Raw genomic sequence first — 63592 nt, 5'->3', positions numbered from 1 at the left:
GTTTAATAAATGAATTTCAATAATAAACTTGAAAGATAAATAAAAAAAAAACTATTTTCTTGCTCTAATTCTTTTCTCTTCTCAGTCCGGTATCTGTCACATACTTCTGTATAATTTCAACATCTACCTCAGTAAAAAAATTGAGTCCCTCTGACACCGCTGCTTTGGACTAAACAAATCTGGCCTTTGTTGAAGGTTTACAAGAAGAAGTCGTCATTGGTGGAAAAAGAAAGCCTAATTTAATATTTATTTAAAGCACTACTTTCTTTGTTATACCATTTGTAGATCACTGAAATAGGATTCTTCCTCATTTAAATCACATTCCTACACTGCAAAAAATGTAAATCTAAATGAGTAATTTTTTCTTAAAATAAGTGCATTTTATCCTGAATTGAGGAGATAAATGAGACATTTTGCCAATAAAACAAGACAATTTACATTTGAAATAAGAAAAATCAATTGCATTGTCTTATTTCAAGTGTATATTATCTAAATATCTTATTTTAAGTGTAAAAATACTCATTCCATTGGCAAACTATCTTATTTACCTGCTCAAATTAAGGGTAAATACACTTGATTTAAGACATTTTTACTTAATTTCAGATTGTTTTTGCAGTGTACTTGTTGAATTTTTATCAACAGAGTCTGAATTTCAGAAACTAAAGAAAACCAAATGGCACAGCAAGTTTTCGGATCAAAATAATACAAATCACGACCAGTAACAATAGGTACGGAAGAGGATTAGGGCCTCTGGAAAAAAAAAAAAAGTTAACTGATTTTTAATTTTTATCTTAGTTTAAAGGCACACTATGCAACATTTTTCAGTTAATTAATGTGTTCCATAACGTTTTGGATGATTAAATGAGTCATTTCAGGTTGAACAAAGGTATTCTCGGCCGCCCTGGTGGTCTGTGTGGGAAATACCGCACTTGCAATTGCAGGAGCACCGACCCGCACCCACAGGCTCAGAAGTCTCGCGAGAGTCGGTCTTGCTTTACGCCGAGAACTGCTACACCCCCCAGTTAAAAGCATGCTCGTTGCTAGCACAGTGGCGATCTTTGTGCAGTTATGCTACGTTCACGCAGCAAAAGCAGCAAAATCGCGTCTGCTGCTTCCTTTTTGCTGCTTGTACCAGTTAGTTCTGACGCGTGGCTGAAGCAGCTTTGCTGCTCCGGCTGTGTCTGAGGCGCGTTGGGCGGAGCTTCACTATCCTTTCTCTGCCTTGCAGCTATATTTGCTGTGATCAGTGGGAATAAAGTAGTTTTAATATGTGTTTAAGTGAGAAAATACACCTGAAAACGTAATCAGTGCCGTCAGTTCATTCAGATTATTATCCTGCCTTCAATATTTTTTCTATCGGAGCCGCTCAGACCCCCACATACCAGCGGGGCGCCAACAGTATGGATCCCTTCATCAGCAGCGGTTCACCGCGGCAGCTGGTAGGTGTTTTTCATCTAAATAATCCAAACTGCATATTCTGCCGGCAGATTTCTGCATTTTAAGTTAATTTAGGCGTCAATAAACTGTTTAAGAGGAGAGATCATCAGCGCTGTGTCTCTCTCCCTGCGTTAAACGCACCCGACGCGCTGCTTCAGCTGCTCAGACGTGCTGCGCCTGGTGCTCAAAACGCGCCGCGGGACCTTTTGCTGCGCCTTGACGCGCGTCAACCATTGACTTTGCATGTAAACTCGCTGCTTCTGTCGCGCCAGCTACGTCCAGTGTGAACGCAGCGTTAGTCATTCGCTGCTCAGCTCAAAACAACCGCGCCTGGCTTGACGGAGAAACCAGGAGAACAGCTGTGAATATTTACGACAGTGCACTTTTACTTTCGCCCTCTGGAGGGAGCCTCACTGGAAAATCAACACCGGTTGCATAGTGTACCTTTAACATGGGAAAAAAGTCAGAATTCTGACTTTAGTCTCAGAATTCTGACTTTAATCTCAGAATTCTGACTTTTTTTATTGTCAGAATTCAGTCAGAATTCTGAGATTAAAGTCAGAATTCTGAGATTAAAGTCAGAATTCAAACAAATGTATGAAAATGAAAAAAAAGATTCATGCAAAACATTTGGTAATTTGACTGTTGCAAATTTAGTATATTACAGAAAAGACTGAAGTGAACAGAATAGATTTTAAGTACCGTACATGTATTACATGAATGTTACAAGACATGTTAAAAGAAAATTCATCTCTTGGCCATATCAAGGATGCTTGAGTTGACATGCAGAAATCTGTTATCAAAGTTGACTGAGCTGCTGCTCTTAATAGTATATGTTCTCTGATTTTGCATGAATCAAGATTTCCAACCTTCTGACTGAAACATTTACAAAGATGGAAGGTCTTTGTGGAGGATGGCTGTTGCACAAGGCCATGTGTTTGAGATGTTGTTATTTGGCAATTTTTGGTTGTCCAGTATGTACCATCATAGTATCTTGATTAATGTCAGTACAAATGTGATGTACTGGATTATGCTACAATGGCAGTGTTAATTTCGTCAACTATGACAATGACCAAATATTTCGTTAATACCCCTTTTCCCATGATGATGACGAGACAAAAATGCACAAAAATTGTTTCCAGAAAATAAAAATATATTACGAAAATAAAAAAAGATTTTCGTCAAAGAGACTAAGACAGACAAAATTTACGATCCATGGACGAAGGGACATTAAGAAATGTAATTGTTTATAATAAATTTGTAATTGTTAATATGAGTGTTTCTCAAAGTTCATAGAAGATTACGCATTGTTGCCTTGTTTGTCCCGATACGGCGCCTGTCCCACAGTCCCTTTGCAGTCATTGCAGATACCGGTGTGCGGTTTGTTAAACACTGGCATGCATGTGGCTGTGTGTGTGTGTGTGACTTCCTGTGCTTGTATCTGTCCGTCTCTCTGTCATAGAAGAAATATGTTCTAATGATACACTGGATATTAATCTTTTAAATTTTCTCCTCCAAACTAGATTCCTGACACAGTGACACCACAGCCAAATCAGATGTTGGGGAAGGAAGGGAAGTCTGTTGCAGGGATGTTGGGGGCACCCCCACCGTACAAACCTGAGGCAGCTGTTCAGCATGGTGGTGGATTCCACAGAGTTTAACATATCTCTTTTTGAAAGTAGTTAACACTGGCGGAAATACCATCCCACCTAGCCGATTTTGCCCATTTGATCATTTCAATTCAGTTTATTTATATAGCGCCAATTCACAACACATGTTATCAAGGCACTGTACAATCCACCAGTTCATACAGTCAAATTGATTAAAAGTTTTCTAAGGAAAACCAGTTGATTGCATCGACTCGGATTGACTTGGATGCAATCCCTCACACTAAGCATGCTTGTAGGGACAGTGGAGAGGAAAAGGCAGGCAGACGAGCTCAGAGCCAGCTCCATGTCAGAGGATGAAGAGAGCACATCCAGCCAGTCACAGTCAGAGAAACAGGACTACACAGGAAAACAGGCCAATCTCCAACATCTATAAACAAAGTCGTTGATGGCAGCAGCACAGCTGATATTTCTCTCCAGAAATGGAGTCACAGCACAGTCCCTATGTCCTCCAGCAGTCTAAGCCTATAGCAGCAGAACTATAGAGATAGCTCAGGATAACCTGAGCCACTCTAACTAGAAGCTTTATCAAAAAGGAAAGTTTTAAGCCTAGCCTTAAAAGTAGACAGGGTGTCTGCCTCACGGACTAAAACTGGTAGTTGGTTCCACAGGAGAGGAGCCTGAGAACTAAAAGATCTGCCTCCCATTCTACTTTTAGAAATTCTAGGAACCACTAGTAAACCTGCAGATTGAGAGCGAAGTGCTCTGTTAGGAACATAAGGAACAATCAGATCTCTGATATCAGATGGAGCTTGGCCATTTAAGGCTTTATATGTGAGAAGAGTTACAGCATCTCAGGAATGGAACTCTGTCCCTCAGAGAATCAGAGAACTTACAACATACTGTACATTATACAAAAAGCATCAGCATTAGTTGAATGTCTACCATTAACAAGCCATGCTGCCACTTGTGTCTCTGCTCTGTGTATGTACAGTATATATGTGTATGTGTATACTTTTGTATATGTATACACACACACATATATATGTATATATATGTGTGTGTGTATATATGTATCAGGGCTCAATGTTAACCATTACCCGATCGCCCGGGGCAAGTAGTTTTTATTGTCGGGAGAGTACAAATTTCATTGCATTTGCCCGCCGGGCAAGTGCAATGATCGCAAAAAAAATTATTTATCACTCAAAATTACTTTAGAATTATCGACATTCGCTGAAAACGACCCACAAGCGTTGCTGGCGCAATTTTTCTTGTTTTGTACACATTCTCGCGTGATTTGAAAAAGCCGCGTGATTTTCCGCTAGATGGCGTGATTCAGCTCTTGGGGAGAAAATTCTGCAGAGCAGCAGCTGGATGATGAATTTAATCTATACTATAATACACGCTTGATTAAAAATGATCAGTCAGGGATTAGGAAAATAATAATAATAATAATTGTATGCGCACAGTGTAAATATTTCTATCATATGGCAGGCTGATAGAAATATCTCTTAGACATTGGAGTGGTGCATTTAAATGTTATAGAGCTAAACATGTTAAATTGGTGAGTAGTAATAGTGTAAGTTTTTAACCTGTCAAGTTTTTTTTTTTTTGATTTTTAACATTACAATTTATATTTTTCCAAGCACACAACAGAACCAAAGTTTAGTTTGAAAAGAATGAGCAGGAAGGGTTGAAAAGCATGTTAACACGGTAATGTAGGCTGGAGTTCATTATCTGACGCATGCAGATACACACCAGGAACCTGGAAACTTAGTGAATTACAAAAAAACTTTAAAAAACAAACGTGTTTCATTGATATATATACAAAAATGAATATTAGAACTATATTTATCAAGCATTATACTGGGCAAGTTAAAATTGTTTCTGGGCAAATGAAATGTGAAAGCCACTTGCCCGAAAATCCTTAACGTCAAACCCTGTGTATATATGTATATATACATAGTTTCAATGTTTTATTCTATTTTATGAACCTCTGTAGTTCAGGGAACACTTATTCTGTACTTTTAAATCATTTTTGAGGAGTTATAGCTGTTTTTATCTTTTTATTGTTGTATTTTTCATTGTAGAATGCTTGTTGTGTTTTTTTAGGTAGATAATTTTAAGATCTGTCCAGGGACAAGAGATGAAAAACAGCCTTTTGGCTAATTCTGGTGCATTTGCAGGAATGCTTTTTAATGTACACTGTCCCTGTCAAATAAATAAATTAATTAAATTAAGGAGGATTTTTAATTCTATTCTGGATAAAACAGAAAGCAGAAAGCCAATTAAGAGAAGCTAGGATAACAGATATATAATCTCTCTGAATTTTCATCAGAACTCTGGCTGCAGCATTTTGGATCAGCTGAAGGCTTTTAACTACAGTTTGTGGACTTCCTGATGATTGCAATTACTGGAGATGGAAGACGAAAATTCTAGAAACCTCTTTGATATGGGATTTAAATGGCAGGGCTTTAGAATAAAGAATTGTGGGCGGGGAAAAGAATTCTATGGGCGGGGTCAGAATGTGACTCTGTGACATCATCAGCATCACTTCTGTGTAAGATCAGTAGCTACTCTGAGTTTGTACAGGTAACAACAACTTCAAGGATTCATTACAAAAAATTAGAAACGATTCAGGCGTTTTTTTGCTGCAGAAAGTTTGTGATTATAAGACACATTTATTTAAAGAAGCAGCCAAAAGGGAGTTTTACAAGGCGATACCTTTGCTTAAAAGCTAAGCCATCTGAACCATATTTTAGCAGACTAATTTCAAAGTCAGCTTTGATAATTTGAACCTAGTTCATATTAACGTTCAGATTCGGTTTTTAAGGACACGTTTAAAATGGAATATTTCTTAGACCATTTGCTTCAAATTGAAGCTGCAATTTTGAAGATGCATAAGAGGTGTAATAACTTCAAAACACAGTTTGAAAGCAAATTATCTAAACATCAAAATGAGAGCTCATCTGACAGTAATGACTGTGTCGATTTAAGGAGGGCGATTGATAAACTATGCTCAGCTTTTACTGAATTTGAAATTCAACTGCAAAATTTTAAACAGAACAGAACGCAGGAACAGAATCTGTTAAATTAAGATAATATTCCTTTAAATGCTAAGTTTGAGCCTACTGAATACAGGAGATGTGCGTCTATAGAATGTAAAGATCAGCAATGTAATGTCCCTAAGCTTCAACAACAAAATGTGTCTGGGAAAATTCAGGCTTTAGATTTAGCACCACAGCAGTCTTATGATCAGACAACCAAGAAAGATGGGATAAAACATTGCATTAGCACTAAGACTCAGCGTGAGAGCACAGAGAAACCAGGTACGTCTATGAAAATTAAAGCTCCTGAATGTGAACAGGAACAGATCTCAACTTTGGAGGGGAAATTTGTCAAAGAAAGACCGGAATCTAAAAGTGCACCAGCAGCACAAATTGCTTCTGTCCAACAGAGAGTTTGTAAACTTAAACTAGAGGCACCTAAAGGCAACAATGAAAAGGACTGTCACACAAACCTATGTATTAAATCACAAGATAAGCTTAAGAATGTTGAAGGATTGCTTAAGCACAAAAATATTACATTTGGAGAGGCAACTCTGCCTGAAAATTCAATATCATCTACCATTAAAAGCTGTGCTGTGAAAAAAAACACCAAAAGTGCACCTAAAGCTTTATATACACAACAGTTGACAGTTCAGGTGAATAACCAATCAGCTAAATCGGCAGTTTCAGCTACAAATGACAAAGAGGATGATGTGAATTTTAAAACTGTACCCAGTGTGGCTGAAAACCAAGGAGCAAAGCTGAAAAACATCAAACAGGGACATGAGCAAAAAGCAAGTTTACCTGAAAATGTAGGATCGACCGGAAATGAAAGCAGTGCTGTGAATGAATACATCAAAAGTGTGTTTGAAGATATGAATACACTTCTGGTTCAGGTTCAAGAACTAAAACGATTAACATATGAACAAAAAAAAATACTTTCACAAAAACAAGCAAATCTAAATGATACATTGTCTAACTTGTTTTCCCTTCAACAAAAAAATGCTGATCTTCAGGCAGAGTTACTGAATGAAAAGAGCGAAAAAGAATATTACAAAAAACCTGTATGATAAATTAATTAAGGAACATCAGCAAAATGTTGCAACAGAAATGGAGGTCCCAGAAGAGGAGACTTTTCCCAGTGTGGATGAAAACCATGATCCACAAGCTTTGACAATCGTGGATACACCATCTGATAATTTGATAGTACTTGAACAGTCAACAGGTAGACCATATTAGACCATATTTGCACAATCCGTCACCAGAGTCTGATGAAGATACGTTTTTTGATTGTTTGGGAGATACACTTGAGCAAAATCCTGGCACATCTGATAATTTGATAGTACTTGAACAGTCAACAGGTAGACCATTATTGGACATTCCGTTACCAGAGTCTGATGAAGATACATTTTTTGATTGTTTAGGAGATACACTTGAGCAGATCCTGGCACATCTGATAATTTGATAGTACTTGAACAGTCAACCGGTAAACCATTATTGGACATTCCATCACCAGAGTCTGATGAAGATACATTTTTTGATTGTTTAGGAGATACACTTGAGCAAAATCCTGGCACATCTGATAATTTGATACTACTTGAACAGTCAACAGGTAGACCATATTAGACCATATTTGCACAATCCGTCACCAGAGTCTGATGAAGATACGTTTTTTGATTGTTTGGGAGATACACTTGAGCAAAATCCTGGCACATCTGATAATTTGATAGTACTTGAACAGTCAACAGGTAGACCATTATTGGACATTCCGTTACCAGAGTCTGATGAAGATACATTTTTTGATTGTTTAGGAGATACACTTGAGCAAAATCCTGGCACATCTGATAATTTGATAGTACTTGAACAGTCAACCGGTAAACCATTATTGGACATTCCATCACCAGAGTCTGATGAAGATACATTTTTTGATTGTTTAGGAGATACACTTGAGCAAAATCCTGGCACATCTGATAATTTGATAGTTCTTGAACAGTCAACAGGTAGACCATATTAGACCATATTTGCACAATCCGTCACCAGAGTCTGATGAAGATACGTTTTTTGATTGTTTGGGAGATACACTTGAGCAAAATCCTGGCACATCTGATAATTTGATAGTACTTGAACAGTCAACAGGTAGACCATTATTGGACATTCCGTTACCAGAGTCTGATGAAGATACATTTTTTGATTGTTTAGGAGATACACTTGAGCAAAATCCTGGCACATCTGATAATTTGATAGTACTTGAACAGTCAACAGGTAGACCATTATTGGACATTCCGTTACCAGAGTCTGATGAAGATACATTTTTTGATTGTTTAGGAGATACACTTGAGCAGATCCTGGCACATCTGATAATTTGATAGTACTTGAACAGTCAACCGGTAAACCATTATTGGACATTCCATCACCAGAGTCTGATGAAGATACATTTTTTGATTGTTTAGGAGATACACTTGAGCAAAATCCTGGCACACCTGATAATTTGATAGTACTTGAACAGTCAACAGGTAGACCATATTAGACCATATTTGCACAATCCGTCACCAGAGTCTGATGAAGATACGTTTTTTGATTGTTTGGGAGATACACTTGAGCAAAATCCTGGCACATCTGATAATTTGATAGTACTTGAACAGTCAACAGGTAGACCATTATTGGACATTCCGTTACCAGAGTCTGATGAAGATAAATTTTTTGATTGTTTAGGAGATACACTTGAGCAAAATCCTGGCACATCTGAAAATTTGATAGTACTTGAACAGTCAACAGGTAGACCATTATTGGACATTCCGTTACCAGAGTCTGATGAAGATACATTTTTTGATTGTTTAGGAGATACACTTGAGCAAAATCCTGGCACATCTGATAATTTGATAGTACTTGAACAGTCAACCGGTAAACCATTATTGGACATTCCATCACCAGAGTCTGATGAAGATACATTTTTTGATTGTTTAGGAGATACACTTGAGCAAAATCCTGGCACATCTGATAATTTGATAGTACTTGAACAGTCAACAGGTAGACCATTATTGGACATTCCGTTACCAGAGTCTGATGAAGATACATTTTTTGATTGTTTAGGAGATACACTTGAGCAAAATCCTGGCACATCTGATAATTTGATAGTACTTGAACAGTCAACAGGTAGACCATTATTGGACATTCCGTTACCAGAGTCTGATGAAGATACATTTTTTGATTGTTTGGGGGATACAGTTGAGCAAAATCCTGGCACATCTGATAATTTGATAGTACTTGAACAGTCAACAGGTAGACCATTATTGGACATTCCATCACCAGAGTCTGATGAAGATACATTTTTTGATTGTTTAGGAGATACACTTGAGCAAAATCCTGGCACATCTGATAATTTGATAGTACTTGAACAGTCAACAGGTAGACCATATTAGACCATATTTGCACAATCCGTCACCAGAGTCTGATGAAGATACGTTTTTTGATTGTTTGGGAGATATACTTGAGCAAAATCCTGGCACATCTGATAATTTGATAGTACTTGAACAGTCAACAGGTAGACCATTATTGGACATTCCGTTACCAGAGTCTGATGAAGATACATTTTTTGATTGTTTAGGAGATACACTTGAGCAAAATCCTGGCACATCTGATAATTTGATAGTACTTGAACAGTCAACAGGTAGACCATTATTGGACATTCCGTTACCAGAGTCTGATGAAGATACATTTTTTGATTGTTTAGGAGATACACTTGAGCAAAATCCTGGCACATCTGATAATTTGATAGTACTTGAACAGTCAACAGGTAGACCATTATTGGACATTCCGTTACCAGAGTCTGATGAAGATACGTTTTTTGATTGTTTGGGAGATACACTTGAGCAAAATCCTGGCACATTTGATAATTTGATAGTACTTGAACAGTCAACAGGTAGACCATTATTGGACATTCCGTTACCAGAGTCTGATGAAGATACGTTTTTTGATTGTTTAGGAGATACACTTGAGCAAAATCCTGGCACATCTTTTGAACCTTGTTCTTTAAATACTGCACCGGAATCTCAATGTGACAATGAAGTACTAAATATAGATTATCAAATTGAGACTGAGAGAGATGATGATCTGCCTTCTTTTTCCGTTAAAGCCTTGACAAAGATCATTGTGGCAGTTGGCTTCAGTATTCTAATCGGATATATATTTATGCATATTGGCCAAGATTTCGATATGACCAAGGCCTTCTACCAGCTGCTACAACAGTACCGCATCCCTAAACACGCATCACCTCGTCCCTTCTAACTCAGCATACAATTGAATTCTTTCTTTTTTTCGCATTTTTTTTTTCTGTTTTACCCTCCATCCCTCTCTCCCTTTATCTCCTCCTTAATTCTGTTCTGCTCTCCCTTTCTCTCTCCTTAATCCTCATCCCCTCTGCCTTTCTCCATTAATTTTATCCCCCCTTAATAAATGGACAGAAATTGTGTATAGCACAGTTAAAACCTGACTGTCCAGGACCTTTTTGTATAAAATTGTCATGTGGGTTTTCTCCAGGTGATCTGGTTTTTCCCTAGAAAACTGAATTAAATGGACAGAAATTGTGTATAGCACAGTTTAAACCGACTGTACAGGACCTTTCTGTATAAAATTGTCATGTGGGTTTTCTCCAGGTGATCTGGTTTTTCCCTAAAAAACTGAATTAAAATGACTAAGGGTGCATTTAATTTCTGCTAAGACTAATTTTAACAGAGCTGCCTATATGATTTAAGTTTAGAGTGTTTGGTTAAAAAAGCACCAAAGTATAAACTGGAGAAGGGTGGATGTTCTTCTTGAGAATCTTACTGTATTACTTCATAACAGGCCTCACACATCTTTAAATGTTTAATATGTTGCCCTCTTGTGTTGATCCCCTTTTCCCATCTGCGATTCAGAAGAGTCCTAAGAATCTGTAGCCGCAGCCCTCTTCACCGGCTATGGCCTATGCTTCCACACACCAGGTCTTGGCTCAGGCAATGAATAATTATTCCCACCACATAGAACAGAAACCACCCCCTATTTTGCTGTCTCTTACCCTGTGCTATAAAGATAATATAACAGGTAAAAAATGCTGGCTGCTCAGCACACACTGCTATTCAATTTTTTCAATTCAGTTTATTTATATAGCGCCAATTCACAACACAAGTCATGTCAAGGCACTTTACAGTTCAACCAGATCATGCACTCAAATTGATTCAAAGTTTTCTATGTAAGGAAAACTGTCATGTTGAGTCTCTGTAATTAAACCCACACGCAGAACACCACACGAAGCAGGGTAAAGTTTAACAGTTTATTAAAAGATGTCAACACAGAATTATCAAGCACTGGTTCTGGTACTGGTCCGGGACTGGCTTCACAGAGTAATCTGCAGAGATGAATAGTTTGGTTAGCCAGGTAGCGATGTTGACTTGTCAGGGGTTTGATTCTGGTTTGTACCTTGGTGAGGTTCAGACTGATTGATGGAGAGAGGGAACCGGTTGGGTCCAGAGACTGAGGTTTCAGCAGAGAGCTCAGCAGCAGCAGCAGCGTCTAGCTTCAGGCTAGTGAGGTTCAGACCTTGAGTTGGTTTCCTAGTCCTCTCTTGAGAACTAGCTGGGGAATTCAGACTGAGAATCTTCAGGTTTGGCTTCCTTGGGCAGGCAGGTAGGTTTCCAAGCGCAAGCTCTTCCAGAGCTACAGACTTCAGTCGGGCTTTCCAAAACTGGTCAACACTCCGGCGCCGAAGACAGGTCTGGCTGCTGCTTATGTAGGAGGTCTCCTGATGGGCTGATGATCCTCAGGTGTGCGGAAGGCTCCAGCCCAGGAGACCCACAGCGCTCTCTGCTGGAGACAGGTGGCAGATCTCCAGATCCCAACAGTAACCCAGATCCCACAGAAAAAAAAACATAAAAACAGGAAGGGATCCTCGGCGCCCTCTGGAGGGCAAGCCTTTGGATCCCAACAAAAACCAGTTGATTGCATTGACTCATTGCCTCAAATACAATCCCTCATACTAAGCATGCTTATGTTGAGAAGCTAACAAGAAAGAACATATGTACAGACAAATGCTTGGAACAACAGAAGAGGTGAAAGAAGATAGGAAATGGCTGCAAAGACGAAAGAAGGAAAAAGCAGCTTCAGAGTCGCTTGGCCTGTATGATGAAGCTCAAGGTAAAGATGCTCAGTGTAAATTACCACCCATAGTAAGCAAGCCAAGAGATATCGCTCTTGAAAAGGAGATACATCGCGAAAAATGTAAAAGGGTTGTAGCTAACGATCTGGCCATCACAATGAAAAAAGAAGCTAGAAAGAAAGCACAAATGTACAACCTACTGGCTAGACCAATGGAAAAGGTGAAACGTGAGGAAATAATGGAAAGACAAATGAAAAAGGTTGCTAAAGCCAATGCCTCTCGGATTAATGAGTCTGATTACCAAACAAGATCGGAAAAGCATGGTGAGGAAGAGGAGTGTGACACATCAGCTAAGCGGGACTTGGTTTCCCGTAAATTACAAACTCAACAGAGATTTTTTCATGATGCAGAAACATCATGAAAAAATCAAAGAAACAAGCGAACGAAAAATTGTATTTGGACAAATCCCGTCCAATTTCTGATATGCAGTTACATCCCTAAGAAAAGCTTATATTCCAATAAACATGCGGTGGGAAACTTTTGACGGTGAGCAAAGGTGGTATTTCCGACCTGGAGTGGAGAGACATGGTCACAGCTGAAAAGGCCAAATTTCGAGAGAAATCTAAAAAAAATGCCCATGACCAAGAAGAGGATAACATCTCCAAAATGGATAGAGAAATGCGGAAATTAATTTCTTCTGTTTACGGTTCTCTCTGGGTTCTCCGGCTTTCCGAAAAAGCCCTTGTATATTCATGTTTGACATTAGAAAATTCTAAATGGTTGCAGGGGTTAAAGTATTCTAGCCCCGGGCCGGATTTCTGGCTCGTAGCAATTGCTTGTGGGTAAAAAGAAAATCAAAATACACTGTCGGCAAATCAATAAAAAAGACAATCGAAATGCCCCTTCACTCTCAGAAAAAAGGGTACAGTAGGAGTACATTTCTGTCCCCTGAGGTACAGTTTGGACATGTGTACCCCTATAGGGCTGGAAATTGGACTTTATGGCACATATTTGTACTTTTTGAGGCCCTGAAAGGTACATTTTTGTTCCCAACTAGTAAATGGTACAAATATGTACTCTTTATTAATAATTTTAGGGTACACTTTCAGAAGACGGACAACAAGGAAAGAAAACTGATAATACAGTAATTAGATGGTATTGATTCAATGTAGATTTTACAATAAATGGCTGTGGAAGAGTATTTTAGGAAAAAAAAAATTCTTTAAGAAGAAAAAATTCTTTAAGAAGATTTTTTTTCTTTAAGAAAAAAATATCTTAAAGAAAAGAATTTTCTTAAAAAAAATCTATGTTTACTCTAATATATTTAATACAGTTTGCATTGTTATATTTCATATTATATTGTGATTTTGCTCATATTTTGTCACACTGGCAAATGATTGTCACTTGCTCTTGGAGGCGGAGCTTTTTTCCCAAGTTTAACTTGATTGGTTGAATCAGCTGTCCACTATATACAATCAGCACCGATTGGCTGTCTTTTGAATTTAGCAAGCTATACTGTTGAAATCGATCTGTTTCCAGTTTGTGGAGGAAAGCACAATGACATTTGCAGGACTTTCAACCGAGGACCTATTAAGAACAATAAAAGAAGAAGGCATAGACATCTCGGAATCAGAAGCGCAGAGATTCAGAGGTAAACTGTAAATTGTTATAATTTGCCATTAAAATTAGCCAGACAATGTCTGCATGTTAGTATTAGCGTCAGCTAGCGCTAATGCTAACTTTGGCGCGAGCTAGCACTAATGCTAACATTGGCGCGAGCTAGCGCTAATGCTAACATTGGCGCGAGCTAGCACTAATGCTAACATTGGCGCGAGCTAGCGCTAATGCTAACATTGGCGCGAGCTAGCACTAATATTAGCATTAGCTCGCGGTTCTCATTCAGTAAATGTAACTAACATTCAACCAACTTTAGAATTTTATTTTTGGTATGCCGCGCCAAATTTATTTATTTTTCATTACTATAATTGTATTAAGTCGTGCAAGTCAGTAGTTAATATTGTCTCCTTCAGGTTAGCCACTTGATTTGCTATTGCTGTATTGCGCCTTTTTTACTTTGGCTGAAATAAAATGGTGCGATGTTCTAAATGCTAAGCTAACCCGAGGATTTGGTTTCATTAGTTTAAGCATTTCTTTACAAGCAAAATTATTATGAGTTTTTTATGCTATTTGCTTTTTCTGAAAAAAATCTGTCAATTCTTGTGGTTTTAGTTGATGAGTAAGTGCTCTTTTGATTAAGTTAAATCTTAATATCTTAATCTCAATTATTGTCAAATATATTATAAACAGAAGACCAGCATATTGTTAGTCCAACCAATATCTTTTTGGTTGGACTTTTTTCTTTTTGGAAGACTTTTTCCCATGCATTTGAATAGAACTGTGTTTATCTTTTTCAAACTTTCAGAAAATGATGTGGATGGTGATACAGTTGATTGTGGCCTCACTGAGAGCATGATCACAGTACTCTTTCAAGGATCTTTCAAGAAGCAACTGAAATTTAATCAGTTCTTGTCCAAGCAAAAGGAGTCTGTGATATCAATCACTTTAGAACCTGTCTCTCCAGAAGAATGGCAGCAAGGTACTTCTTCAGCATCATCCAGGTAAACGTATGAATGCAAGTTCAGTTGTTCTCCTACCCATCAAAACAATGTGAATCAAATACATTTTCTAACCAGGTTATTAAGCGTAAAACATTAAGAAGAAAGTCTATAAATGCCAAATACTGCAAATGCATAATTTGAATTTTAGTTATAACTTTTCAAATTGTTACATTTAACAAGCAATTCAAAATCAGTATTTGATTGAATTTCCACCCAATAAAGTAATTTTTATTTTTCAGCCTTGTAACAAGTATGGGACTGCCTTCTACTTTTGAAATCCCGGTTTTCCCAAAAAGTCTGCAAACAAAGCTTGACCACAAAGAACCATGTCAGAAAAACCCAAAGGATAGACACACAATAATCAGAGTCCTCTATGAAGCTGTTGCACAGCATACAATGTGAGTTTTTAGTGTCCCACATTGACTACATGTCTCACATTGGGGTTATGTTAACCTAGCTTTAAAGTAATACAAATGTGGAGTCAAAACTTGATCTCCGTTGTGTTTGTTCTTTTTTATGTTTTAGGTATCCCACAAATGCGGAATATGTCCAGGCTGTAAAGATGTTGATTGTGAAGTATCCTTTTCTCAGGGATCTTGAGGGAAATGGTTATGTAAGTGAAACTTTACAGCAATATGTTTAGTGTTGGGGAGTAATGTAAAATATAAAATTAGGATTCTTACAGGTATTCTGGGTTTTAGGCATAGGTAATGTCTTCCCTGTTCGTCTGAACAGAAATATTGTATTATCAATGAGCTTTTGTTTAGATTCTTAGCTCACACAAATTGTTTTTGAGTCATCCATGTCTCTCTTCCAATCAGCATACATGGCACATGTCTCTGAAGCGTAAATTTAAATTTGAGCGTGCACCCCTGATTCACAATGATGAAGTGAGACGCAGCAAGGAGAGGTTTGGGTTCAAAGGATCAAAGCAGCCTGTTGAATCTAAAGGAACAAGTCAGAGAAATGTTTCCAAGGTCAGAGGCACAGTTTTTTTTAAAGGAAAGCATTCTTGATTTACTTACCGTCAAAGTATACCTAACTATACAATTACACATTCTTATTATTCTTGGTATCCAAAATGGATTCATAATAGTACCTGAATTACCACAGTGAAGCTGATTTCTTTGGGTTCTTGCTAATAAAACATTGTCACTTCTATTCATTGTTTTAAGTTAAACTATCATACAAGATTTGCCATTAAGATCTATTTGTTTTGTTTCATAATATTGTGTTGAATCAGTTGATAGATCCCTAAAGAGTACCATGAGAATTTCCCAGTTTTTTAATTTAAAAGTTCTAAATGCAGCATACTTAGATGCATCAAATTTGATTTTGTTGACATCATTTCCTCCTCCCTCATTGTTTAGGTTCCAAATGTCATTGGTGAGGATCCATTTTCCATTGAGGCTCATGTAAAGGTCTTACACAGCCAGTATCAGAAGCTGCAACCAGACACAAAAATTGTCAAAGATCGTATGCAGCAGAGCTTTGCATGGCGGCGAAAGGAGATCGTAGATGGCATGACTTTGGCAGACACGCTTGAAAAATACCCTTTCTTAAGATCATCAACAGGCGTAAGTGGCTTAAAATGAAATGGATTTTCTCACCATGATGTGAAGTATGTTAGTCTAGACCAGGGATTCACAAAGTTATGTGCCGGTAGGGGGTGCGCCAGGTGAAGACTGTAATGGTGGTCTGACAGTGCTTTTCCCCACACCGTAACGGCGAATAAAAATAAAAATCAAAAACTCTAAATTTAATAAATTAAATGTATTCACATGAAAATCTCAAGGGGGTGCACCAGTGCCAGGACATTAAAACAGCATTTAAAACTGTACAGCTGATAATACTGAATTGCGACACCCTCTGGTTGGTTATATTACTGCGCCATGGCAGAGGAGTAATTTTCTTTGATCATCCGAGACGTGTGGGGGAAAAAAACTTGTTTGTCATCATCATTGGTGAACTATATGTGAAAAGGTAAGTAGTTAATTAAAACTGATAATAGAAAATTAATATCTGCCTCGTGTGCTCTGACAAATCAAGATAGGATTTAGTTTTATGTATTCAATATATAAAACTAAATCTGGTTCTGGCCGACAACTCAACGCATCGCCTAAGCAAATTCCTGTGGGAAACACTGGGGTGCACGGATAAAGTTTGGGAACACCTGGTCTAGACAAATGGGATGTGTTATGTGTAACAAAGATTGGATTTTCCCTTTTCAACTTTGTCTTAAATCTTTTTTTTTCACAATATTTCTTTCACTCTTTTACATTTTAAATAAAGATTTAGCAGTAAGCCTGCAAATGCTTCTTCAAGTACTTGTGGTTCCTTATGACATATGGCTTTTTAGGTGTACAGATGTTTTCCAAAACATGAATTTTAATCTAAAAAGTTTAATGTACCTGATATGCTAAATGGTTTTCAAAACTACAAAACACTGTAAAATATGTTGGTTTTTGTTTTGTTTTTGTGCAGCTCTGTGATGAATTGCAGTGTATTCATCCTGAAATGGAAAATGTGCAACAACGATTCAGTGAAGCCTTCGCCTGTATTATGCCAAAAGTGCTTAATCTTACACAAGGGAAGTCTCCTCTTTACCAGCTCTGCCAGGAGGCAAGAGATGAGGCTCTCTCTGAAGATGTAGCAGGTATAAATTATATGATGTCCATGCTGGGGGGTTTTAATGTTTTAATTTCTAATTTAAAAAATAAAATAAAAAATTGTGTTGATTTAGGTATTGTGGGAAACAGATTCATTGTTATTTAAACTAATTGCTATTTTCTTTTTTTTACAAAACGCATGCAATGTACTTCAGCAAAATTGGAAGCAATAAATTCCTGATTATATGTCAAATATATCTTATGTCTTACAGATATTGACAGAAGAGCCGCCCTGATTTTTCTCCCATACATCTTCAGAGAGAAAACTGATCTCTTTATCATGCTTGGAGAGGTATGTCTAATTTGCAAATATCTGTTTGTTAAGCTAACCACTTTGTACAGCAAACTTAGTGACTTTAGCATTCCTAAAGTCTAACTTAAATAAATTGTGTATTAAAACAAAACTAGCTAAAAGGATACTGCCATTACATATGATTAGTATGTTTCAAATTTGATTCAATTTACACTGCATTCTACTTAACACTGTAAGGCAGTGTAATGCTGGATTATGTATTAATGTAAAAAAAATAATCCTTACTTCAAAAAACATTTTCATTAAAACCAGATATTGTAGTAATTGCCACAAAAGGTTATAAATTCTGTTGAAACATTTTGTTAGAAAATGGGGCAGTTTTTCATTTACGCAATATATATTATTTATTTTAAAAACTATCTCAAACCAGTGTGTGCATTTGTTGTAATTGACATTGATTTAATAACTCTTATTTTATGGGTCCTAGACATTTTAATCTTTAAAATTTCTTCAATAAATGCCAGGATTTGGTCATTATCCACCTTCTTTGACTGAAACCTCAGTAATAACCTTACAGGTTATTAAATGTTCAACAGGAACATCAAAATACATCAACAGTTGTGTGTCGTTTTTTCCTTTTGTGGACCGTAACAAAAATGGTAACAGGCGCTGTAAAATCAAAATGGAGAATATTTCTTTTAAATGTAAAAACATTTATATATATATATACGGTGTGTATATATATATATATATATATATATATATATATATATATATATATATATCTCTCAAGATACCTTCCTAGACTTTGATATTCACATTATTCTAAAATGTCAGAAATCCTCCTACACGCAGAGTAGGTTCTCTTGCAGAACAAACGAGGGTTTGTTTGTTCCAATTCTTATCTTACAATCATCCTAAAAGAAATGACATTTTCAGCATCATAGAGAGGTACTGTGGTTTTAGTGGTGTTTTGTTACATTTTTAAGATGCAGTATTTCAATGTATTACTTAATGTAGAGTATTATAGGCTATTATGTTAATTTTCTGTGTTCTTATTTCCGTTTTGCTTTCAAATAGTGTGATTCCCCATCCCCTTACCCAACAATTCACTTGACTGGCCAAGACTGGAAAATGGCTTTTACCAGGAGAGCTGCAACCATTGTGAAAGCAGACAACATTGTGGTGTGTCACACTCAAACAGTTGATGAAGGGATCATCTCAGCTTTCTGCACTTACTTTGTCTTCAACCTGGCATACCCAAGACACCTGAAGAACACTCTAATGTTCCTCCAAAGGTACATTCCAGGAATAGCTGAGGAAGGGGACCGGCCTCTGCCATTAACTGTCACCAGGAAAATAAATCTCCTCTATTGACATTATGCCTCGTCCCTACCAGTGCCCCAAATGCCCAAGGAGAGCTTTTACCTTAATGAAGCTGATTCAGCACATAGGACTTATTCATGCACATGAGGCTAACTTTAATGTTGCATGTGGACTTGATGATTGCCAGTCAACATTTACCAAATATGAGTCTTTTCGACGACATGTAAACAGAAAATTTTAGGTCCTGACAATGAATGTGAGAAAAGTGAGCGTGTCATTGATGACTTGGATGAACCTTTGACAGAAAAAGTTTTGGAAAATACTCCCTCTTATGGTGAGCTGTTAACTAGTTTTAAAGAAAATCTTTTTAATTTTATTCTGAAATGCAGGGAGAAAAATCATCTTCCAATTTCTGTTCAAGAGGAGATTGTTGATGATGTTAATTTTTTAATGTGTTTTTTCAAGGAAAATTACGATGCATTTATTGGTTACCACATGCAGAGAAGTGGTTTTGATATTTCCAAGTCTCCAGAGCTGGAAGCTGTTATCCATTCTAAGGATTTTTTTTAGTGAAGCAACAAAGGCTGTTCGATCTCCATATTTGATGAAAAACTATTGCAAACTCAAGCTTGATATGACTGAACCTATCCATTGCAAGTTAAGAAACTCGACAGGTCAAACCGTTGGCTCATATTCCTATGTACCGATTGATAAAGTGCTGAAAAATTATTGTTCACATGATGACATTCAGGATAATATCTTTTTTGAGCATAATGCAGAGATAGACAGTGAGTTTCTAACAGACTATTGTGATGGTAGTATTTTCAGATCGCACCCCTTTTTCAAAGCTCATCCAAATGCACTGCGGCTGCATTTTTATGAAGATGAATTTGAAGTAGTTAATCCTTTGGGGTCAAAACGAAACAAACACAAGCTATGTGCATTCTATTATAGTGTTGGGAATTTGGATAAAAGGCATAGATCTCAGCAGAGACATATTCATTTAGCACTGTTGGTACGGTACTCATTTGTTAAGCAGTTTGGCTTGAATGTTATCTTGAAACCACTACTAGATTATCTTGAAAAACTTGCTACTAGTGGCTTTACACTGAAAATTACTGACACTGAACTCACAGTTTTGGCTGCACTTGCAACTGTGTCTGGTGATAACTTGTCATCTCATATGATGGGTGGATTCACAATGTCATTTAACTCAGGAAGAATATGTCGCTATTGTATGGCTACTTATGATGATATTAAACACTTGTTTCAGGAAGATGGCTTTGTTTTAAGAACGTCTGAAGTTCACCAGTGCCACGTTGCACGCATTCAACAGAATGCTGATGATAAAGCAACTTATGGTGTCAATAGTTCCTCTCCCTTTGATGCATTACAATATTTCGATGTTACAAAATCTTTACCACCGGACATAATGCATGATCTGTTGGAGGGTGTAATTCCACTTGTTATGAAACTAGTTATTTGTAAAGCTCAAACAGAAAAGCACATAACAATAAAAGAGATAAATGAAGAACTGCAAAAAATATGCATTGTTCAAAATGATAAAGCTAATAAACCAGTGCTTTTACCAGAGAGACTACAGAAAGTTGGTGTCAATGGATCTGCCTCTCAAAAATGGTGCCTTTTTAGGTTGTTGCCTTTTTTAATGGCCCACCACATCCCACCTGATTGCAAATATTGGCATGTTTTTTTGTTGTGCCGTGAGATTTCTGAGATAGTCATGGCACCAAAGGTGAGAAGAGAGAATCTTTTAATGTTAGATTTATTAGTTCAAGAGTTTCTGACAGAAATGAAAGATGTATTTGGAGATGTTATTACTCCCAAGTGTCATTATTTGATCCATTATGCAAGACTGATTGAAATGTATGGTCCACTGCGGTCATTGTGGTGCATGAGATTTGAGGGCAAACATCAATATTTTAAAATGGTGGCTCGTAACTGTCGAAACTTTGTGAATATTGCTAAAACTCTGAGCGACAGACATCAGTTTAAACAGTGTTGGGAGCTTTCTACACAGAACTTTCTATGTGATTTTGAAAGTGTGCCTGGAAAGAGTGTGGCAACTCCATTTTTATCTTTACCTGCTGAACTGCAGAATGCCTTGTCACTTAATCAGAATCTTTGTAATGTGGATATGATTAACAAAGTTTTTCAACGTGTGTTTGAATTAACATTTAACAGTGTTAAGTATGCCATCAGAGATGTTTTTATCATAGATTTTCTGCATTCAGAGGCTGTGCCACTATTTTGGCAAATAAAATACATCCTCAACATTGACACGATGTGGATTCTTTGTGGCAAAATGCTGATTCCCCTATCATTTGACCGCCACTTTCATGCATGCAAAGTAAAGGTTGATGCAGAATGGACTTTACTGCAAGCAGGATGTGGACATGAAATTGACTTTCAGCCAAACGACACGTATTCTGTTGATGACATTTTGTATGTTACAGTGCGACATTCTTTCTAAGTTTTGAATGAAATGAAAACTTGAAATGTTAAAATAGAAAATAAAGCCTAGTTTTGTACATTACCTGAAATAATATGTAAGTGGTGCTTTTAAAAAATAAAAGTAAATGAAAATTAAATAATTGTTTTTCTTGTTTTTTATGTATATATTTTTTTGCTTTTCTAAAAGAGAACAAGATTGTCTTTAAAGGTACAATTCTAAACCCATAAGGTACAATCTATAGGGGTACAAATAAGTACCCACTGTTGAGGGTACAACAGAAGTACCTTTGAGGGTACAATTTTAAACCTATAAGGTACAATCTATAGGGGTACATATAAGTACCCACTGTTAAGGGTACAAATTTTGTACCTTTGAGGGTACCACCCCAGTGACAAGCCTTTGTACCCTTAAAGGTACAATTAGGTACTTTTTTTCTGAGAGTGTTGCGTTTGTCAGCCAGCGTCAGCAAAGGTGCTTTCTGAAACTAACAGTATTAGCCAAACAGAAGAAGAAAGGGGCAGTTCTTAGGAAAGCGTGTACCTCCTCCTTTTGCCATCTTCTGGCCGTTTTTGGTATTGCATTTTTTAAAAGTCAAATTTAGTCTTCAACCATTCATGCAATCTCTGATCTCATAACTATTTTCTCACCCCTCGTGGGGTGGTATGTGTCATCCTCAAGCTCGGGTCCTCTACCAGAGGCCTGGGAGTTTGAGGGTTCTGCGCAGTATCTTAGCTGTTCCTAGGACTGCGCTCTTCTGGACAGAGACCTCTGATGTTTTACCTTGAATCTGCTGTAGCCACTCTCCCAGTTTGGGGGTCACAGCCCCCAGTGCTCCAATTACCACTGGCACCACGGCTGCTCTTACTTTTCACATCTTTTCTAGCTCCTCCTTCAGTCCTTGGTATTTCCCAAGCTTCTCGTGTTCTTTCTTCTTAATGTTGCTGTCATTTGGGATTGCCACATCTATCACCACTGCCTTCTTCTGCTGTTTGTCGATCAACACGATGTCTGGTTGGTTAGCCATCACCTGTTTGTCAGTCTGGATCTTGAAGTCCCATAGGATCTTAGCTCGGTCATTCTCAACTACCTTAGGAGGTGTCTTCCATTTTGACCTTGGGACTTCCAGCTAGAGTCCTGCAACGGGTCGGGTCCCCAACGGGTCACCCGCTAAAATGCTCTTTTGCGGGTGAAAAATACATAAATAAAAAATAAACGGGTACGCGGGGTCGGGCGGATTTTTTTTTATGCGTGCGTGTTGTTATGGACATCAGAAATGTTCTATTAATCAGGCACTGGGGTCACCCTTGTTGTAGCTTAAAGCCCTGCCGGCAGTGTGGGCTTCCCTCCAAAAAGGCCACAGTCAGTGCATACACGTCTGCTGCAGTGTTAATGGCGCTGTTCTGCACCGCAGCATACTATAGCCTATTACTTGATGTGTTAAAGGGTCGGGCTGCAGGGTAAATATCAACGGGTTGGGTCGGGTTCGGATTTGAATTGAAGATATCCGCGGGTGACGGGTCGGGCTCGGTCGTCATCCTAACGGGTTCGGGTGGGTGCGGGTTGGTAAAACTCGACCCGTGCAGGACTCTACTTCCAGCCCATACTCATGGCAGAAGTTCCTGTACACTATGACAGCCTAGTGACAGCATAAATGACATATATATATATATATATATGTATATATATATATATATATATATATATATATATATATATAATATATATATAAAAGGCTTTTCATGGGTCATTAAAAAACATTAAAAGTTATATTATTTTTTAAATAAACGGCCTTAAAATTTATTATATGTGATTATCATGGCATTAAAAATGCTTTAAAATTATAAAAACCATATCGTCCAATATATCAAAAATAACTGGTTCCGCGTGTTTGCGTGGAAATGTCTGTCAACGTTAAAGATGAAGGATTTTGTTGTGTTTTTTAATATATACATGTATAAATAAATCTATCAATCGATCGATCGATAGATAGATAGATGACCTGGAAGCTGTTGAAAGAAATATCACATTTTAATGTTACAAAAAAATCTTTACAAATGAACAAAGGCTTAAAATGGAATAAAAATGAGTGTGTCCCATCTGGCCAAAGTAGTAGAACTATTTGACACCGATTTGGAGTTAGTGGTTACATGACCTGAGGCTAATTGAAGAAAAAAAAAAGAGCCCCATGTTTAGAGGGACCATCAAAACAGAATTGGTTTTACAGGTGGAGGCCACTGACATTTTTCCCCTCCTCATCTTTTCTTACTCATGGCAGATGGTCCTGTACACTATGACAGCATAGTGACAGCATATATATATATATATATATATATATATATATATATATATATATATATATATATATATATATATATATATATATATATATATATATATATATATATATATATATATATTAGGGATGGGACGATTTATGAAAACCGTCAGAACCGTTCGGTTCAACTGTCTCGGTTCGGTTCGCGTGTGTTTCGTTCGGTTCATGCGCTGCTCCTTTTTCTCATAGGCGAAGCGTTTACACTCCAGAGCAGAAGGTGGCGGTACTGCGACCAAAGCCGCAGGGAAAAAAATCAGTTGTTGTGGAGAATTGTGTGGGTATGGCGAGTGGGAAAGAACAGGAGTTGGAAGATGCGCCAGCAGCACTTTATAGGTCTGCTGTATGGGACCGCTTTGCATTTAGAGTGACCTACGATGACGGCGGAAAGAAAGCTGGGGATAAAAGTGCAACATTGTGCAACAAGTTTTGTTTATGCTAACAGCAACACGACCAACATGTCAGGCTAACCCCGAAATCCCTCATACTCCGTCAGCGCTCCGCCCCGCTGCGCTCCAGACCGGCTGCTCAAAGCAAAGCCTACAGCCTCCACTGAGGCTCCCGTCCGCTCCGCTCTGAGTTCCTTGGAGATGGTAGAGGGCATGCGCCAGATGATTAAATTCAAAGCAGCAAAACATACAGAAATGATCCAGGATTTCCGCGGATCATTTAAAATAATTACGATCCATTATTTTTTGGGGGATTTTTTTCATTAATTCCATAAATTTTTATGGGATTTCGGTGTAACAATCAACATGTATCGAACCGAACCGAAAACCGTGACCAGAAACCGTGAATTGAACCGAACCGTGGATTTTGTGAATCGTTCCACCAGTAATATATATATATCAGGGTTTTCATGGGTCATTAAAAAACATTAAAAGTGATATTATTTTTTAAATAAAGGGCCTTAATTGGCCCTAAAATACATTACATGTGTTTATCGTGGCATTAAAAATGCTTTACTTAAAGCTACAGTGTGTAATAATTACATGGATATACAGTCAGAAATGTAATATATTATACATAACTATGTTATTTATCATCATCTACGAGCTCAGCCTCTTAACCTTAATGTTTGCGTTGCCTTAGAATTCGTTATTTATAATTACATAGGAGCGGGTCTCGCAGCCATCGAGGCAGACATCTTTGCGCTACGGCAGCGCAGAGCCAACAAACTAGTGATTGCGAGATCGCCAAAATGTCACAACGATGTAGAAAAAATAACGGGTATATTTTTTATCTTAAGTCTACATGAAATCTATACCCTACACAGACTAATGAAATACTATCTGTAAAATTATCTATGTAAACAAACCTCATCACTTGAGAAGGTAGGTGATGCGGACGTCGTGGAAGACATTTTGTCCCGTAACGCCCGCCGTACTGTTGGGGGGGAGAAGCGGTGGGGGGGGAGATGTTCATGTTGCTGCAGTCTGCAGTCTGGACGTTAGATGTCACTAAAAGTTACTGTAGCTTTAAAAAAACAAAATTATAAAAACCATATCGTCCAATACATAAAAAATAACTGGTTCCGCGTGTTTGCTCGGAAATGACTGTCAACGTTAAAGACGAAGGATTTTGTTGTGTTTTTTAATATATACATGTATAAATAAATCTAGCTGTCTATATATATATATATATATATATATATGCATACATGTATATGGTTACCTGGAAGCTGTTGAACAAATATCATATTTTTATATTAAATAAAATCTTTAAAAATGAACAAAGGCTTAAAATGTGCCATACCTGACCTTATAATTCATTATATGTGATTATCGTGGCATTCAAAATGCTTAATTTAAAAAAAAAAATTCTAAAATTGTCCAATATATCAAAAATAACTGGTGACGCATGTGTGCGCGGAACTGCATCGAGGCAGAGAAAGAGCTAGAGAATGGGAAAAATGTCTGTCAACGTAAAACATATCCAAGGATTTTGTGTATCTCATATATAGGGAGTGGGGAACACTCATTTTTATTCCATTTTTAGCCTTTGTTCATTTGTGAAGATTTTTTTGTAATATTAAAATTTGATATTTCTTCCAACAGCTTCCAGGTCATATGTTATATATATATATATATATATATATATATATATATATATATATATATATATATATATATATATATATATATATATATATATATATGAATATATATATATATATATATATATATATATATATATATATATATATATATATATATATATATATATATATATATATATATATATGAATATACTGAATTAAATTCTTTGTGAAATTGTTTTACTATTAGCCTGATGAGGCACACTCAATTTTATTCCTTTTTAAGCCTTTGTATATTTTTAAACATTTTTTAATTACAAAAATAATTGATATTTCTTCAATAGCTTCCAGGTCATGTGAACCACTAACTCCAATTTCTATTTCCAGATCTACTACTTTGGCCAGATGTGTGTGTATATATATATATATATATATATACTTTGGCCAGATGTATATATATATAGCTTATATATATAAGCTATTGAAGAAATATCAATTCTTTTTGTTATTAAAAAATTAAAAAATGTTTAAAAATGTTTAAAAATATACAAAGGCTTAAAAATGAATAATATACAAAGGCTTAAAAAGGAATAAAATTGAGTGTGCCTCATCAGGCTAATAGTAAAACAATTTCACAAAGAATTTAATTCAGTAGGTCACATGACCTTGAAGCTATTGAAGTAAAGTTCCAACTTTTGTCTTTAAAAATAGCTTAAAAATTGAAAATAGCTTAAAATTGCATAAAAGCAAGTGTGCATAATGGCATGGTTTTATATTAGTTTTGTCTGACTTGGTCATAAGATAAGGAATTTATTGATTTTTGTTTATCAGGAGTACTTGGTTCAAAGATTTGTCGGAGTCCCTCATTCAGATCAACTGATGGCTAGATCCCGCTGACTCTGCGGAGCTTAAATATCCAACTTCAAACAAACGTCACTGTGGTTAAAAAATGGACAAAACTCAAAAGTATTTGTGAGGTAATGCAAAACAAAAAAAGAGCCCCATGTTCCCCAGAGGGCCTCATACTTTTCTATTACACAAAAAAACAAGAAATAAAAGTTGTTAGCATTTGCCTCAGTATTTTATCTTGTTGGATAAATATGCCAGGCCTTCTCCTCTAAATTTCCTTTATTGCCCTCTACATCATCTCAATCAATTTTGATAAGAACCACAGAAGGTAAAGAAACTCTTCAGTTCTGCTGTAATAAACTATGGATATGGATAAACTGTTAGATAAAGAAAAACGGTATCTGAATTTCTAACTATCCTAAATCTTACTAAATGATAATTTTTGCTGTATATAATGTCAAAGTAATGTTCAAGTTGTCTCAACACAATTAATTTCATTAGTGTACCTTAAATCCGTATGATATAGTATTCATGGGTCTGCTGTTTTCCCTCCATTCAGAGGTTCATTCAAATTTGTCAGTGATCAAGAGCTGAAGAATTTTCCCTCGATAATCACATTTATCAAAACACAAATTAAATCAACTTACTTTCTTGGTAATCAGACAATTTTTTTTTTTTTTGGTTTTCTTATCACAGAAGCACAACAGGTACCACTATGCAGGACATAATACCACCATGAACAAAAGAGTAAAGGAATGCTAATGCCAGAGGAGAACCTAATCCAGAAACACCACAGCATTTTACTTCCAACCTTAAAACAATACTCTACTATAGCCTGCAAACTTGGGGAAAAAAAAAAAAAAAAAAGTCAAAAGCTATTTGGATTATTTCTTTTGTTTCATCAAGTAGGCTACCATTTGTCACTCACTAGCACTTCGATTTTATACTGAATCACTTTCATACACATGCATTGGCTTTCGCCAATTTAAATGCACATCTAGAATTAAGTGTTTCACTACTCGGCTACAAAGTACCAATTATTGGGGCTAATTAGTCAATATAAAGGGTATTACTGTGACAAAAAAAGCTGGTCCCATTGAGAAGTATTTCAGTCTAGGGAGAATTATTTAGAAAACTTAACAATTTAGCCAATCCCAACAACACTGGAGTACCCATGTAGAAACTTGATGACCTTTTTGTACATTCAAGAAATTAAAGTCTATTGTAAATATAGTCAACTAGCTATGAAAATGGCAAAAGGATAAAAAAAAAAGTATCTTTTTAAGACCAGATTAATATAACATACATATTTATATGCTTGAAACAAAAACACAATGCTAACTTTTCCCTTGATCAGAAATTTATGGTGAACTTTAATAGGAAAGCTACAGCTTCGGATTCAACACAAAACAGCTATGGATGTAAATAAAGCTGAAACTTTAAGATAATGGGGAGCATGTAAACTAGCAGGTGGTGAAGAAGATGTCTGGAGGACTACTCATCATCTGAGGAGTCCCTGTCAAAATTATAGGCCATGAAGAAGACGTCAGGTCGAGGAGGGACGAGGGCATGGCCCGGTTTCACAATCTCAAAGCCCAGGAAACTGAAGGTACGCACCAGTTTAGCACGATCATCTCCGTTCTTGTAAAAGCAGACAAAAACACTAGCAACTTGCAGATGTTCTTCAGCAAACTCCAGGAGAGCTGCAAAGCTCTCTTTGCTGCCTTCTGGAAAAGGGTCAAGAAGAGGCATCTCCACATAGAGTGCACTGCTGTTGAGGACAGCATCCCACTGTATCGTCTTGGTAGCTGTGGGACGACTTTGGAAGTGGATTATTCTTGGACGTCCATTTCCTGCAGGCTCTTCCGTTACTGTCAATTTTCGGTCTGAGTAGAGCGGCCGAGCTGAAGGAGCGTGATCCCGTGTGCCATTCCCTCGCCCACCTGGGATCTTCAGGGGTGGGAGAGGGGCATCAGGAGCACCACAGAGGCCCTGGGCCGCGGGTACTACTACAGTGCAGGGACAAGTTCTCAATCATGTCACAGATACCGCTACTTAAATTCGCCATGGTAGTACAGGGCTTAGGTTTTCCTTCTTTCTCACGAGCAAAGCAATGACTGTTTAGGATCCGCTGGAGGTTGGATTTTACCATCCGGCCTCGGGTAGAGACACGACTGGCTGACTTCTCTCTCTGACAATTTACTGCACATTTGTTGACATTGTTGCTGCACAATTTTAAGATGGCTGTTGGGCAAGTATGTTTTAGGATCTCTATAAGAAATTAATTTAAAAAGTGGACGTAACTTTAGATTAAGCAGCTACAAAACAATTTCAAAAACAGCTTTAAAAATGGCATATTACTGGACTTTGTTATGGCGAATAGTATGGCAGCATAGAAAAGAGGTCAAGCATCGCTAGACATAAGCTACTGAGAATCTGACATGCGGGATGCACTGCAAAAGCAGCTGCTGCTGCAGTTGGAAAAATTTAAAAAGAATTGTGGGCGGGGAAAAGATTCTATGGGCGGGGTCAGAATGTGACTCTTTGTGACATCATCAGCATCGCTTCTGTGTAAGATCAGTAGCTACTCTGAGTTTGTACAGGTAACAACAACTTCAGACATTCATTAGAAAAAATTAGAAACGATTCAGGCGTTTTTTTGCTGCAGAAAGTTTGTGATTATAAGACACATTTATTTAAAGAAGCAGCCAAAAGGGAGTTTTACAAGGCGATACCTTTGTTTAAAAGCTATGCCATCTGAACCATATTTTAGCAGACTAATTTCAAAGTCAGCTGTGATAATTTGAATTTAGTTCATATTAACGTTCAGATTCAGTTTTTAAGGACACGTTTAAAATGGAATATTTCTTAGACCATTTGCTTCAAATTGAAGCTGCAATTTTGAAGATGCATAAGAGGTGTAATAACTTCAAAACACAGTTTGAAAGCAAATTATCTAAATATCAAAATGAGAGCTCATCTGACAGTAATGACTGTGTCAATTTAGGGAGGGCGATTGATAAACTAAGCTCAGCTTTAACTGAATTTGAAGTTCAACTGCGAAATTTTAAACAGAACAGAACGCAGGAACAGAATCTGTTAAATTCAGATAATATTCCTTTAAATGCTAAGTTTGAGCCTACTGAATACAGGAGATGTGCGTTTATAGAATGTAAAGATCAGCAATGTAATGTCCCTAAGCTTCAACAACAAAATGTGTCTGGGAAAATTCAGGCTTTAGATTTAGCACCACAGCAGTCTTATGATCAGACAACCAAGAAAGATGGGATAAAACATTGCATTAGCACTAAGACTCAGCGTGAGAGCACAGAGAAACCAGGTACGTCTATGAAAATTAAAGCTCCTGAATGTGAACAGGAACAGATCTCAACTTTGGAGGGGAAATTTGTCAAAGAAAGACCGGAATCTAAAAGTGCACCAGCAGCACAAATTGCTTCTGTCCAACAGAGAGTTTGTAAACTTAAACTAGAGGCACCTAAAGGCAACAATGAAAAGGACTGTCACACAAACCCATGTATTAAATCACAAGATAAGCTTAAGAATGTTGAAGTATTGCTTAAGCACAAAAATATTACATTTGGAGAGGCAACTCTGCCTAATAATTCAAGATCATCTACCACTAAAAGCTGTGCTGTGAATAAAACCACAAAAAGTGCACCTAAAGCTTTATATACACAACAGTTGACAGTTCAGGTAAATAACCAATCAGCTAAATCGGCAGTTTCAGCTACAAATGACAAAGAGGATGATGTGAATTTTAAAACTGTACTTTCAGCAGAAGAAGCAGACGAGATATTTTCTAAGTTGATTTCTTTTCTACATAAAATTCCTGATGTTCAGGCAGAGTTACTGCATGAAAAGAGTGAAACAGAGTATTACAAAAACCTATATGATCAATTACAAGCTGATTTCTTTGAAATACGTACAAAGCTGGAGAACCTCAAGCAGAAACAAGATCCAAGGACAACTTTAGCTGAAAATGTAATATCATCTATAAATGAAACCACCAAAGGTGCACATAAAGCTTTAGATACACATAAGTTGACAGTTCAAGTGAAAAACCAATCAGATACAAATGACAAAAAGGATGATGTGAATGCAAAAAATGTACTTTCACTAGAAGAGGCAAACAACATATTTTCTAAGTTGATTTCTTTTGTACATAAAATTGCTGATGTTGAGGAAAAGTTACAGAATGAAATGCGCGAAAAAGAATATTACAAAAACCTGTATGATAAATTAATTAAGGAACATCAGCAAAATGTTGCAACAGAAATGGAGATCCCAGAAGAGGAGACTTTTCCCAGTGTGGATGAAAACCATGAGCCACAAGCTTTGACAATCGTGGATACACCATCTGATAATTTGATAGTACTTGAACAGTCAACCGGTAGACCATATTTGCACAATCCGTCACCAGAGTCTGATGAAGATACATTTTTTGATTGTTTAGGAGATACACTTGAGCAAAATCCTGGCACATCTGATAATTTGATAGTACTTGAACAGTCAACAGGTAGACCATTACTGGACATTCCATCACCAGAGTCTGATGAAGATACATTTTTTGATTGTTTAGGAGATACACTTGAGCAAAATCCTGGCACATCTTTTGAACCTTGTTCTTTAAATACTGCACCGGAATCTCAATGTGACAATGAAGTACTAAATATAGATTATCAAATTGAGACTGAGGAAGATGATGATGTGCCTTCTTTTTCAGTTGAAGTCTTGATAAAGATCATTGTGGCAGTTGGCTTCAGTTTTCTAACCAGATATATATTTATGCATATTGGCCAAGATTTCGATATGACCGAGGCCTTCTACCAGCTGCTACAACAGTACTGCTACCCTACATACGCATCACCTCGTCCCTTCTAACTCAGCATACAATTGAATTCTTTCTTTTTTTCGCATTTTTTTTTCTGTTTTACCCTCCATCCCTCTCTCCCTTTATCTCCTCCTTAATTCTGTTCTGCTCTCCCTTTCTCTCTCCTTAATCCTCATCCCCTCTGCCTTTCTCCATTAATGTTATCCCCCCTTAATCTTTTCTTAACCTTTTTGTATAAAATTGTCATGTGGGTTTTCTCCAGGTGATCTGGTTTTTCCCTAAAAAACTGAATTAAAATGACTAAGGGTGCATTTAATTTCTGCTAAGACTAATTTTAACAGAGCTGCCTATATGATTTAAGTTTAGAGTGTTTGGTTAAAAAAGCACCAAAGTATAAACTGGAGAAGGGTGGATGTTCTTCTTGAGAATCTTACTGTATTACTTCATAACAGGCCTCACACATCTTTAATGTTTAATATGTTGCCCTCTTGTGTTGATCCCCTTTTCCAATCTGCGATTCAGAAGAGTCCTAAGAATCTGTAGCCGCAGCCCTCTTCACCGGCTATGGCCTATGCTTCCACACACCAGGTCTTGGCTCAGGCAATGAGTAATTATTCCCACCACAAAGAACAGAAACCACCCCCTATTTTGCTGTCTCTTACCCTGTGCTATAAAGATAATATAACAGGTAAAAAATGCTGGCTGCTCGGCACACACTGCTATTGAATTTTTTCAATTCAGTTTATTTATATAGCGCCAATTCACAACACAAGTCATGTCAAGGCACTTTACAGTTCAACCAGATCATGCAGTCAAATTGATTCAAAGTTTTCTATCTAAGGAAAACCAGTTGATTGCATTGACTCATTGACTCAAATACAATCCTTCACATGAAGCATGCTTGTGGCGACAGTGGAGAGGAAAAACTCCCTTTTAACAGAAAGAAACCTCAAGCAGAACCAGGCTCAGTGTGAGCTGCCATCTGCCGAGGCCGACTGGGGTTCAAGGAGACAGAAGCAGAAATACAAAAAGGAGATATAAAAGGCGGCCCTGTCCAAGAAACACACAGCCAGGCAGACAAGCACCGAGCCGGCTCCCATGTCAGAGGATGAAGAGAGCACATCCAGCCAGTCACGGTCAGAGAAACAGGACTACACTGGAAAATAGGCTGATCTCCAGCATCTATAAACAAGGGTGTTGATGGAAGCAGCACAGCTGATATTTCTCTCCAGGATGGAGTCACAGCCAAACCGGAACAGAAGAGGCAAAGCTACTATTAGAAAAAGCAGAGAGAGCATAACGTTAGAGATTGAACTACCGTATTTTCGTGACTATAAGGCGCATATAAACGTCTTTTTTTTTTCCTCAAAATGTGCGGCGCGCCCTATAGTGCGGTGCTCGCTATGTGTGTTGTTACTGCGGACGTTGTTGAGACCACCATGAGAACGTTAAAGGGGGAAGTGTGGGCGTGGATTGTGTATAAAAGAACAGGTATGTGCTTTATGCAGAACATTGTTGTCTTGGACACTAGGCCTGTTTTCGAGAAATATGCTTGAAAATAACATGCCCAAAATGAATTGAATATATCTCAAGAACCACAGAGTTTATTTTAATTGTTTTGGTATCAAAATAAAGGCAAGACCCCAGAGAATATGTTACATGTTGCCTTGAGATGACATGTGTTGTGAATTTGGCGCTATATAAATAAACTGAATTGAAAAAATTGAATTAAATGTATAGCATGTGTTTTTAATTGATCTTGTAGGGGCGAGTGCTGAGGACCAAATTTGGGTCCTCATGTTATGAAGAAGTTAACAACCCTGAAAATGGCAAAGAGACACGCCTATGAAGCACAGTTTAAACTGAAGGCTATCAGCTACACAGAGGAACATGGAAATCGAGCAGCCGCGAGAGAATTCAAGATTAATGAATCAATGGTTCGCAAGTGGAGGAAGATGGAAAACGAACTCCGACAGGTGAAGAAGACGCAGCTGAGCTGTAGGTGAATGTAAGGAGACCAGATGGTTTTTTCCACGCATCACCATCGCTGTTAATCTGTGACTCCATGCGTGCCCATCTCACAGCTGATGTGAAAAACAAGGTGAAACAAATGAACGCTGTGCTCCCCGTTATTCCGGGATCTGTTACTCCACATCGGTGTGAACCGGCCGTTCAAAGTAAGGCTGCGAGCGGCGTGGGAGTGATCGATGATCGAGGGAGACCACAGTTTCAGGAAAAGTGGAAGGCAGCGCCGGGCAAGTTATGCCACAGTTTGCGGATGGATTCTAGATGCTTGGGCTAACGCGTCTGCTGGCCCTGTTGTTCCAGCTTTCGCAAAAGCCGGCATCATTTCCGAGGAGACGCACGGCACGGAAAGTGACTCTGACAGCGAGAAGGGGAAATTGGCATGTCTGATTTAGCGCAGCTGTTTAATTCAGAAACAGAGGGTGATGACTTAGATGGGTTTGATTAATACTTTGTAATAAATACATGAATAAAGCACAATCATACTCAGGTTTGCTCCCGATCTATTTTTAAATACGCAGTAGAGGTATTTAAACGTAGGGGATATGTACCGGTATATAAAAAAACCCGCGCCCTATAATCCGGTTTGCCTTGTGTGTTTTAAATACAGTAATAGCACACATAACTGAGACTGCGCCTATTAGTACGGTACGCCTTATGGTAGTAAAAATACGGTAACAGATTCTGCAGTTAGGAGAACAGAGAGAGAATGAAGCAGAATGATGAAATGGGGTCCCTATGTCTTCCAGAAGTTTAAACATATAGCAGCATAACTATAGAGGTAGATCAGGATAACCTGAGCCACTCTAACTAGAAGCTTTATCAAAAAGGAAAGTTTTAAGCCTAGCCTTAAAAGTAGACAGGGTGTCTGCCTCACGGACTAAAACTGGTAGTTGGTTCCACAGGAGAGGAGCCTGAGAACTAAAAGATCTGCCTCTCATTCTACTTTTAGAAATTCTAGGAACCACTAGTAAACCTGCAGATTGAGAGCGAAGTGCTCTGTTAGGAACATAAGGAACAATCAGATCTCTGATATCAGATGGAGCTTGGCCATTTAAGGCTTTATATGTGAGAAGGAGGATTTTAAATTCTATTCTTGATTTAACAGGAAGCCAATGAAGAGAAGCCAGGATAGGAGAGATATGATCTCTCTTTTTCATTTTCATCAGAACTCTGGCTGCAGCATTTTGGATCAGCTGAAGGCTTTTAACTACAGTTTGTGGACTTCCTGATAGTAAAGAATTACAATAGGATCCCCAACCATCCATGCTTCTTAGTTTAGACACCGAAAAAGCATTCAACCGTGTTGTTCTTAAACATACACTAATATAGATGGGCTTTGGGTTACGTTATTTTATAAGATTTCTAAATCCAAGGTTAGAGTTAATGGGTGTTGTTCAGAATTTTTCAATGTGGAGCGAGGGGTGCGGCAGTTGTCCCCTATTTTGTTCGCCCTAAGTATCGAACCTTTGGCAGAGGCCATACGTCGAGACGATCATATACAAGGAATCAGGGATGGAAAGGGGGCAATTCATAAAATTGCCCTCTTCGCTGATGATATTTTATTATTTATAAAACACCCTCTTACATCAGTCCCCAGACTCATGCATTGCTTAAAGGAATATGGTGATATATCTGGATACAAAATTAACCAAAGTAAATCAGAAGCATTAATGACGTCGGGACAACGGCCAAGCCAACTTAGTGAGATTTTTCATTGGTCAGAAAAAGGTTTCAGGAATTCTTACACCCAAGTGGATGTGCTCTCTTCATCCTCTGGCATGGGAGCTGCCTTGGAGCTCGTCTGCCTGGCTGTGTGTTTCCTGGACGGGGCCGCCTTTTACAGCTGCTTTTTGTATCTCTGCTTCTGTCTCCTTGAATCCCAGTCGGCCTCGGCAGATGGCCGCTCACACTGAGCCTGGTTCTGCTGGAGGTTTCTTCCTGTTAAAAGGGAGTTTTTCCTCTCCACTGTCGCTACAAGCATGCTTAGTGTGGGGGATTGTATTTGAGTCAATGAGTCAATGCAATCAACTGGTTTTCCTTAGATAGAAAACTTTGTATCAATTTGACTGTATGATCTGGTTGAACTGTAAAGTGCCTTGAGATGACATGTGTTGTGAATTTGGCGCTATATAAATAAACTGAATTGAATTGAATTGAAACCTTCACAACTGTTTGATGCTAATTATAACAAATTGATAAAGAAAATCAAAATTGACTTGTCCATATGGGAGGTCCTACCTTTGTCCCTATATGGCAGAGTGGAAACTGTTAGAATGAACCTGCTTCCTCGTCTTCTGTTCTTGTTTCAACTTTGCCAGTAAGAGTCCCAGTCTCAACATTTAACATACTCAGCAAATTAATATCTCAATTTATTTGGCAACGAAAAAGACCAAGAATTAGACTAAAACACTTCACTTACCCAAAAACAGGGGTGGTTTAGCTCTACCCAATTTAAAATGGTATTATTGGGCAGCGCAGTTATCGGCCATTGTGACTTGGATTGGAGGGGATGAGGAAGCAAAATGGCTTCAAATAGAACAGGGTGAAACTAAAGGTATACAATTATCTACTCTTCCCTTCCTAGATATCAGAACTGTTAATAAAATGTAAATTGGAAATGAATGGACCAAACACACTTTAAAAATATGGACAGAGGTTAAAAAGATGCTTAGAGATACAGGGTCAGTCTCCAGAACTATGCCTATTGTGGGTAATATAGACTTTCCACCTTCCACATGGGACCAAGGCTGTAAGAGATGGGCAGCTAAAGGTCTTAAAATACTAAACCAATTATTTGATGGGGCTGACTTACAGTCCTTCGCACAACTTCAGGAACAGTTTGATCTCCCTGCAAATGATTTATATAGATATCTGCAAATTAGGCACTACATTATTAGTCACAAGGAACGTAATAGACTTAATAGAAATCCAAATGATATAGAACAATATTTTAATACTATTGGAGAAAAGACCTTTCCAACCCGGAAACATGTCTCACATTTATATAAAATTCTCTCATCTAATAACTATCAAAATACCTATAATGTAAAAGAAAACTGGGAATTAGAGTCCAGTTCTATAATAGAGGACGAACAATGGGACATATTGTGCGAAGGCAGTCACAAAGGAACTAACAGCCAAATGTGGAAAGATTTCAGTTGAAAAATTTTAATAAGATTTTTTCGCACCTCGTTTTTAATTTCTAGATTTGTCAAAAATCTTTCAGCGGCCCTATGTTGGAGACAGTGTGGGAAGATTGGTGACCATACGCACATTCTTTGGGACTGTCCTGTTATCAGTGAGTACTGGGAGGGGATTAGGGATGAAATAGAGACAATTATAAACAGAGAAATGCCTTCAAATGCTTTGTTTTATTTACTGAATATAATACCAGATTATTTTAATGAAGACCAAAAGTATATTTTGCACATTTTACTATTAGTAGCTAAAAAAATATAACGGCTAACTGGAGACAAGTTTTGTCACCATCTATAGCAGAGTGGAAGAATAGGGTAAATATAGGGCACTTCACAAGCGGCAGATGCTGGAGTTGGAAAACCTGAACTGTTGCTGCTCCACATCAACCAATGAGAGAAGCTGATCTGAGGCTGGAAGGGAGACAGACACAGCACTGCTGATGCAGGGCGCTATGATCAATGCCCTGAAACTATTTATTAAGCCTAATTAACTTTATTTCAGTAACCATCATTGCTATACATTTAATAATGACAATGATATTTGCAACAATAAAACAACCAAAACATTCATTAATAATTCAAACTTTAACAATTTGATTAAAGCTACCGAAAACATAGAAAGAAGAAATTACTTTTAATAGTGTTATGCAAATTGTAAACTACAAGATGCTGTTTCTGTTTAGTAGTAAATTAGAAGAAATTAAAATATTCAGAGATCCACAGATCAGGTGGGAGAACCTTTCAGCAAGATAATCTGTCTCTAATAAGAGTATTTTTCTTTAAGGACTATTTTTAGTACCTGAACAGGGCTCGATGTTAACCATCGCCCGATCGCCCGGGGCAAGTAGTTTTTATTGTTGCGAGAGTACAAATTTCATTGCATTTGTCCGCCGGGCAAGTGCAATGATCGCAAAAAAAAATTATTTATCACTCAAAATTACTTTAAAATCACCGACATTCACTGAAAATGACCCAGAAGCGTTGCCGGCGCCATTTTTTTTGTTTTGTACACATTCTTGCGTGATATGAAAAAGGCGCGTGATTTGATAAATCCAGGTGATTTTTGTCCACCTAGCGCTAATTTTGGTGTAGTTACCAAAACGACAAACAAGCTAGAAAGCGCTATCATATGGCAGTCGGTCAAACTTCAGTCCTATGGAGGTTGGACTACAGTTTTCATGCTAGATCAGAGCTGCAGGAGGATCTTTGTTTCTGTGGCTCACTCAGCAAAGCCTTGGACACCATGTCCCCCTTGAATGTGATGTCACCCAACTGAAGTGTTGCTCAAACATAACATCAAATGATGAATATTACCCTGTTGTTTTGTTTTATTTATTCTATCCCCTCATGAAAAAAAAACAAATAAACAATGATCTCCCCCTAACCCCCACTTGTAAAACCTGTTCTTGAACCGCCACTGTACTGTTTCTGTACATTTACTTAAGTAAAGAATGTGAAAACTTCTGAAACCTCTGCTATGGACTGAACTAATCTAGTTTTTGTTGAAGATTTCCTAGAAGAAAAGCCATTAGTAAAAGAAAGAAAACTCAATGTAAAGTCCACCACAAGCTGTGAATGTAGACACCAAACTTGTGTATTTAGTTTAAACCAAAGTCAAACTCAGCCTACATGCAAAATAACCCAGACTGAACACTGAATGAGAGGTTCGCCTCCCAGCAGGATCCCTTCCCCTGAGCCTGAAGACAGAGCTACTTTTTCACAGTTTATACGAAAGCAGTTGCGAGTGTTAGAATGAAAGGTCACAGGTCACGACAATAGAAATACATGTAACCAAGCCTTGGTTACATTTAATTCTGTGGTCATTACACTTAAAGATTAATACATGAAGACGAGAGAAGAGGAGTTGGAATGAATATTAGAAAAATAAAATTTTTATGTTCCTGATTTTCACTTATTCTCATCGTTCTACTGTTGGTGTTTTTACTAAGTGATCCATAAAGAGATCGACATAAAAACTTGCTGGTTTCAGAGATTTTTTTTCACGCTTTTTTTTTTGTCAAGTTCATCTCAACAGAGACTGAGCAGAAAATCTTTGCTAAATAAAAGAATCTCAAGCATGTTTTGTCTGATATAGATAGATAGATATAGATATTGTCTGGACTAAATGGTCAAAACTTCTTCCTAGCTTATGTAGGTCTATATAAACTAGAAACTGTTTCTATCTTTACATCTGTTCATTATCTACTTAGAAAGTCCTCCTCTACTAACTTATACTTATATAATCAATACTTAATATAGGAAGGGAGTCTTTTGTCCCTCTGTTTTTTCTTTAAATCTGGAATCTAATCCTGCAGGAGGCGCCTGGCCGTAATAACCCTGCTCCTCGCTCTAGTTTACAGCCTTCTAACCAATAGATTCAAATAGTTAAAGGGACTTTCCGTCAGGTATTTGGTTTATATTTATCTAATATTTCCTTTGAAGGTTTATGTCTATCAGTGTTGATTGAAGAGTGGTATCTATGCATTTTTGCCCCATAAAGCTCTATAATAACTTTTCAGATAGAGCAATATTTTTTCTATTTGCAGATCATTTTATAAACATTCTCAAAAAGGGCAAATTAACTTATTTTAAGATGTTAATTAATGTTTTTTGACCTCTTTTTGAGACGCAGCCTTTTCCTCCATCTTCTTTAATAAGCAGTAATGTTTAAACATAAGATTGGCCTAAAAGTCTGGATCAGTCTATTTGATTCATTAACCCTTTAAAACCTAACCAGGAATTCAGAATAGAATTCAATAACAAATACAGAAGAAAAAAAAACTAGAATTGCCATTTAACATTCTGATACATAAAAAAAAAAATAGATGTTTATATAATTTGCGAATTTTTGAGCATTTCCATGCACTTTATTATAGATTTTCTGATCATTACAAATCAGGATTTAGGAACAAAAATAGGTTATCTGGAGAAGGAAGCAAAATGTCTATAGACTATAACTGATTATAAAACGTATCAATCAAATATGAAATACCTGGTATCAGAAGAGTTGACTTGGTTTTTAAACATCTTAGAAAAGAAGGAAAACTTTAATTTCCATCATCCAGAACATCGTTCACCTTTACACAGACTATAAACTGGCCAAGATCAGCTGTGGCCTCTCTCAGTGGGGGTGTTCCCTCAAAGGGTTTAGAGAGGATGTGCCGCCTGTTTAGCACATCCTGCAGACAGCTGGTATGTTTGTGAGAATCAGACACCAAACACTGAATGCTGGGTGAGGAGGTGAAGAACCAACAAGAGATTTCATGATAAATAACCTTTATTCTCTTTAAATGTAAAAACATAATAAATACATGCTATTTACAAAAGTGGGTTTAAAAAAAAAAGCTTGAGAAGTTAGGTGTATATATTAGTTCAATTTTACGACTCATGTGAGGTGTTTGCATCACTCAGTACTGTCCAGTAAATGTGAAAGGTTCTGATTGATCGTCGTGCCTCCAGGACTGCTGGCTGGTGTAAAACCTGTCACTTAAATCCTAAAGAACAAAAAGAAATAAATAAATTATTTTAACTGGGAGGTTATGGAGAGCTGTGTTAATTCACTTAAAAAGAAACTGTAAGTTCACCTGACATGGATGCTGCAGACATGAGAGCTGCTCTGTGTTCACAGCCGTTGGTTGACCCAGGAACTGGCTGAGTGTTTGGACCTGCTCCAAGAAGCCTCCTGATCTCCGCTGCTCCAGGACCTCCTGGCTGAGCCCCAGCTGCTCTGACAGGTAGGAGATGTATCGAATGGTGAGCCGCAGCGTCTCGATTTTGGTTAAGACCTGTCCGGCTGGAGCCACAGAGGAAGGAAGGTAGGTCCTGAGCTCATGCAAAGCTTTGGTCAGATCCCTCATCCTCAGCTTCTCCCTCTCGCTTGCGGTCTGTCGCTTTTTACTTGGATATTTGGACCTGGATTTCCTCAAGGGGACAGCCGGTGAAGAGGAGTGTCTTGAGCTGAGGATGGTCTCCTTTGTTTGGGATGTTTGGGGCTCCGCAGAGCTGCTCAAGAGGAAACGGTTCAAGGCATCTTGCTCGTTTACTGAGGCCTGGAGGGAGCCGGGTGAGAAGCAGAACGAGTCCACAGAGGAGGTAGGAGAAAGGCTGCTGCCCGCGCTGACATAACCAGGATCTGAGGACGGATCAAAAGCTGGAGACTTCTCTAGAAGAAGATCGTAGTCAAAGAACAAGGAGTTCTCCTGCAGCTGGAGGGGAGAACAGTTGGACATTTCCATAGTCACTGCTGAAGTACCGCTGGTCCAGTTAGTGAGCTTCAGTGGAAGGATGCACTGGATATGGAGAGGAGAGAGGGAGGCTGCTCAATATATGTGGAGAGGGGTGTGAGGTGTCACCTCCTGAGAGCCACCTCTGCTCCTGAGAAGCTCTGGGAGCAGAGCTGACACCCATGCCGGGGGTCCTTTGGGAAACTGGCATGCTCCACCAAGGTGTGATCAACCTCTGCTAGTGTCAGCACTGGGCTTCTGCAGGTGTTTGGAAACGACACCAACACGCCGGCGCCACATGCGCAGCCTTAAAACTGACATTTTCACTAGAATAAAAATACAAACATCTATATTTTTTTAATTCCCTCAGTGTCGCAGTGTTATGAGCAAGTGCTTGTTTGAATAAAGCTCTAGGCCTCAGTGTTTGCTGTGTACTAACACTGCCTGCATGGATAAGAAGAAAAAAAATCAGCTTTATAATTGATGAATGCTTTGGTCTTAGTCCTTCCTGTCATCTCACCCTTTCCAAAACCAAGCTGGAATAAGTGTGCCGTGTCATCTGGGAGATGTGAATGATTAACGCCTTTAGTTGTGTGGACAGCAGCTGGCCTCAGGCCTCCAAACCTGCATGGAGAGGAATCATTTAATAACCCCTAATGTTCACAGCAAACTTTGATTAACCTCAGGAGTTTAATTGTGGCTTAATTGCGTTTAAATATGAAGAAATGAACTCTGCTGTGTGGAGAGCTGCGGGGAATGTTGCTGCAGTTCATGATGCACTTTTTACTTTAGGTGTCTGTTAACATGATTAAAAAAAAAAAATCTTTTTTAACAATAACCTTTTTGTGGCTTACATTTCTTTTAGAGGACATTCACTGTTGTCTGTTGAATAGTAGTCTTGCCCCTATAGTAGGGTTTCTGTAAAAAATAACCATATTGAAGCCGTGTTTTAGATATTTGTAAGCCTTGATCAATAATTAAGAGAAATAAATCAGTGAGTCACATTTAATGGGCTTAAAGGAATAGTACACCCAAAACATGATTAGCCTTCATTTTCTACTCACCTCCATGCTGAACAACACTCTGGAGTACTTTTTTGATATCTCAAATGCATCTGGAGATCTGGGAGGCTTCTTGCTGTCTGCTGACATTCAAATAATGGAGGTCTATGGCGCCCGAGACAGAAAGGTCCATAAAAGTCCACAAAAACGTGTCAATATTCCTCCATACTGCTCGTCCAATGTAATCCAAGTGTCCTGAGTGGGTAGCATCCAGAATTTACTCGAAACGAAGTCATTTAGAATGTTTTTAGAGCATAAACAGTAGTGTATAGGATTACCTAATAGCGCCCCCCATGCGCGCTCACGATTCTACGGAAGCCGGCAGACCAAACCAGATGAAAGTGCGCATTCAGCTCGGCAAAGAACTCATGCTCTTCCTCAACACTGAAGTCCTCAGACATTTTTCTTTCGTTGTTTCTTTCTTTGCACAGGTAAACAGCACATTTCTTCTTCTACGCTTGCATTATCGGCAGACCAGACGCTGAATGCGCACTTTCTTCCGGTTTGGTCTGCCGGCTTCCGTAGAATCGTGAGCGCGCATGGGGGCGCTATTAGGAAATCCTATACACTACTGTTTATGCTCTAAAAACATTCTAAATGACTTCGTTTCGAGTAAATTCTGGATGCTACCCACTCAGGACACTTGGATTACATTGGACGAGCAGTATGGAGGAATATTGACACGTTTTTTGTGGACTTTTATGGACCTTTCTGCCTCGGGCGCCATGGACCTCCATTATTTGAATGTCAGCAGACAGCAAGAAGCCCCCCAGATCTCCAGATGCATTTGAGATATCAAAAAAGTACTCCAGAGTGTTGTTCAGCATGGAGGTGAGTAGAAAATGAAGGCTAATCATGTTTTGGGTGTACTATTCCTTTAATATTCTGTTCAACTCAAAGGAAAAATATAAAACCTAAACAAAATAATTATCATTTTGATTCAGTTACAGAATCCAGCCTGGTTGATAATGAATTGCAGTTGCCCGATACTTTAGCAAAAGTACTATCAACAGGATATTTTCTTTGCTGAAAAAAAAAAACCTAGAGAAGGAAGCAACATGTTTCTAGAGTAACAGGGATATCCTGGAGCTCAGTGGGTTAAAATGGGATAGAAAATGGGCCAACCGGTCAGGGAGGGGCTCGTCGGCCTCCAGCAGCTGCAGGAACATCTGGTAATGAGGTAAGGTAGCAAACGCAGAATGTTTTCCCATAATGAAACCATCTATGCCTTATTAAAGCATTACAAAAAGTGAGTTGGAGAATGTAGCCTCATGCCCCTCATGATGGGGTATGAGGCTACATCATGCATGAAGCTTTGTTTTTTTTCTTTGTTCCAGACTTTTTTCAAAGTGTAGAAAGTAAGGAGACTAATATAATGAAGAAAAGGAAAGATTTTATGTTTTAGCATTTCTTTGAGCCCAAGTGTTCATTTAAAACCAACCAAAGAAAAGCTTCAATGGTAGAAAATTTGTCTTTTGGAGAAATAAACTCGAGAGATTTCCTCACTGCATAAAAGATGCTTAAATATTGAAGGACTCTTTCCAAACTAGGCTGAATATCTTTATTACACATTAAAATATTGTAAAAGTATGAGATGATCTTTCCAAAGACTGACCTTTGAAGGGATCTGTTTCCACTTCCACTGTGGAGCTGAGTCCCAGGTCTCTTTCCCACAAACCGCCGTGTTACATTTAACTCCTGCACAAAGGTGTGAACTGGCTTTACACAGCTTTACACCACCACACTAATGCAAGAAAAACAGACATTTGAGAGTAAATAAACATTCAAAGTAAAAGCAGAACTCATCTAGAAACACACAACACAGATAGAATAGAATAGAAATACCCTTTATTGTACCTTAGTGCTGAGATTTAGATGGGTAATTATACTAAATTTAAGAGCTGAACGATGATGAATTAAATAAACCCAGTGTCTCCAGCTGTCTGGGGAAATCTTATTATCAAACGAAGTGTCAGATTTAACCCTGTGAAGCCTTTGAAAGCAGAGGAAGGTTATGAAAGAAAATCCAAAGCTTCTAACATCCCACAGAGCTCTAAGGCTGGCAGATATTTCAATATTTAATTGTGATCATTATAAAAGTAACAAACATAAATAAAATAAAAAGCTGTTTATTAGGTTACTGTAGGGCTGTTTGCCATAGCATTCATATTTAAAATATGCTTCTTCAGGAGACATAAAAAAGTATGATTGATATTATTAAAGATCCCACAGTGACTGCATTTCAGCCGATTCTTCACGTTTGTCAACGTTCCCAAGGACAAAAGAAAGAAAAAGAAGAAAAAAAAGTAAAAATAAAAATTGGTGTTTCGTGTTTTTCTATGCCTGATCGCCAACATCAACCCGTCAATTCAACAAAATATTCCTGTTATGTAAAAAAGAGCTTTTTAACTAACGTCCACTAAAATGTCAGAGGTCGATAGAGTGACCAAAAAAGCGTACTAAGAGGAAGCACTACTTTAAGACTCAGAAATAATTCACCCAGATTTCAAATGAAACTTTTAAGATGAACTGATGATGCTGATTGGCTTTCGCGGAGGCGTGGTTCAAAGCTGATTGGCTGTGTCCTAGGCGGATGAAGGCGAGTAATCAGTTAATTTAGTTGAACTTTCACCTTAGGCTCCATTACTCAGCAAACAGCTACAGACCCATTTCACAATTGTGAGTTCTTACAAAAATGTAATTACTGAAAAATAAAAATAAAAAAAATGAGCAGGTGAAGCAGGCTGGACCAGTTTCTGCCAATACCAAGGCTTTTAACGATGTGTTTGATGACTGCTGCACTATATTTGGAGAGGTTTGGTTTGAAGGCTTTTGGACGGTGGATTCACAAACCAGACCACAGCTTGGCTCTGAAATGATTTAAGTGGCCGCAAATAGTTTGTATAACTTGGTGGTCTAACAAAAAGTAATTTGGACATTACCAAAGGAGTCCCCCAAAGCTCAGTTTTAGGGCCCACTTTAATCACCATAAACACACCTGGACAGCATTTCAAATGTTCAGCTGTGCATCTCTATGCTGATGATTCTGTGATCTGTTGTTTTAAATCCAATCATTTAAAAATCATTTGGTTTTAACTTTCAAACTTAGTTTGGTACTGAATACAGGTACTAAACTAAAGGTCTATTATTTGCTCACCACTGCCTAAAACTGTCTCAAGACATGAATAGTACATGGATTTTGTAACATCTTATTAAATATCTCTCAATACATATTGATGATACTTTGACCATTAATAGTCACATTGAACATTTATTTTTTATATCAGGCCCAGAGACCGTTGTTGTCTGCCAGCTTCATGAGCGTTTTAGACTAGATGTTGTTTGTGTGAAGGCCTCGGTCAGCTAATTTCCTAAATTAATCTATTCTCCATCTGATGCCACAATAATTATCTTGATAATTTAAATGCTAAAAAATCATCCATTCTCTCCCCTCCCAAAACTATGTTTCCTTCCTAGTTTCATCAGTTCATACAGAGCCTGGGGAAAAAGGCCTTCTCCTGTTCTATAAATCTATAGAGCTATAAATCTTTAATTGCTGTATATTTGATCAGGTTTCTCCTTCGAATTTGACATCGAGTCTTAAGAAACTAACCTGTATAAATAAAGGATTGAAGATTTTAGAGGGTTTAAACATGATCACTTCTAATTGATCCTTTAGATCGTATGTCTTCAACAGGTGGTTCGTGAAAGTTTTGGTTGATTAGACTTTTTTTTATATATTCCCCTCTGCAATTTTTTTCCAGTAATTGAAATATCTTTAAATCTACATTAACATGAATTCAACACACTGTAGTAAACAGATAAATCAGAAATACTTTAATAATCCCAGCGCGATAATTCTTTCGTTACATTACCTCATATGTAATAGAATGACTATAGGACCAGTTTGATATAACACAATTTTATACAATATATATAGTTAGGGGGTCCCTGCTCCATCTCGCCATCAGTTTGGGGGTCTTTGGCCCGGAAAACGTTGAAGACACCTGCTGTAGATGATGAATCAACATTTTTGTCATGATCAGATATTGAAACTGAAATCTCGATTACAATGTAAATTGTAGTTGACAATAAAGAAACTGATTGCTTAATTGATTGATTGATTGATTGATGTCGTCACAATAAACGGCCTCTCCTACAGAGCTCTATACAATCCTGGATTCAAAATAAGAAATAAAATGGTATGATACATAACCTTTGTGTTTCCATGGTTTTTACATAAGGTGAAAAAAGGTTAGAGGGTATGAATACTTTTTTATCGGTTATCCTTAAGCATCATATTTATTAATGAACGATAAATGTACACTAAAGTCATTAAATCTGTTCAGAGAAAGGATTCTGCTTTTCTAGATGATCCCAGACAGTTTTAACTAACATCTACCAGGTGAATTTTCATTGGAGTGCTAACCTCTTTCATCCCAGTCTCCATCGGAGCAGAGAGGTTATTAGCTTCGCTGTGATGACAGACTTAAGTGAGTATATTAGTCTTTGGCTGCTGGCTGGGAAATCAAACGAGCCGAGTGTATGTGGCAAACCAAACACCAGGCCTAATTCTACCAGGCTGATATGCTGATCAACCCTCCTTGATGAATATTAGAGTCCTCTCAGCTGGATTTAGCAAGAGATCGAGGCAGGAGGTGAGAAAAGGGGGGAGGTAGCAGGGTGAGATGCAGTCTAGACTCAGCGGAGCCAAGGATCTTTCTGTTTGCAACGCCTCATTAACAAGGAAACTCTAAATAGACTAAGTAAACTGTAACATTATTCAGCCTCTGCTCTGCCAACTCGTAGACCCCCCCCCACCTTAGACTTGAATGACTTCCACCTCTGTTTAGAAAATTGGCAGATTTTTTATAATTCAGCCAGAAACACCAAGTGTGCATCTGATTCATGTTTAAACGCATTTTTGGGAAAATTGATCAGATATTACAAGAAAATTCATTGCAAGCAGGGAATATTAAATAAAACCCATTATCAAATATGCATTTTAAAAATAGACGTTTTATGTGGTGCTTATGTCACAGAAAAGACTGACAGCTGTCAGTATATATATATATATATATATATATATATATATATATATATATATATATATATATATATATATATATATATATATATATATATATATATATATATACAGAGGTGTCAAGTAACGAGGTACAAATACTTCATTACTGTATTTAAATACACTTTTTAGGTATCTATACTTTACTCCATCTACTTTGTAGATGTTGGAGATCGGCCTGTCTTCAGGTGTGGTCCTGTTTCTCTGGCCGTGGCTGGGTGGATGTGCTCTCTTCATCCTCTGCCATGGGAGCTGCCTTGGAGCTCGTCTGCCTGGCTGTGTTTTTCCTGAACGGGGCCGCCTTTTACAGCTGCTTTTTGTATCTCTGCTTCTGTCTCCTTGAACCCCAGTCGGCCTCGGCAGATGGCCGCTCACACTGAGCCTGGTTCTGCTGGAGGTTTCTTCCTGTTAAAAGGGAGTTTTTCCTCTCCACTGTCGCTACAAGCATGCTTAGTGTGAGGGATTGTATTTGAGTCAATGAGTCGATGCAATCAACTGGTTTTCCTTAGATAGAAAACTTTGTATCAATTTGACTGTATGATCTGGTTGAACTGTAAAGTGCCTTGAGATGACATGTGTTGTGAATTTGGCGCTATATAAATAAACTGAATTGAATTGAATTCTTCTTCTGACTTCTACTCATTACATTTTCACACAAATATCTGTACTTTTTACTCCTTACATTTTTAAAACAAATGTTACTCGTTACTCTTGGCTTCAGTTTATGGATTTTAAATCTTTATTTCCCGTCATGCGCTCCATCCAATGCAGATCATTGGCTCCACCCACATCTAGTGAAAACTAGTTTGATTGGATGAGTCATAGAACGCAAACACTCATTGGTTAGCTAAAGGAAATCATCAGAAGCCAGCAGGTGTTCTTCAAACTGCTAACGTGAATTGTCTATGCCATGCTACAATGTGGGATTCAGAAAAAGATGTTGAAACGTCTGAAAGGTCGGACACAGGCGAGAGCGTATCGGGAGACGGAGACCAACAAGACCTCCCTCATCCTTGGCCCTATCTCACTGAATTTTTTTAAAATAGTCAAAAAATTTTGTTTTTAGTTCATACAGTGGCATCTGGCTGGTTTTCTTTTAAAGGTAACTTTATACTTTTATACTTACTACGTATAAAAGTAGTTTTTGGAGCACATACTTTTTCACTTTTACTTGAGTAAAGAGCTCAAGTTGATACTTCAACTTTTACCAGAGTGTTTTTAAACTGCAGCATCTATACTTCTGCTTAAGTAACAAATGTGTGAACTTTTTACACCACTATATACATATATATATATATATATATATATATATATATATATATATATATATATATATATATATATATATATATATATATATATATATATATATATATATATATATACAGAGGTGTCAAGTAACGAGGTACAAATACTTCATTACTGTATTTAAATACACTTTTTAGGTATCTATACTTTACTCCATCTACTTTGTAGATGTTGGAGATCGGCCTGTCTTCAGGTGTGGTCCTGTTTCTCTGGCCGTGGCTGGGTGGATGTGCTCTCTTCATCCTCTGCCATGGGAGCTGCCTTGGAGCTCGTCTGCCTGGCTGTGTTTTTCCTGGACGGGGCCGCCTTTTACAGCTGCTTTTTGTATCTCTGCTTCTGTCTCCTTGAACCCCAGTCGGCCTCGGCAGATGGCCGCTCACACTGAGCCTGGTTCTGCTGGAGGTTTCTTCCTGTTAAAAGGGAGTTTTTCCTCTCCACTGTCGCTACAAGCATGCTTAGTGTGAGGGATTGTATTTGAGTCAATGAGTCGATGCAATCAACTGGTTTTCCTTAGATAGAAAACTTTGTATCAATTTGACTGTATGATCTGGTTGAACTGTAAAGTGCCTTGAGATGACATGTGTTGTGAATTTGGCGCTATATAAATAAACTGAATTGAATTGAATTCTTCTTCTGACTTCTACTCATTACATTTTCACACAAATATCTGTACTTTTTACTCCTTACATTTTTAAAACAAATGTTACTCGTTACTCTTGGCTTCAGTTTATGGATTTTAAATCTTTATTTCCCGTCATGCGCTCCATCCAATGCAGATCATTGGCTCCACCCACATCTAGTGAAAACTAGTTTGATTGGATGAGTCATAGAACGCAAACACTCATTGGTTAGCTAAAGGAAATCATCAGAAGCCAGCAGGTGTTCTTCAAACTGCTAACGTGAATTGTCTATGCCATGCTACAATGTGGGATTCAGAAAAAGATGTTGAAACGTCTGAAAGGTCGGACACAGGCGAGAGCGTATCGGGAGACGGAGACCAACAAGACCTCCCTCATCCTTGGCCCTATCTCACTGAATTTTTTTAAAATAGTCAAAAAATTTTGTTTTTAGTTCATACAGTGGCATCTGGCTGGTTTTCTTTTAAAGGTAACTTTATACTTTTATACTTACTACGTATAAAAGTAGTTTTTGGAGCACATACTTTTTCACTTTTACTTGAGTAAAGAGCTCAAGTTGATACTTCAACTTTTACCAGAGTGTTTTTAAACTGCAGCATCTATACTTCTGCTTAAGTAACAAATGTGTGAACTTTTTACACCACTATATACATATATATATATATATATATATATATATATACAGAGGTGTCAAGTAACGAGGTACAAATACTTCATTACTGTATTTAAATACACTTTTTAGGTATCTATACTTTACTCCATCTACTTTGTAGATGTTGGAGATCGGCCTGTCTTCAGGTGTGGTCCTGTTTCTCTGGCCGTGGCTGGGTGGATGTGCTCTCTTCATCCTCTGCCATGGGAGCTGCCTTGGAGCTCGTCTGCCTGGCTGTGTTTTTCCTGAACGGGGCCGCCTTTTACAGCTGCTTTTTGTATCTCTGCTTCTGTCTCCTTGAACCCCAGTCGGCCTCGGCAGATGGCCGCTCACACTGAGCCTGGTTCTGCTGGAGGTTTCTTCCTGTTAAAAGGGAGTTTTTCCTCTCCACTGTCGCTACAAGCATGCTTAGTGTGAGGGATTGTATTTGAGTCAATGAGTCGATGCAATCAACTGGTTTTCCTTAGATAGAAAACTTTGTATCAATTTGACTGTATGATCTGGTTGAACTGTAAAGTGCCTTGAGATGACATGTGTTGTGAATTTGGCGCTATATAAATAAACTGAATTGAATTGAATTCTTCTTCTGACTTCTACTCATTACATTTTCACACAAATATCTGTACTTTTTACTCCTTACATTTTTAAAACAAATGTTACTCGTTACTCTTGGCTTCAGTTTATGGATTTTAAATCTTTATTTCCCGTCATGCGCTCCATCCAATGCAGATCATTGGCTCCACCCACATCTAGTGAAAACTAGTTTGATTGGATGAGTCATAGAACGCAAACACTCATTGGTTAGCTAAAGGAAATCATCAGAAGCCAGCAGGTGTTCTTCAAACTGCTAACGTGAATTGTCTATGCCATGCTACAATGTGGGATTCAGAAAAAGATGTTGAAACGTCTGAAAGGTCGGACACAGGCGAGAGCGTATCGGGAGACGGAGACCAACAAGACCTCCCTCATCCTTGGCCCTATCTCACTGAATTTTTTTTAAAATAGTCAAAAAATTTTGTTTTTAGTTCATACAGTGGCATCTGGCTGGTTTTCTTTTAAAGGTAACTTTATACTTTTATACTTACTACGTATAAAAGTAGTTTTTGGAGCACATACTTTTTCACTTTTACTTGAGTAAAGAGCTCAAGTTGATACTTCAACTTTTACCAGAGTGTTTTTAAACTGCAGCATCTATACTTCTGCTTAAGTAACAAATGTGTGAACTTTTTACACCACTATATACATATATATATATATATATATATATATATATATATATATATATATATATATATATATATATATATATATATATATATATATATATATATATATATATATATATATATATATATATATATATATATATATATATATATGGAGGGTCAGCACAGGTATAGACTCAACAACCTGGCTGTTCTCAGAAAGGTGGATCATCTTATTGGAAAAATTTTTGGAAGGAAAGTACAGAAAATAAATAAATGCCACAGAACAGAAGTATCTGCTGCCCTGGGAGGATTGATGTTTTATTTAGGTATTAGCCTTTAACTGACCATTTTGAGAGGACTGATTCAAAGGTAAATAGGTACAACATTAAAATGTATTATGTAAGTGCTTTACTGTAAAAAAAGAGTGAAATACATAAAAAAGGTAAATTAAAAATAAAATATGATGTAAAAAACATATCAATCAAACAACTCTATATGATGAAATATAACAGCTCTGTGAGCAGCAAGGCTAAAATGTTTGTTAGAAAAATATTTAGTTGCTTTTTAAAGGCTGCTTTATACTGATATATTAATACCTCAGACTTTAAAAATGTTTTTACAATTTGAATTATGACCTTTTGTTGTATGTATAACATACATATTGGCCACAGAACAGCTTAAATGAGCCCCTTCCATTGTTAAGAAAGCAGATTTTATTCTACGAAGGTGTTACAGGTTTGGAGGATCAACTTTGGGCCTTTTTGTTAAATGCAAAAAGAGTGGAAACAAAAAAAATATTTATTTTAATAAACTGTTACCATGAGGTGCTAAACTTTCCTGCTGAATGTACATATAAAGGGATAAAAACAGTTTAGTCATTCATTTTAAACATACACTGTAACCTAAACTGCCCTCTAGTGGACAGTTAAAGCATGAACGTTCAATGTCTTGATTTCAGAAGTTCTTGTAGAAATAACCAGACTCAGGCTGCTGTATTTTATTCTTTAACAGAAGTGTCTCAGGTTTTCCTCTGATCTTTTTTATGCGCACTCATTAAACAAAGCTGTAAAAGTCATAAATTGAACCTTATTAAAGCCTCCGATGTGAACTGCAAACACAGATCACAAAGTTTCACCTGCTCTGCACTGCCTTTGTGCAGTTTTAATGGTCTAAATAATTAAAACTTTGATGCAAAAACAAAACCTAATATATTTAAATGTTTTTACAATAAGCAACAGTTTTAATATTCTGGGAACGGATATCTACAGGAGGAGAAAATGGACATGTCACTCGGACGAGTTTCTTTCTTTCCTCTTTAATATATTATAATACTGGTTAAGCTATATATATATATATATATATATATATATATATATATATATATATATATATATATATATATAAAGTTGATCTATCAACTTTGTGTTGCTACACTACAAAGACTTTACCTGAAGAAATATACAAAAAGTGCAAAGGGTGATGACACATCTGGCTAACAGTGTTTCAAAAGATTTATTATGTTGAACAAAGCCTCTTAAGTTCTGATAGTTTGTTGCACTAGAGATCTGAAAACATGTTTAACTTAAATTAGTTGTAATGCAAAAAACGTTTTCTACCTATTGTAGGATTATTCTTTATTATTTATCACTAAAATTTGCTGCCTTCCAATAAGATTTGTCCTTTAGATTTAACTCATACCTGAGGGAGCAGAATTTTCTGGAACTAGGGACTCAAGAGGCCGTTTGTAAACCAGAGGAACTTCAAGCCTTCCTAGGATGCGTGCTCCCTGCTTTAACTGACAGATCCATCACAAAATAACCCTGATAGCACCACAGGAAAAGTCTGTTCCTGTTTGTAAGCTATTAGATATAATATTCAACATTTGGGTATTCAATTTAACTTTAATATTAGCTGTGATTTGCAGCAAATTTCTGGCACTAGTCAAGATGATTGCATCTGGTCGTTGACTTTGCAGCAATTCTTAACTCAAAACAGCAACCTACAGTAGAACTGAACTCTGTCTAAAACACAATCGGCTAGAAAGACTTGAGGTTTGAGAATATAAATACAAAAAAGAAATAAAACAAAAAAATTGGATTGGTAGCAGAATAGGAGATGTTGGAGTCGGAAGCAGGAGTAGCCAGGCTAGGTTAGGAAGATTACGAAAGAAAAATAATTTAACAAATTTAGTAAGAGTTTTGAATCCAGTATAGAGGCAGTTAAAGACCTGATCTAACCCTGTCACAAAATGCTTTATGAAACTGTAGAAACCAAATGTCAGCTTTAATTCAAGAGCAAAATGCATCTGTAGGAACATTTTGATAGCATGGGTAAGGACTGCTGCCTAAAGGGTGAAGATTTTAAACCCATTCAATTAAATCCTGTAAATGCCATCAAACTGGAAATGGATGCAAGAACCAGTCGCTAAACAGCTAATATACCAGGGTTTCTCATCTTTTCTTAACCCTTTAGCCCTAAAACATAAAATAATGGTCAGACATTTTTTTTCTCAATGAACATCCTGGAAAAAAAAAAAAAAAAACATCAATTTGAAATAAATTCATTTAGATATTGTCTTAAACATTAGGAATTTCTATGCAGTGCAGTATATTTTCTGATCACTTCATGTGTCTGATTGAATGTTTTGTAAAGGTTTCAAACGATGTATTACATGTCATACCCTCTGCAACCAATGGATCTACACTTACCATTAGTGACCACTAGAGGGAGCCCTGCTGGTGTTTAATGCTGCAGGTTTCAGAGGTTAAAAGCTGCAGCTATGCTGAGTCTCACTGCAGTTTAGAGTGTGGGGAGAGTTTGTGACCCAGGTTAACGGTGTCAAGTGACTGCTGAAGACATTTAAAGAGAAGAGATGACAATGCATTTCTACCATTTATTATAAATAGAAGCATAAAGAAGTATAAAAATGAGCTGTTAGTCATATATTTACATGGCATATTTATTCGGATAAAATAAATAAACATTAAAAAGAATACATTTAGAATAAGTTACTGGAAATACAGGGAATAAAATCAATGAAAGGAGCTTTGGTCCGTTGTCTGACAGTCAGTCAGCCCCAGTAGTCCCTTGGAACGAGTGGGATGCAGAAGTCTTTACCACACATCTGTTTAAAAAAAGCAGAGATCCAAAGTGTTAGGATGGATAAAATAAATGCTTAGTTTAAAAAAAAAGGAGTGATGAGAAAGGTTAGATGTATCGAACCTGACAGGAGGGCTGGGATGCTGGCTGTGTCTGCAGATCTCCATCCATGCCCACATGAGGGTCTTCACTGTATCGAGTTCTTAGCTGATTTCCTCCGAAACTACAGTTCCCAGAATGCAAGGGTCTGTTCTGGCTGTAACAGAGGCCTTGGTACCGGTTCTGGCCCTGCATGTGCTCTAAAGCAGCAGAGGAGTTCTGGAGGTAGCTAACGACATCAGGAGAGGAGGTATCACTAGTTGAGGTGTCCACTTGTTCTCTCCTCTGAAACAGAACCTCCTCACTGAGCCCCAGCTGAGCTGACAGGTAGGAAATATAGCGGATGGTGAGACGCAGAGTCTCTATCTTTGTCAGAGTCTGTCCAACCGGTGCCACTGAAGGTGGAAGGTAGGACCTGAGGTGGTGCAGAGCCTTGGTCAGATCCCTCATCCTCATCTTCTCCTTCTCGCTGGCGCTCTCCCTCTGCTTGCTGCGAATCCTGGTGCTGCGGCCCTTCTTACGACCGCGTCCAGGCGGGGAGAAAGGTGAGGACTTGAGGCACTTGGCTGCTTTGGGAGTGGACTGTGGAGGCTGCTGGTAGGAAGGGGAGAGGCTGGAGTCCATGGAAGTGACGGGTGAGAGGGTCTCTGGGGACGAAATGCTGGACAGGTCAGTGTTAGAGGACCACTGGTAAAGCAGGCTGTAGTCCAGGAGAGGGACGGAGGAGGTATCCATGTTGCTCAGTGGTCTGACTGGAAGAACTGGGAGGCTGGAAGTGCTGCTCAGCTCTCCTCCAGTGGTTTATAAGTCCAAGCCAGGCCGCAGAGGTGTGAAGTGACACCTCTGCAGATTCTGACTACACGCTGTCTAAAGCGGAGGCCGCAGCCCCTCAGCACACACACACACACACACCCAGGCTCCAGCAGCGGGACCCTCTCCGGCTCCTGTCTCTTCCCTCTGCTCTGGGAACGTCCAGCTCCAGGAGTTGAAGTGTGAATTTTGACTCCTGCTGAAACCAACAAACATTTTCTACTTTTCTGATTTTCGTCTCAACAGGAAGCCCAATGCATTCTGCACATGTTTAACAGCTTGTGGGAAATAATCTGTTTAGTTCATTTTGAGAAAAAGGGTCAACATGGGGTAAAAGAAAAAATGAAGGTCTTAAAATCATTTTCTCTCCATGTTAAATAATTATTTTAGAGTGTCTTCTGACAGAAAAAGCACAACATATTCCATATCAGGAGCAAACGTCCAAGTTCTCTGTTCAGCCTTTCCATGCAGCTCTGGGACGAGACGGGAGGCTTCTTCTGTAAGAGGTTTTAATAAGATATAAGATATATATGAGGCACTTGAAACAAGAAAATGGAGACCATTTTCTTGTTTCAACTGCATCTGTACTAAGAATTCACCTTTTGCAATGCATTTATTCAGCTTCATTTCGTTTCTTTTCTTTCATTTTTTTTAACTTTTCACCAACTAACAGAAGCTTTTTTCTCCCCAGACTTCTATTAATTTGTTTGGTGCACAACTGCTAAATGTCCTGGGGATTTTTTTTTAGCTCCTCCAGCTGCTCTTGGTTTACTAACTAGAAGAAACCTGATGGCAGAGTTGATTTAGTAGTATATGACTAAAGAGGAGGGAGTATATATATTCCACATTTTTCATAATCTAAACCTGTACACTGCAAAAACTGATCAAACAATAAGTAAGTTCTTTGTCCTTAACCCTAAATGCCAAATGTATCACATTTGATACATACGGTTTCTGAAATATTTTGCGTCTGACACCTTTTGCATAATTTAATGGTAAAAACTTTGCTCAAAATCCTGTTGTACTCAATCAGATATACCTGATAACAGAGGGCAGAAGACTACACTAAAAATAATATTGACTTATCGCATAGTAATAAATTATTAATATCAAAAATGTATTTCTGTTTTGTCTTTTTTACATATTTTGTTAAAAGGCCAAATAAGGACTTCAAACAAAAAAAAGTAATTTTCTGTTTTGTTTTATTCTTGGATCGGGCTTTAAAGGGTTAATTTGAAAAGGGAAATTAGATTGTCTGTTGGTGTAAGGAGCATTTTTTCCCTTAAAATTCGATAATTACATATTTTGTAGTGTTTTCTTTTTAATTTAAAAAAAAAATCTTTGTATTCCATTAGTAAATTGTCTTATCTGCTCAAATCCAGGGAAAATACACTTATTACACATAGATTTCAATTTCTGCAGCATCAAAAGACAGGAAAGATTCAAGGTGTTTGAAGCCTTTTTTTAAAGGCACCATAAACACAACTTGATGAAGAAAACATCACAGGATAGTTTGGAAATTGGTTTTGGAAAAAACCATTGATTTCCTAATGGTTTCGGATGTTTTGGATCCAGCGTGAGCTGGAAAAAAACAAAAAACATAGACATCATGGAGCAACATGGACCCTAACAGGTGAATCAATGCATACACCGCTCACCTGCTGTAAATCAAAATCTCCACAGACATGCGGAGGAGAGAAGAGAACTCTAAACCTGACACCATCTCTAATCTGATGATCTTCTCTGGTTTAAATCCAAACCATCTACTAAATCTCAAAGTAAGATCGGACCATCTTATTTACGATCTTCAAATACATAGATAGACCTCGTCTTTCTGTACCTCCTGTTTTAAGTTAGTGATCATTAAATTGATGCATAAATGATTAGGAATGTAAATCCAAATATGATGAGGGTTAATGAAGCGTAATATTATCTAATTAGAGCAGAGGTGTGAAGGTTTCACACTGCTGAGAACTGATGAGTCTGAAAGGTGTCGCTTCACACCTCGGTGGTGGGAAGCAGGAGCCTCGCTCTCTCCCCATCATCCTACTCTTCTTTACGGAGAATCCTGGTAGCTGGATCTGACTTTTCCTAATGAATGATAGTTTGACTCATAGAGGTAGTTGTATTGGACTAACATGAAATGAGACGTTTGTTTGCAGAGCAGAGCTCATTTTTTTCACCTGAAATGCAGCTTTCTTATTTAAAAATGAATATCTTCATCCAGCTCTATTTCTGAACACAGTTCTTTAATTCCACATGGTTTAAAGTGACCTTTTTCATAATAAATTTAGACTCATTTGTAATTTTTTGAGGATTAACCATTTAGTTTGGATTCATGCAGACAATTAGAAATCAGTTTCTAAAACTGCTTCAAGGGACCAAAAACAAATCTAAGAATAAAAATGAATATTGAGAGATTTTATGTTTCTATACTAAGGATCATAACTGATATAGAGCTGTGTCACACTGAGGGTCTATTTCTTCTCTCTTATTGTAAGAAAACTTCCAAATGGTTGTTTTCTGCATTCTGACAACTTGTTTCTATTGTCTGTGCCTGGGGAGTGTTGGCCTAGTGCAGAGGTCACAGATTAGCGGATCCAGAACCACCTGCTGGCTAATCCAGACCCTACCTGATTTAAACATGTATAAATTACTGCATATTATTGGACGACAGTGTCTAACTTCACTTCCACCGCTTCTCCTGTTAATACGGTAAAGCCCTGGGGAGCGTCCGGCTCCAGGCTGCACGTGATCCAAATGAGCCAATGAGCTGTCAGTCTGGGTTGCTGCTGCTGCTACTTTTAGACACAGCAGGCAAACCTGTGGCAAGCCGGGCGATGGGAAAGAAGGAGAAGACCATGAGAAAAAGAGAGCAGAGAAAGTGTGGACTGCTGGAAGAACTGCGGTGAACTGGTGAAAGAAAAGGGAAATGGCGTGCTCAAAGATGACCCTGCACATTTAGAGGATGTTTGGCTCAACCTGCTGCTGTGAAGCAGGATTCTCCACCATGAACAGAATCAACAATAAATCTGGATCCAGGCTCAAAATCAGCTCCTTGATATGTGCTTGAGAATGGCTTAGTCTCCGGTTAAACCCAGGTTTAAAGCCTTGCAGGGCAGCCTAAAGCTCATTAAGACAGAAAAAAGAAAAAAAAAGGTAAAAAACGGTAAGTTCAGGTGTTTTATAGAACATGTGAATCAGGAAACTGTCTATATACCAAACTGAATGAATGTTGCTCTCTAATAAAAAACACATTAGATTTTAAAATGGAAAAATATTCCTTTTTTTTTTAAATATTTTTTTATTTCAAAAGTCAAAGTATAACGTTGATGCATAAACACCTCATTTTATTTCAGTGTTATATTCTGTTTAAAGCAACAGATTATAATAAAAAATGTTTCCGCACCTTTACTGGTTGTTGATTTTCTTTATTTGGACCCGCTGATTTTTAATTGGTTACCCCTGACCTATTGGTTAGAGAACTGCGCTTGTACCTTGTGAAGGTTGCAAGGACCCAGTTGGATCCCCTTAGCCTCCACTCTGGGTCTCTGAGCAAGACCCTTAACCCCACACTGCTCCCCAGGCGCCGCCCAATTTTTGACCCATCCCAAGGAGATCGGTCAAAAATGAATTTCCATTGTGGGACAATAGGGAGATTTACATTTACGTTTTACAAAGAATTGCAAAACATCTTCCAGTTTGCAGCTTTTTCTGGTTGGAATCAACTGCAGAGGATTAAAGTTGAAGGAAATTGGTTATTTTAATGTCTTTAATTAGTTGGTACATTTTTCAAATGCTTTAATATTAAGTGATGTTTTAGTTCTATTTTATATACATGGTTGTGTTTGTTTTTTTACATTTATTTTACTATAGATTTTGCATATTAACTGGTTTAGATATTGGTAGTTTTGATTTGTAATTATTGGTTTGCTGATCCCTCTTTTAAAAGACATTTGTAATCTCAGTGAGACATACCTGGGGAAATAAAGGTTGCATGCATACGGAGTGAACCAGAGCTGAACCTGCAAGTCGACCCCGTCAGGCATCCTGACCGAGGTGAGGCTGTGGGAGCCTGGCTGGGAGTTTGGCACCTCTGAGTGGACGCCCACCCACAGCAGCCTCACAGGCTGGGCTGCCTGCCACCTGTCTGGGCCTCCTCAGTAACATCAACCCCACTGTGACCTCTAAGGCTCCTGCTGCGCTTGCAAAGATCAACAGAAATGGTGCATTTGATTAACTCAGATTATGTGTAATGACAAAAAAAAGCTGAAAGCTACTTAATGAACTGATAGGATATCATAGATTTTTTAAATAATCATTTAGGAAAAGTGATCTAACTAAGAGATGAGAATAATTAAAAGCATGACTGCAACAAATAAGATATACTGTAACTCACATTTTCTTGAAATTAAGTAAATTAAGACAATTGCCAATTGAAGAAGATAATTGATGTTTAACATTTAAAAAACAATCTCTATTATCTTATTTCAAGAGCATAATATCTAATTATCTTATTTTTAAGGGAAAAATACTCTATCAGCAGATCATATGCTTAACCTGCTTAAATTAAGGGAATATACGCTTATTTGCAAGCAGTTTTTTTTATTGTCATCACACTCTCACAAGTATAGAGCAACAAAATTCACTCTCTGCATTTAACCCATCCCTTGTGGAGAAGTGGGCTGCCATTTGCAGTGTGGGGTTAAGGGTCTTTCTCAGGGACTATGTGTGGCAGTGGGGCTCAAACTCACAAACTCAGGATACTAAGCCCTATTCCCTAACCACTAGGCCACCACTCCACATGAATTGAACTTTACTGATCTTACATTGGAGAAATTTACCTCTGCATTTAACCCATCCCCTTGGGGAGCATTGGGCTGCCACTGTGCGGCGCCCGGGTAGCACTGTGGGGTTAAGGGCTTTACTCTCGTGTCTGTGTTCTAGCCACTAGTCTAACACTCCCCCACATTTCCAATTTTTCCCTATAGATGAGTATCTTCTATAACTTAATGGAACGGTACGCCATTGAAAAAGCAAAATGAATGAAATTAAAAAAAATTTCAACTATTCCAAAGACTGGTAAGGAGAAATCCACCTTAAGAGTAATCCGTTATGCTCCATGTGAACGCGACGATCATGTGGAAGAAGGTGCTCTGTGCAGATGGAACCTGAATTCAACTTCATGTGAACCTGATTTAAGATGAACAATAACAAGAAAAAATAGACCCAAATGTAAATGGGATTATCAAAATGCTGATCGAGACCTATAAGGGTAAAAAACAAAGAATCTTTACTGTATAAACATCTGTTAGGAAATACAGGCACTAATACATTGAATATTAAAACAAAGTGGGAAAGGGAATTTGATATTCTAATAACCGACGACGGCTGGCTGAATATTTGGAAGACCCAAACTACAACATCCTCTTCCAGAATCTGGAGAGAACATTGTTGGAAGAATATAATCAGATTTTATATAACACCCAAAATTACTAGTAAATTCAAATCTAGAGCTCAGCCATGCTGGAGAGATTGTGGAGCATTTAATGTTAATCACGCGCATATTTTCTGGCTTTGCCCTAAAATTACTCAGTTCTGGAACGAAATACACAGTAATATTGTAACAATACTGGGTTACTCAATACCCAAGTCCGGTCTGGTGTTATATCTTGGTCTTTTGGACAATATCGTATTTAATAATGATTGTTATTTGTTAAAAATTCTGTTGGTGGCAGCTAAAAAGGTGATAACCAGGAAGTGGTGCACATCTGAACCTCCTACCACAAAGGAGTGGATACAGACTGTGATCTCACTATTTGAGATGGAGCTTCTATCACATAGGCTGAGGATGCAGGAGCAGCAATGCTTAGACAAATGGGAAAAATGGACAAACTTCACATCAACGATACCGGACTAATTCTGGAAATGGATGGTCTCCATGTGTTTTGTGTTACTAAAATACGAGTCTCCCCCTGTTGTATGATTTTTGCTTCGATTGTTCCGTACTTTTTGTCTATTATAATTTCTATGTAATGTTTGTTAATAACGAGCAAAATAAAAATAAAGTTATAAAAAAAAAAAAAAAAGATGAACAATAACTTGCACATAACCCTGATTGACCAAGGAAACATCATGCTAGGTGGACGCTTCCCTTCCTTAGAGGCATGGAAGCGGGTCAGAGCTGATGGAAAGAAGGATGAAGCCAAACACAAGACAATACTGGAAAAAAAAAAAACAAAACCAGTAGAATCTGCAAGAGATGAAGGTGCTGAGGAGGTCCTACCTAGAGGACAATGAGTTTGACACTTAGGCCCCGTCCAGACGAAGTCAAAACGAACACGAAACGCTAATATTTTCCAGAACGTTTGTCGTAAAGACGGAGACCTAAAATAAATGTGATCGTCCACACGAATGCATGAAAACGCTGCAAAATGTATGCCAGGCCTGTAAGTGGCGCTGTGGTGCCAAAGCAAAAATAGGCGACGAAATGTTGGGCATGCGCACTAATATTTATACATGGTTGCCCTGCGGGTCCATTTTGGTGGTTCAGTCAAGTTCAGGTGCTGAACTATGTGGTCGATATTGCTCTGTTCTTCCTGGAGATATTCCAGAAGAAGAAGATTCTGTTGTAAGCCCGACAGCAGGGTGAGTAGCATGAGCAGCAACCATTCAACACAGTACGGCGCCATTGTTGTTGTGATACTGTGTTGCGCATGCGTGTTTAGAGGCGACGCTATGACGCATGCGTGTAAGAAAAAAAATGCGGTTAGAGCTTAAAGATGGAAACGCGAAAACGGCGTTTCGAAATCTTCCCACTCTGAAGGCTGAATAAAAAAAAAGATCGTTTACAGACCCCCGAAACGCCGGCTTCGTGTGGATGAGAGGCTGGTTTGGTGAAAAATGTGTGCGTTTAGGCCAGGGTTTGACTTCGTGTGGACGGGAAATACCAACAACTGATATTTCTCTTGTGCCATTACTTTTTCAAATTAAATCCTGCTGTATAAAAGGAAGCAAAACCAAGGCACAATTATTTGTTTATTGCAGTTAATTACAAAGAATTAAACCATAAAACAGAAGAAAAATAAAACCAAGTAAAGATAAAAACGTGATAAAAGTAGGTGGTAAAACAAATGACAGTTTGACCACAACTTTAAACCAATAACACCTCAGTTAAAAGTTCAACAGTCAGGCAGTCTAATCAAATGTTTTTTTTCTTTATTAATAAAGAAATAATCTAATGATATCTTGCTTTCGCAAAGATAGATTGACTGCCCGCATTTGTATTTTAAATATATGGCTTATAAAGCTTATAGAGATCCTGGTACTGACAGCTCAGTTTTCCTTGTTCCAATGAGGTCAGAGCTACTTTGAAGTTATCAGAATAAAACTATAAAAAAAACATTTTTTTTTTTTTTTTTTTTTTAGCAGAGTGATGTATTTTTGTCAGCTGCATTGTGTTATTGTGTGCACACATATTTCAGTGGGTGGGGGGGTGGAGGCAGGTCCGGGGAAACATTTTGCACCCTAGGTGTGAAACATTGCTGGCACTGGAAAGGTCAGCCAGGGGTGGACAGAAACATTTCAACCCAGTGTAAAAATGCAAGATTTGCTGAACGATATGAACAAATAATTCCAGCAATAAAAATAAAAAGGTTTCCTCAGAATAAGAATAGAAAGAGGATTTTAAAAGTTTTTTCATAAACTGTAAATATATATTTTTTGGTTATACTACTATAAGGAAATTAAAATAAAACACTCCCATAGACCTAATGTCCAACAAACCAAACCAGCAGACAGATTTCAGCAGATATATTTGAATTGTAGGAGAACTCTGCTGCTTTGCTGCCTGATAACTTGTTGGACAGATGAGCTGGGTGTTTTTCACACCTCAGGCAGAGTAAACACTTCTTCCTACTACCGGTACTTGCTCACACTTTGGTGCTGCCATGTTTTTACAAGTCCTCATCCCACAACTACCTCTGACATGGGAAGGAACATGCTCTGCTCCCTGTGAGCCATCTTTAAAAATATCATGTGCTCTAAGGAAATAGCTGTTTAGATGTTTGATTAAAACTAAATCTTAGAAAATATTTTTTTTTTTCCTAAAGGATAGTTTAACTGAAGAAATACATTCAAGTTAAACTGGGTAATTGTATGAAAGCGTTTCTGTGTTAAGATTATTTTAAGATAAGATTTTAAAAAATGCAGTTTAACAGATTTTAAAATGTAATAAAATAGCCAACCAGAACATCTAATGAAGGAAGTAATGGGATTTCACGATAAACTGAAGCTAAAGTATTTATGTTAAAACAGTGATTTTCACATCTTTTATTACAAGCCAATTTAATATAGTCAAGTTTTTGAAGCATTCTTTCAGTTTAAGACAGTAGTTGTAAGGTAGCTTTAGTTAAACCTTCAATTAGGAAACCTTCTCCTAATTCAAATGATTTGATCCGATTTCTTTCTTTATTGTCTATAAGTCTCGAGAAACATAAATGAAACAAGTGTGTGAGGGCTAAGACAATAATGAGACAATAATGAACTTTTTG

The 63592-nt window shown here is 37.7% G+C and overlaps 3 protein-coding genes across 3 annotated transcripts; all 3 read right to left on the bottom strand.

The window, feature by feature from the left end:
- Window positions 1-28185: 28185 nt before the first annotated feature.
- Window positions 28186-28964, bottom strand: LOC119797379 (ornithine decarboxylase antizyme 2-like). The gene is given in 2 exon segments (XM_038306439.1): window positions 28186-28753; window positions 28755-28964. Coding segments are annotated over 2 exon segments (657 nt in total). The 5' UTR covers window positions 28932-28964; the 3' UTR covers window positions 28186-28273.
- Window positions 28965-40186: 11222 nt separating this feature from the next.
- On the bottom strand, window positions 40187-41137 carry LOC119797378 (mesogenin-1-like). Its single transcript, XM_038306438.1, has 2 exons — window positions 40441-41137; window positions 40187-40350 (listed from the first exon to the last, which is right to left on the bottom strand). Exons 1-2 carry the CDS (start codon window positions 41089-41091, stop codon window positions 40264-40266), a joined length of 738 nt encoding a protein of 245 aa, XP_038162366.1. The 5' UTR covers window positions 41092-41137; the 3' UTR covers window positions 40187-40263.
- Window positions 41138-53911: 12774 nt separating this feature from the next.
- On the bottom strand, window positions 53912-54991 carry LOC119797374 (mesoderm posterior protein 1-like). The gene is made up of 2 exons (XM_038306432.1): window positions 54255-54991; window positions 53912-54156 (listed from the first exon to the last, which is right to left on the bottom strand). Exons 1-2 carry the CDS (start codon window positions 54963-54965, stop codon window positions 54103-54105), a joined length of 765 nt encoding a protein of 254 aa, XP_038162360.1. The 5' UTR covers window positions 54966-54991; the 3' UTR covers window positions 53912-54102.
- Between the last annotated feature and the right edge of the window lie 8601 nt (window positions 54992-63592).

This window comes from Cyprinodon tularosa, unplaced genomic scaffold (assembly GCF_016077235.1).
Source record: "Cyprinodon tularosa strain WSP-4 unplaced genomic scaffold, ASM1607723v1 ctg580, whole genome shotgun sequence".
Taxonomy (NCBI): Eukaryota; Metazoa; Chordata; class Actinopteri; order Cyprinodontiformes; family Cyprinodontidae; genus Cyprinodon; species Cyprinodon tularosa.
This window is presented reverse-complemented; position numbering and strand designations above follow the sequence as displayed.

Bases quoted from the DNA above. Each gene is read 5' to 3' on its own strand.
- LOC119797374 (XM_038306432.1), bottom strand. From the start codon at position 54,965: ATGGATACCTCCTCCGTCCCTCTCCTGGACTACAGCCTGCTTTACCAG. The intron at 54,157-54,254 runs GTTCGATACATC...TTTTTTAAACAG, and splicing joins CATCCCAGCCCTCCTGTCAG to ATGTGTGGTAAAGACTTCTG.
- LOC119797378 (XM_038306438.1), bottom strand. From the start codon at position 41,091: ATGGAAATGTCCAACTGTTCTCCCCTCCAGCTGCAGGAGAACTCCTTG. The intron at 40,351-40,440 runs GTGAACTTACAG...TTTGTTCTTTAG, and splicing joins GTCTGCAGCATCCATGTCAG to GATTTAAGTGACAGGTTTTA.